This window comes from Equus caballus, chromosome 12 (assembly GCF_041296265.1).
Source record: "Equus caballus isolate H_3958 breed thoroughbred chromosome 12, TB-T2T, whole genome shotgun sequence".
Classification (NCBI taxonomy): Eukaryota; Metazoa; Chordata; class Mammalia; order Perissodactyla; family Equidae; genus Equus; species Equus caballus.
In genome coordinates, this window is record NC_091695.1 from 23,713,167 (window position 1) to 23,770,370 (window position 57,204).

The window sequence follows — 57,204 nt, forward strand, 5'->3', positions numbered from 1 at the left end:
GTCGTTTTCCTCTCCATCAGTCTCCTCACAGCATTTTTCACTTCAGCATTCTTGAAGGAGTAATTGCTGGGGTTTAAGAGAGGTGTGACCACCAAGTAAAACACAGCCATGATGGTGTCTGCGGGGAGAGTGGCACAGGGCTTCATGTAGAGAAAGGAACGTGGAATGAAAGCCCACAACTGCAATGTAAGAAAGAGGAAAAATATAAATGGATGGTGGAGAACAAGAAGAAGAAATTTTATCATTGGTAGAAGAGAAAGTAGATCACCAAGAAACAACTCTGCTCCCACCCAGTGCCCTAAGTCGCCTCACCTTGCATTAGGAAACAAAGTTATCCAGTTCTTGTAATTTATTTGCAAGTTCAGTCCAGGAAAGTCAATGTAGTGCCTGAAACAGACATTCTTCACCAAGGAACTACATATTTATCAGAAGCGATCTGATGATTAATATGTATATAAAGCTATTTTTGCATGCTGAATTAACATCTCACTTTTTTTCAAATTCATTTCCATTTGCTTTGTTAACCCATGTTAGTAAAAAGATACATATTAAGGAATACAATTTATTGAAACAATTTTTCTCACCAAGAATACCTTTTATACACTGAGCCCTGTGTTTGCCACTTTACCTATGTCATATCTTTGAGTTCAAATGACCATTTCATTAGGTGGGTATTAATAATGCCATTTCATAGAAGAGAAAGCTGAAAGTCACAGAAGTTAGGAAGCTTGCCTAAGTTATACATATAGTGATTCTAGTGTTGACAATGACTGTTTCATTCCACGGTTTGTCTTCCTTCTACACATTTTCCTTACACTACCCTAAACTGAAAAGCAGAGAGTACTATAAAGTGATGATAATGAAAAACATTTCTAATAGCTAAGTAATGGCATCTCATGTTGAGGTGCCTAGAATTTATGGTAAAACACTGAGGACGAGTTGAAATTCAGGTAGCCATAAGATTTATAGGTGAAAATTTTCAGTAGATAGGTTTCTTTTTTAAAGTATGAATTTCAAGTTAGGACTGTAGAACTAGATTTGTGAATCGTTACTGGTAAATGACAGCTTAAATCATGTGGTTGGGGAGAAACAGGGAGTTTAGAGAAGTGGACCAAGTACCAAAGGTAGGGTTACACCAACTTTAAAAAAAAAAATCCCAGAATGGTCTCAAAATGAATGTTCAAAAGTCATGCATAAAATCATGAAAGAGTAGTGATATGGTACCCAAAGGAATGGACTTTCCAATCTATGTGAGAGGGTCCTGCCTGAGAAGGCCACATGAGTAGTAGTGGCTAAAACACACACACAAATCCTGACTAAACTGATCAGTGACTAGAGAAATTCAAAATAGAAAAATATTGCATACAGGCTGGAAAATAGGTGTTTCATTTTTATTCCTCAGGCTCTCAGCCAGTTCTGTAAACGGTGGGAACTCACAGAGGACAGAGATCATGAGTGTCTTGTTTTCCTCCATATCTTTATCACAGTAAGTATTGAGCAAACAATGTTTTATAGCATGCAATTAGTAGTCAATTGTTTAGTAAGTGAATGAATGAATAAAGCAAATTAAACTCAATTAAAAAAGAAATTGAGTAACAGTTTATTATTATGTTTTCCAAAATTATCTAGATAGTGGTAAATGAAATAAAATAAATTATTTTGAACTATCAAGACCACAAATTTGGAAGGATGGCACAGAGAAGTGAGGTCAGGTCTTGGGACACAACAAATGGTCTTCTAGGAACACCTTACTTGGGTGTGACTTGAGTAGTTAGAATAACAGCACTGGAAGACAACAACAAATGGAACATTGAAAATGACAGGTTGTCTCTTCAACAGCATGCATATTTTTCATGATGTGGTGAGGAATGCGACATCAAGGAGGATACAGTCAACATTTGGAGGACATCTGCTGTTTTGCTGCACAAATCTAAAAAGATTTTCAGACACATCTGCCCTGATTCATAATGATGGTTAAACATGAGATGCAGAAGCTGCCTTAGTGGGCCCTGATTGTTCATCCCTGAGAGGAGTCTATTTTCCTTCTTCAATAACTGAATCTTGATTTTCCTCTGAGAAAGTACAACTTCTCCACTTTTCAGTATATAAGGTTTAGGTGGAGTTATCTCACAAGGTTGAAATATGAGTTTGTCTAGATAGTTTGATCAGAAACATTTCCCCGTGGCTGTAATTGTGTCAGGGATCTGTTGGCAGATGAAACACAGTCATTACTTTTGTTTGGACTATTAAACAGAGTCATTCTTTTTTTTCCTAAAAGAGTCTTTGAGAGAACAGATCTGGATCTCCTGCTCACCATGAGTGGAGAAAACCAGCAAGAAGGAAGTGCTAACAGATAAGCAGAAAAAAAAAAAGTTTTATAGTAAAATTTTATTTGTAGAATTCACTAATATCCAAGTTATTTTTACCACATTTTATTTTACTCATTTTATATTTTATTCTTCTACATTTATTTAACTAATATCACTACTTGTAAATTTGCCAATCATCACAAGAAATAAAATATTACCCATAAGTACATCTATTTCTGAGCACCTTCTCTACCCTGCCCATGCCTCAATTTTAAGATAACAGGTATCCTGATGTTTTTAGAGATCAGTTTTAGTTTTAAAGCAGAATGAATGAAAATTGTACTAAGTTCCCACAGTCCAGTGTCATAGTGTTATCAACATCTTGCATTATGTTATATAAAGTTTTTAGTTATTGCTGAATCTAGGTTGACACATCATTATCACCCAAAGTCCACAGTTTCCATTAGAATTGACTCCTGTTGTTGCATAGTCTATGGGTTTTGACAAACATATGATGACAGGTATCCGCCATTACAGTATTATATAGAATAGATTCACCCTTCTAAAAATCCCCTGTGCTGTGTTTTATCATCCCCATTCCTTCCTCCTTCCCAACTCTTGGCAAACACTAATCTCCTTACTGTATCCATTGTTTTTTATGTCCTAAATACCATGCATTTGTGATCTTAAAGTTTGTGGACTTTCAGATTGTCTTCTTTCATTTAGCAATAGGCATTGAATGTTCCATCCTGTTGTTTTGTTTTTTGATACTTCATTTTTTATTGCTGAATAATATTCCACTCTATGGGTGTTTTGCAGTTTGTTTCTCCAGTCATCTATTGAAAGACAGAGCGTATTTTTAGCAGAGTCCTAAGCTTTCAATTCATTTGGGTAATACCTAGGAACACAATGCTGGATCACATGGTAAGTCTACATTTGACTTTGTAAGAAACTGCCAAACTATATTCAAAGTGACTGTATCATTTTGCATTCCCACTAGAGATGAATGAGTGTTCCTGTGTCTCCATATCCTCACCAACATTTGGTGATGTCAGTATTTGGGATTTAGTCAGTCTAATAAGTTTGTGTGGTATTTCATTCTCTAATGACATATGATAATAATCTTTTCATATGCTTATTTTCCATCAATATATCTTCTTCAGTGAATGTTTGTTCACATAGTTTGCCCGTTTCATTTATCGGGTTGCTTGTTTTCTTAATGTTGATCTTAAGTGTTCTTTGTACATTTTGGATATAAGTCCTTTGTCAGATATGTGCTTTGCAAATAATTTCTCCTAGTCTGTGCTAGTCTTTTCATTGTCTTAACAGTGTCTTTCACAGAGCAGACAATTTTAATTTTAATCAGGTTCAAAACTTAACAGTTTTTCAATTCTTGATGCAAACATAACATTTGCAATAGACTATTTTTCAGAGGAGTTTTAGGTTCACAGCAAATTGGAGTGGAAAACAGAGTTCCCATATACTATCTGCGCCACACCCACCACACATATACTGCCTCCTTCTTTACTAATATCCTTCTCTAGAGATGTACATTTGTTACAATCAAGGAATCTGACACATCATTATCACCTCAAGTCCATAGTTTACACTAGGATTTACCCCTATCCTGGTGCATTGTATGGGTTTTGACCTATGTATAATGACATTATCCACCATTATAATATTATACACAATAATTTCACTGTCTTAAAATCTTTTGTGCTCTGCCTATTCATCCTTTCCTTTCTCCACCCTCTGTCAACCACTGATATTTTTTATTTTCTCCATCTTTTGCCTTTTCCATAACATTATGTAATTGGAATCATACAATATGTGGCCTTTCAAATTGTCTTCTTTCACTTAGTAATATGTATCTAAGGTTCCTCCATATTCTTTCATTACTAGATAACACATTTAATTTTAGTTCTGAATAACATTCCATTATGGATATAAGACAATCTCCTCATTCACCTACTGAAGAACATCTTGATTGATTCCAAGGTTTGGAAATTATGAGTTATAGCTGCTATAAACATCTGTGTACAGGTTTTGGTTTTTAGTTTTGTAAAAAACCAACAGATGTCTTGCTATGTGGTTTACCATTTTGCATTCCCATGGGCAATGAAGGAGAGTTCCTGTGCTTTACATCTTTGCCAGCATTTATTGTTGTCAGTGTTTTGGGTTTGGCTTCTGATAGGTGCATAGTGACATCTTATCATTGCTTTAACTGTAATTCTTTACTGACATATCATGTTGATCATCTTTTGTATGGTATTTGTCATCTGTATATCTTCGTTTTTATATTTTACTACTTTTATATTTTTTGAGATAAAGCAATTCTTTTAAAATTTTTATTTATTTTTGTAATATTTTTATTGTGGTAAGAACATAACATGAGACCTACTCTCTTAACTAACTTTAAGTACACAATGTAGTATTACTAACTATAGGCACAATGTTTTACAGCACACTTCTGGAAATTATTTATCTTGCATAAGTGAAAGTTATACTCATCAAAAAGCAACTCCTTGTTTCCACCTTCTCCAAGCACTAGAAGCTACCATTCTACTTTCTATTTCTAAGTTTTACTATTATACATACCTCATACAAATGAAATCAGGTAGTATTTGTGCCTCTATGTACAGACGTTATTGACATAATGTCCTCCTGGTTCATCCGAGTTATTGCATATGAGAGGATTTCCTTCTTTTTCAAGACTGAATAATATTCCATTGTATGTAAACACCAAATTTTCTTATCAATTTATTTGTCAAGGTTTGTTTTCATATCTTGGCTATTGTGAATAATGCTATAATGAACATGAGAGTGCAAATACCCTTTTGAGGTCCTGATATCAGTACTTGTGAATATGCAGACCCTGAAATAGAAAGCTGAATCACATGTAATTCTATTTTCAATTTTTTAAAGAGCCATCATCCTATTTTTCTTGGGGGTTGCTTAATTTTACATTCTGACCATCAGTGTACAAGCATTCCAATTTCTCTATGTCTTCACCAACACTTCTTATCTTTGTTATTTTGATAAATCCATCTTAACAGTATGAGATGATATCTCATTGTGGTTTTGATGTGTATTTCTCCAATGATTAGTGATGTTGATTGTTCATATATCAGTGGGCAGTTTTCGTGTCTTCTTTGGAGGAATGTCTGTTGAAATCCTTTGACCATATATTGTTATTAGTTATTTGCTATTGAGTTGTAGTATTTTTGTATATTTTCAATATTAATCTGTTATCATTTATATATGGTTTACAAATGGTTGCTCCCATTATGAAAATTATTTTTTCACTCGTTTACTGTTTCCTTTGCTGTGCTTAGTGATGTTGTCTCACTTTCATTATTTTGATTCTGTTGCTTGTACTTTTGTGTCTTTTTCAGAAATTGTTGTCAAGCCTAATGTCGTGAAACTTTTCACCTAAGTTTTATTCGAGCAGTTTTATGGCACTAGGCCCTACATTACAGTCTTTAACCCATTTGAATTGATTTGGTGTATGGTGTAAGATCAGTGTCCAATTTCTTACATACGGTTTGGTTATCCAGTTTCTCAACATATTTGTTGAAGAGACTATCCTTTCCCCATTGTATATTCTTCTTACTCTTGTCAAAGAGCTATTTATAGAATATGCATGGGTGAGTCTGTGGTCTCTATTCTGTGACATTGGCCTATGCATCTGTTTTAATGCCGATATCATGCTGTTTTAATTACTATAGCTTTGTAATATATTTTGAAATCAGGAAGTCTGATGACTCCAGTTTTATTTTTATTTCTCAATACTCTTTTGGCCAATTGGAGATTTGTAGTTCCATGTGAATTTTAGGATTTTTAAAAAATTATGTTAGAGATTCCATTGGAATTTTGATAGGGACTGCATAGAATCTGTAAAGCACTTTGAATAGTATTAACATTTTAACAATATTGTCTTCCAATCCATGAACACATCCTGTATTTCCATTTGTTTTTAATTTCTTTCATCAATGGTTTGTCTTTTTAAGTGTAATAATCTTTCACTTCATTTGATAGGTTTATTCATAACTATTTTATTATTTTTATACTATTGTAATGGAATTTCTTAATTTTATTTTCAGAGAATTAGTTGTTAGTGTATATCGAAACAATTGTATGTGGTTTTGTAATCTGCAGCTTTACTGTATTCCTTTGCTATTTCTATCAGATTTTTATGGAATCTTTAGGATTTCTACATGAAAAATCATGTCATTTGCAAACAGAGATAATTTTACGTTTTTCTTTGTGGTTTGGATGGCTTTTATTTCTTTTTATTGTCTAATTGCTCTGGCTTGGACTTCCAGTATAATATTGAACGGAAATAGAGAAAATGAGCATCCTTCCCGTGTTCCTGATCTTAGAAGAAAAGTTTTCAGTTTTTCACTCTTGAGTATGATGTTAGCTGTGGGCTTTTCATACATGGACTTTATTATGGTGAGGTCAGTTATTTCTATTTGTTGAGAGTTTTTATTATAAAAACATGTTGAATTCTGTTGAATGCTTTTTCTGCATCTATTGAGATGATAATGAGATTTTTAACCTCATTCTGTCAGTGTGGAGTATCACATTAATTAATTCGCCTATCACAAACCAGTCTTGCATCCCAGAGATTAGTCCCACTTGATCATGGTGTATGAGTTTTTTAATGTGCTGTTTATTTCAGTTTGCTAATATTTTGTTTAGGCTTTTTGTAAGTAATTTCATCAGGGATATAAGCTTTTGGTTTCCTTTTTTAATGATGCCTTTGTCCGCCTTTGGAATCAGGATAATGCTGTCCTCATGAAAAACAGTTAGGAATCATTCCCTCCTCTGTTTTTGAAAGAGTTTAAATAGGATTTATAGTAATTCTTCTTTAAGTGTTTGGTAGAATTCATCTGTGAAGCCAGCTGGTGCTGGGCTGTTGTTTGTCAGAAAGTTTTAATTAGTGATTCAATTTCCTGTTTGCTATTGTTTTGTTCAGTCTGTTGATTTCTTCCTGATTCATTCTGGGTATGTTGTATATTCTAGGAATTTATCCATTTTTTCTAGATTATCTATTTGTTGGTTTATACCTGTTCATAATAGTCCCTTATGATTTTTTAAAAAATTTCTGTAGCATTGTCTATGATGTCTCATCTTTCTTTTTAACTTTTATCCATTTGATTCTTATCTCTTTTTAAATTTGTTCATCTCCCTAAAGTTTTGTTGATTTACTTGTCTTTTCAAAGAACTCATTCTTGATTTCAGTGATTTTTTTATATTGTTTTACACCATTGTGATTGGAGAGCATGCTCTGTATTATTTTAATTCTTTCAACTTCATCAACAAGTTTTATGGCCTACCATATGGTCTTTCCTGGTATACGTATTGTAGGCACTTGAAAAAGAAATATATATTGTTGCTGTTAGATGGAGTGTTCTAAAGTGTCAATAGTAGATTGTGATATCCTTCTTTATCCTTGCTGATTTTCTGTATACATCTATTAATTTTTAAGAGAGGAGTTTTGATTTGTCTATTTCTGCTTTCAATTCCCTTGTTACTTTTTCATATTTTGCAGTAAATTGTTTGGTGCACACACATTGAGGATTGCTATGTTTTCTGGGTGGATTGACTCTTTTATCAGTACAGTGTTCCTCTCTGTTTCTGGTAGTTTTCTTTGTTCTGGAGTCTGCCTTACCTGATATTAATAAAGCCACTCTTAATTTTCTTTTATTAATACTTCTATAGTATATATTTGCCATCCTTCTACTTTATATCAACTTTATAACAACAATATGGTTATATGTCAAGAAAGTTTCTTGTAGAGAGCAGAAAGTTTTGTCATGTTTTTAAACCATTCTGACAATATCTATCATTATTTAGATATTTAAAGTTAAATTTATATTTAAAATCACATTTAATGTGATTATTGATTATTACTTTTAATGTAGTTATTGATATTAATGATATATTAGGCTTTAAATAACTTCATTTCAGTGATGGAGACATCCTGTTTGGATATGATTTTATTTGCTGTGCTGAGTGTAATGACTGGCTAGTAACTTAGAATGAACTCGTTCCTGTAGGAAATAGTATCAGAATTGAAACTTGAAGGATTAATAGAACTTAAGAAAATGGAGAAATATTGAAAAGACACTCCTTACAGAGTGACCAAATCATGTCAGCATCATTGCTGATATTCTGTCTGCCCCTGGTTCATTTGCAAACATCTGATAATGGCTTATTGAGGCTTCATCTCTTAAATCCACATTGCTCTCTTGGGCAAAACTTTCTCTTTAAGTTAATTCTTTTTCTCTTCTTTCTCCCTTGGAACTCAGGATTTGGTCTCTCTCTACCTTTCCACGTATCTTTCCTGGCACCTAGGGAACAAGTCTGCTTAGTGTCACAGTCTATAATACGGGCAGGGCTGACTGTTTATCTGGGAACTTGACTTCTTTTTCTCATTGTTTCATGTTTGTGGAGGTCAGCTTTACTGTCTTTGTCTTCCAAGTTTCAGTCGAGGCCAAAGGACGAGGTATACCTTGGTCATTTAAAATAAGATATCAGAGAGTTATTGGGTCTAATATGGATAAGTATGAAAAGAATCATTGTTAATATCTAGTGAACCTCAGGTTCTGTTGAATATAATTAACTGAATGAGATGCTATCATCTAAATGATTATAAATGTGGAAAAAATCTCTTCTCACAAAGTTGTTCAGTAAAGTAAAAAATACAACTCAACATAAAATTCAAGCAGTAAAAGAATGGCTAAAATACTGTTGTGCTTGGTAAGAGGAAACACTATACGTCTATTAAAAATAATGCCCTATGAAGGGTATATAATAACTGGGGGTAATGGTATATTGTGATAGAAAAGTGAAAAATAAACAGAATAGATAATTGCTCCCATCAAAGGATAAGTACTGCATGAAAATGCAATAAAAATTATTGGAAGCAAACACAATAAAAGCCACCTTTTTTTCACAGAAATAAAACAAAACAAAACTAACAAAATAAAATGGCTAGTACTATTGGATACTCAAGAAAATTTATTTCCCCAACGTATTATTATAAAATTTTTCAAACATTTAACATTTACAAATGAATACACCTGTATAACCTGGTACTTATCAGATCTAGAAATTTTTCTTTACCCCAGAAATTTCCCTCATGCTGTCTTCTAGACAATACCCACTCCCTCACCCCATATAGGCAATTGTTGTTTTATTTTACTTTTCCACCAAAGATTACTTTTGCCTGTTTTAGACCTTAATATAAATGAAACCATAAAAAAATTCTCTTTTAAATAAGACTTTAACTCAGAAAAATGTTTGCAATTCATCAATGGTGTTGTGTGTATCAGTAGTTAATTCCTTTTTATTGTTAAGGAAGATTCAATTGTATGTATATACTGCAATTTATGCTTCTTTTTATTAATGCACACTTGGGTTATTTAAAGTTCTTGACTACCATGTACCAAGCTGCTGTGAACATTATAGTACAAGGCATTTGAGAACATATTATTTCTCCTGGATAAATAGCTAAGAATGGAATTGTTGGGGCATGTGATAAGTGTATGTTTAATTTATGATAACCATGTAGAACATTACCCAAAGTGGATGCACCATGTTACATTCTCATCAACAATGAAAACCGTATCCATAAGCAGACTTCTTCTCACCATATATTGCTACTCACTTGGTCTAAACTATCATAATCTCTTTTCTAGATTATTGCACTTTCTTCCTAATATCCCAGTTTCCACTTACAATGCTCAATAAGTCATTCAAAATTATCCTATAAAAACATAACTCATATCATGCCACAAATATTGTTTTCCTGTTTCACTCCAGATAAAATCCTGTAGTCCTATAAAATGAACTTCCCCACGATATTTCTGGTGTCATCCTCAAGTATTGTCTTTCTTATTCCCTTTCTCTAGACAGACTGGGATATTTGATTTTCTTTGTCTATAATAAGCATATCCTACTTATCTTTCCTGTTTCATCTACCCAGAACTCTCTCCCTGCTGATAGATTTAAGAATTGTTCATATTGGTCAGAGGCTCCCATATTTGGCACAATTGACATTTTCAGTATGATAGTTCATTGTTATAAGGATTTTTCCTGTGTGGTGTTGGTTGTTCAACAGGATCATTGAACTCTACGCGCCAGACGATAGTGGCAGTGCCCATCCCCCACTCCTATCGTTTTGACAAACAGTAACAAGTCTAGACTTTGACAACTGTACTCTGTGGGGCAAAATGTCCCCTGGTTGAGAAGCACTAATTTTGGTCTTATTTGAAAAAGTCAACTAATCATTTGGACCTTCCTTGACCATCCTATCCTAAAATGTGTGCATCTTTACCCCTAACTTTGCCACCATCACACTCTTCAATTACCTTGCTTTATGTTAACTCAAGGCATTATTTAAATCCCTAGTATATTAAATATTCATCTTTTTTTATTATCCATCTTCAGTACATCACACTGTAAACTCCATGATACCATGAATATTGTTTTTTCTTCACTATCATATTTTCAACTTCTAGAATATTGCATAGCAAGAAGAAGGTGGTAGAATATACATGTTTTTGCTTTCATTTTGTATAAAATATTTTTCTAGTAAATTAAAAATTTAGTTTTAGACTCTAAGCTTTCTCAGACACTTTTAGAATGCAAAATCCTGCCTGAGGCTTTGAAAGCATAAGTTTTACATTTACTTCCTTTCAGAATATAAGATAAATCTAGATAGAATAAATTTGTAGTAAAAACTCAAACTCTTTTTGTTATTATTGGAGATTTAAACTATTTAAAAAATTATGTCATATTCTGTGTTTATTAACTGTAACATGTCCATGAATTTAGTATGTTGAAAAAGATAAAAAATAAAGAAATAAAATAGAGAAAAACTCCTTTTAGACATGTAACTATAAAGTATTAATGACTATCCTGTGTAATACAGATAGCTAAAGCCTTGTAATGCAAATTATTCCTGATCTGCAACAGCATTCAAACTAATGCATGCAAATTTAAAATAATACTCCTCAAGTTAAAAAAAATAATATGTCCCACAGAAAATATGATATTGTGTACTCATTAATGATATTTGTATAGCATACTAGGATAAACTGTAAAGGATTTGAGAGTATCAATATGTGGCTTAATAAAGTATGTAATTATATAATGAATTGTATATATATTCAAATAAATTCTTTTAAACATGGTAGTGAATACTTGAACTTTCTGTTGCAAGTATAACTTTTGAAATAGACTTTATTCTTTAGTTCGGTTTTGATTTAGAGTAAGTTATGCAAAAAATGCAAAGTTCCCATGTACTCACCCTGCCTGCCTCACAGTTTCCCAGTTTCTGATATCTTGCATTCGTGCAGGACATTTGTTACAACTGGTAAACAAATATTGATACATTTTTACTAAAGTCTATAATTTTTATTAGAGTTTCCTCTTTGTGTTGTATAGTTTTATGTGTTTTGACATATACAATACATCATGTATCAACCATTAGGGAATAAAATACAGTAGTTCCCCTTCTCAAATATTCCCCTGTGTTCCACCTATTCATCCCATTACTTCTCCCTCTGAAACCCTGGCAACCATTATTATTTTTTTTCTGTTTCCACAGGTTTTTTTGTCCCCCAAAAGATAAATTCACTGTTCATATCTGTGATACAAATGTTTCTGTTTCAAGGTCTAAATATCCTCCTCTGAGCTATTTCATTCATTGTTCTAATCTACTAATATTCTGAAATACACTAACACCAACTGGTTACACTGTCTTCTTCCAGCCCATATAAATATATTATCCTTAATTTGGACCATCTATGCTACAATCATAACCCGATACTATTAAAAAATTACCATAATTGGTATGATTCAAGAGAAACCTTAATACCATCCCCCAAATTAGAAATAATTAAGTTAGAAGCATCAAAGTAGATTTTATTAATGATAGTATTCTGAGTATAAACCTAACAGTCAAAACCTTACTAAGATCAAAGATCTGTCTCAGAAGGATGAATTTCCTCTCTATGTTCCATCATTTTCCTAGAAGGATCTAGGTAAACACATGGTAAGAATTTGGAGTAAATGCCCAATATTTTAAAAGGAGATTAGTAGATTATATATATCATCCTTTACCACATGGAGCTTCTACAGTTATTTGAATCTGGTACTAGTCAGAAAGAACAACTAAGTTGAAAGTCCATGATCAAATGTGATGAGACAATTGTTTAATAAATGAAAAGGTTTGGAAGACTTAAAAGTTACAAGGCTGTGTAATATGCATAAAAGGTGAGAGTATCTGGAAGCAGAAACACCAGAGGCAGCATAAGAAAGGCAGGGAACACACTAGATGAAATCCACAGTGAGGCTAAGCAAGCGAGAGAGGCAGAAGCACAGCGGTGAGCAACATCTAAGGTAATGGGCTGTACAACTTGTTTATACTTCACGGTATATTTTCCTCTACATAAAATTGACTCAATACTAACTAGTATATGTGTTCACATTACTTACAGTCTTGAAGGAACTAGCTCTCATAGCCTGAGACAGTATTATATTAACTCCACAATAAGAAGATAATATTCTCTAGGGACTTCTTCTAGGTCAATTCAGACTATGAAGAAAACTGAGAAACTTCTAACCGTCTTTTGTCATCTGAGATCAACTTCTGCTCCATAACTTCCACACAGCGTTTTTCACTTCAGCATTCCTCAGTGTATAAATCAGAGGGTTGAACAAAGGTGTTCCAATTGAATAAAACACAGCTATCAACTTGTCCATGGGGAGGGTTGTTGCAGGGCGTGTGTATATAAATATGCAAGGACCAAAGAACAAGATGACCACAGTGATGTGGGAAACGCAGGTGGAGAGGGCTTTTCTCCTCCCTTCAGCACTGTGGTTTCTCAGAGAATGCAAGATGATAACATAGGAGAACATCAGCATGACAAAACTCACCGTACAGATGGCCCCGCTGTTGGACACCAAGAGCAGATTGACCACATAGGTGTCTGTACAGGCAAGTTTCAACAAAGGCTGCAAGTCACAGAAATAGTGATCAATCACATTGGGACCACAAAAAGGTAAATTCAAGGCCAGAAAAATCTGAGCTGAAGAATGCACACAGGACCCCACCCAGGCCACAGCCACCAATGCACCACAAACTCGATGATTCATGATGGTCATGTAGTGCAGGGGCTTACAGATGGCCACATAGCGGTCAACGGCCATAATAATTAGGATAAAGATCTCCAGACAGCCAAAGAAATGGAATGTAAAGACTTGGATCATGCATTCACTGAAAGAGATAGTGGTCTTCTTCAAAAGTGCATCCACAATCATTCTAGGTGCTGTGGAAGTAGAGAAGCAGGTATCAGATAAGGATAAGTGGAAAAGGAAGAAATACATTGGACTCCTAAGTACCTGGCTGGTCTTGATGGTGGCAATAATCAGCAAGTTACCCAACAAGGTCCCCAAATAGAAAATCAAGAAAATGATGAACACTATTTTCTTCCTAACTGGATCCTGGGTCAACCCAAGCAGAATGAACTCAGTCACATTATTATTCAGCCGCATGATTTCATGAATGAAGAGAAAGGATGAGTGTAAAATGGTTCATCTGCAAAAAATGAGGGATTAATTTATGATGTGTTAGGCAATGTTATGGAACATTTTAAGGAAAAATAAATATTCCTCTTGGAGGACATCCTATCTGTGATTTTTTAAATAATTCATGCTAATACTTTGTTCCTTAATTTTTAACAAACACTTTCAGAACTGTTATAAGGAGTTTCAAATAAGCTTATGATGTGATTTTTTCCTACAGGACTTTTGAAAGAAAAGTCTTTGTTAGCTTTGATATGATTTTGATTAACTTTGCCAATTTATTTAATGTATAATTGTGAGAGAGAGCTGTGTTTTGTTATTTCCTTCTTTTTTGTGTTATTAAAAAACCTCAGGGCCCATGTTTTGCATGGTGTGTCACTTGGCATTTAGGAAATATTTGAGTGCCCTTGGAGGTTTGTGATAGAAATATTGAGTCATACACCACTCTTAAACCCATAAACAATGTCTTATTTATACATATATTTATGTATGATGCATTTATTATACATATATAATCCAAAATGTATATTATATATATATGCATATATGTATAAATTTAATATGTTCCAACTCTTCCCGAACACTTACTCTCAGATACTATAGCTTGAAAAAAGGAACTGGAAACACTTACAGCTTTTAGTAATCTGCTATACCTTCAAGAATGTTTTTGACGTTTTGTAATCAACAAATATCAATGAACAAAAATGAATATTCTTTCATATTTGACAATATATCACATTTCCCCATTTCTATATTTCTTTTTACAATTTCTGAAAATTGCCCTTTAGCACAGAGTCCCTGAAGTTACATTTCTAAAGAAAGGAGGGTGGGTTATTACTCTATAGTATCTGTTTTCTGCTTAAGCATCTCAGATCTGGGGTGATTGTTTGCAGGTTGTTTTACTAAGTGGTTAGTGTAGGGCGCAATCACAGTTGTATTCCAAATAGTGTTTGTATTTTTCAAGTATCTGCAAGACATGATTCCCAGAACAGAGCAAAGAAGGCAAAGAGGGTGGGAGATGTAGTTTTTAAAAAAAAGAGGTATAGTGTATAGAGTCAGTTACTGACTTCTTCATTTAATTTACTTTTTTTTCCTGGCAAAGACATTGATTATTTAACTTGGGAATGTCACTTCTTTCAATGATTTTTTTTTCACATTTGAAAAAAATTATTCTCATGGGTTTCACTTCCAGAAACAAAACTTTTCTCTAGATCTTTCAAGTGAAGCTGATGCTGGAAGTGACAAATAAAAATATAAACTGAAATATCATATATTTAAATATAATCTGGAAGACATTTATTCTATTCTGCTCCTCCTCAGTCCCATTCAATCTTCAAAACATTGTCTTGAAAGCTGTAAGTAGGAAAAGCACAGACTATGATAGACTAAATAGACATAAAATTTGCCTTACACATTTTTTCTTCTCCCTTGGTCAATTTTCTTCTCCTCAACAGAGCAGAAATATCACTTATTCCTGCAAATCAAAAACAATTCTAGGGAAACTCTTTCATGACATTGTTCAGTTTGGTTTTACAAAGCTTAAAAAAAAGACCTCTTTGCACTGTGAGATTTTGAGTAAAATCTTAAAATATAAGGGAACTGAGTCTTGGTATCTTAATTATTACAATAAGTTCACTGTTTCCTTTATTCATTTAAAAGAGTGATGTATTGTAAAACATTGGCCCTTGAAAATATGGTAGGCATTGAGAGCAAGATGATGTGAAAGTCTCTGTCACTTCAATGTTCCATGATATTGACCACCGTTTTGGGTGTACAGTTTTGAATCCTATTCGCCTGTCATTTTCTAGGACAAGCTTATTTATTCCTTTCCATTTGGACAAATATATTTAAGATAAATTGAGAATAATAAATATATGTGATTACTTAACTTGTTAATAATTTTGTGCTAATCAAATATTTAATCAATAATTTCAGATGACTTTAAAATTCTCCACCCATATCTGCAGCTGTAAAGCCAATTTCTATCCATTCATGTTACAAACAATGCAGACTAGTTTAGCTACATATTTAGGAATTTCTTTGGAAAACCTGTTGTGTGCCCTCAAGTATATTTCAGTGATTTTCTTTGTATCTTGAACAAAGGGATGAATTTTGTAATCTATAATACTCCACCATCTAGAAAAGGGAGACTATACTTCCCAAGTCAACAAATATTTGTTGAAGTCTATGTATAGTCAGGATATGTTAATGAGGCAATGTGAGCATACAAAGATTAGTAAATGCATCAGGTGAAATGTCTATAATGGAATTAAAGTGGAAGCCAAAGATTAAAAATAAATAAGTGCAGCATATCCAAGCTCATCTTGCCTTCTCCTTTCTTTCTGGAACACCTTTCCATTTCTAGCTACTTCAATCTTCTGGTAATTTAAGGACAAAACTGCTGAGAAACATCCTCTAGCTGGCCTTCAATGATTGCCTGTGAGAAGGGAAAGTCACTCTTCTGCTCTCTGAAGTCTTTCTTTATAGCCCTTGCTATATTATTACATATTATTGCTTACAATGCAAGAATGTGTGTATTTATTTTAGCTTCTTTCCTGGATGGAAGTCTTATTACAAAATATAGTAGCATCATTAATTTACTGGATCTTCTATCTATCATGTATAGTATCCCATTCTATAAAACCAAAAAAGAAAAAGAAAACAACCCTGAGATAAATTTTAAATAACTTAGTGAATCAGCTCCATGGTCTACTATATAAGATGTTATATTCTGAATAGCACTGCATAGCCGTATAAGACATTGGACTCTGATAGAATGATCTTAAAGCATGTTTTAAAAAATGAATCCTTGGCCGTTAGGGCATGCAAGAATAATCTTACATTCTTTGTATCATCCTATATTAATTCTCATTTTACGTAAGTTTAGGAGGATGAACATATGTCCATTTTTTTCCTCCAGAGGAGAGTTAACAACTTTCATCAGGTTCTCTATGAATCTAATGCTAAAATGGTTACAAGAATATGGACATAAAACTACACTAATCATACAGAAGACCTTCTAAAAACTACTGTGTTTACCTCAATTCTTTTGATAAGATAAGCCAACTTTAGAATGACTAAATTTGTCAAACTATAATAAACAGATAATCTCTTGATATTGATGGAGCAGAGAAGAGCCAAAAGACAGGCAGGCAAAGATGGAGAATAGATGAGGATGGAATGCAAGGATTGATAGATCTTCATATGCTTAAATAATCTGTTTTATTGCAGAGGTCACAGTGAGAAGCATTGCTTTCCACAAGGACTGTCTCATAAACTATCCATCCCTCCCTAATTCAGTTACAATTCTCCCTTTCTTTTGGAGAAATTCTATGCTACTTTATGTATATGCAGAATTTCACATTCTTTGTGAGAAGGATAACAGCTTGTCCCAAGATTTTTTAACCCTCAAGAGCTCAATTAAAAGAGTGTATAATCCACTTTCCTTGAGTTCCTCATCCTGTGTAAATGAATCTCATATTTCCTGCTTCCCCGGTTCACAGATGCCCTAGAAAACAGCCTGCCTGCAATGAAAATGTCACCATAAAACTTAATACCCATTACTATATCTGGCTGCCCTATATATCTGGTAGTTAATATTTATTTATTTTCTTTCCAAATAGAGCAGGAACCTGGTGAAGGGAGGAGGATTGATATGATCACTTGTGTGAGAATTTGGGGCAGGAGAATTAATGATAAAAAAGGGAAGACTTTTACCCCCAAATTTTCAGGAACTCTCCTCCCCCATATATAGCGTGTGATCTCTCAACTTCATTACTTAGTTTCAAGCCTCCTCACTGCCATGTTTTGAGAAGTATTCAACTTTCCAAATTAAATTTCTGAAGTGTGCCAAATGCAAATTATATTCTTATTATATCCTTTTGGAAGAATACAAGAAGTAATATTTCTACACTGTAGTGTAGAATATTCTGTTCAAAGCCATTACGTGGAGATGGAAAAGCTAGCATTCTCCAGAAGCTATGTGAAGATCACTACCTCCATTAACTTTTTCTATAATTTCTAACCAGACATAATCTCTTCTAACTTTCTAGTACCTCGATCTTAGTGAGTACATATCTTGCCAACTACTTCACAGGAAATTATTTGTGAACTTTTCTACAGTCTGCTCTCTCAAGAAACTGTAATAAACATGAAAATATGGACTGGATCCTTTTATCTAGTACTCATAAAATATTTGTTAAGTACTAGATCATTTTTCCTCAATGCTTATATTTTATTCTATTTCTTGTGTTAACAGTGAGCCTCTGAATACTTTTAGGTAGTTCACTTTTTCCACTCCTTTGTCAGAGAACATGGGAGCTTTGAATCACAATAAATATGGAAACAGAAAACCAAGTAGGATTATTTTGTAAAGATGCTTTTGTGAGTACAGAAATGGAAATAATCTGTCACTTACCTGTTGGAAGACTCTGAATTAGTGTCAAGTCTTCCTCTTTCAAGGCTTTTGATAGCAGTCATCTCAGAACACCGAAAAAAATATTTTCTCCAAATTCCAGGGGGAATACTTGACACAATGATGTAAGATTTAGCATCCTAGAGGATATTATTCTCCAAAGTTTCCCTTCCTTTGCTAATTAGAACTTCCTAGATGTTGCAACAAATTCAAAATTTGGTTCTTCTATTTAGCTTATTGCATAGAAAGTTAATCTTCCTCATATTCAGTAACCAGATACAAACAAAGATACCAGGAAGAAAGATGAAAAATACAAATAGATGAAGAGGATGATGCTCCTCCACTAAAGAACTATAGATTTATCATGAGTTGTTTTTGGATTAATATGTACGCCTAGTCTTTTTGCAAACTGAATTGATCACTCATATTTTTTCAAATTTATTTCCATTTTTTATGATAACATTAGTAATAAGATACATATTAAGGAATGCAATTTATTGACATATTTTTTCACACCAAATATTTATTTAATACCATTTGTACACTCTGCTTTGAGTCTGTCTCTTTACAATGTTATATCTTTTAATTCAGATAACTATTCCATGAGATAGGAATTAACAATGATATTTCATATGAAAGATAACTGACTCAATGAAGTTAAAACAGCTTTTACAGATTACATACGTAGCAATTCCAATACTGGCATTGGTACTAATAACTATTTTATTGTGTGCTTTGACCTTTTTTAAACATTTTCCTTCTACTAGCCTAAATTGAAATCAAGGAGTCCTACACGTTGAGGTCCTAAGGATGAATAGTGAGACCATGAGGACAGATTGAAATTCAGGTAGGAATAGGATACACGAGGGAAAATGATCAATAAAAAGTTCGATTTTTTAGAGTGTGACTTTCAAATCAGGACTGTAAGTCTAGATTTGGGGATGTTTACTTGTAAATAACAGCTTAAATCATGAGACTGGGGGAAGTAACCCAAGAAAACAGGGAGATTAAAGAAGTGAGCCAATTACAAATTGCAGTGTTACAGCAACACTAAAAAAATTGCAGAATGGTCTGCAAAACCATGTTCAAAAATCATGAGAATCTAATGACTAACTTCTCCCAATGGAAAAGACTTTCTTAAAGGTGTGAGAAAGTGTCCTGCATAACAAGGCCACACAAGCACTGTGTCCAAAACTCAGACATATGCAAATCATGATTGAAATGATCAATGCCTAGAGAAATTTAAAATAGGAAGACTTTGCATAAGGGTTAGAAACCAAGAGTTTCATTTGTATTCCTCAAACTCTTAGCCAGTTCTGTAAGCTGTAAGAACACACTAAGGACAGAGACCATGACCCTATTGTTCTCCACCATATCTTTATCATGGTAAGTATTTAGCAAACAGCAGTTTATGGCATGCAATTAATAGTAAATTGTTTACTAAGTGAATGAATGAATAAAAGAAATTAAACAAAGTTGAAAAAAAAATTGAGTAATACTTTATCATCTTTTTCAAAATTACCTATGTAGTGGTAAATTAGATACATAGAAGAAACTTTTTTGAACTATATTAAGATGACTAATTTAGAAGGACAGAGACAGAAGTGAAGTCAGGTCTTGGGACTACTCTTCTATCTAGGGTCTAATAATTTTCTGTGTAGAATGTCTGCCTATTTTTGTAAGTGAAATATCAATATCTCCTACTATTATTGCATTCCTATTTATTTATCTCTTCATTTTGTCAATATTCACTTTACATGTTTTGATGCACTGATGCTGGATGCATATATATTAATATTTATTATAATTTCCAATAGAAATGTCCTTTTTTCATATGTAATGACCATCCTTGTCTCTTTTGCCTATTTTTTGTCTGATACTGGTGTAGTCATCCTGCCCTCTATTGGTTACCGTTTGCATGGAATGTCTTTTTTCATACTTTCGCATTCAGCCTATATGTGCCCTTAAATTTAAAATGGGTGTCCTGTAGACTGCATATAGTTATATTTTTTAAAATAATGTTTTACAGCATGGAGTTTCCTCAAAAATTAAAAATAGAACAACTTTATCATCCAGCAATTCCACTTCTGGGTATTTATCCATAAAACACCACCAAAACACTAATTTGAAAAGATATATGCACATTCATGTTCATTGAAGCATTACTTATGATAACCAAGACATAGAAACAACCTAACCAATCGAATGGATAAAGAAAATGTGTAAATATATGTCTATACACACACACACATAAACACACACAGTGGAAAACTATTCAGCAATAAAGAGTGAAATCTTATCCTTTGCAACATGGCTGGACCTTAGGCACATTATACTAAGTGAAGTAAGTCAGACAGGAAAAGACAAGTACCATATGATCTCACTTACGTGGAATCAAAAACAAGCAAACAAAAAAGTTTCATGGATACAGAAAATAGATTGGTGGTTGCTGAAGGTGGGAGACTGGGAGGTGGGCAAAATGGGTGAAGGGGGTGAGGAAAAAAAATATTTTGTTATTGGTGACAAACTATTTTTAAAAATCATATCCTCTTCTGTGTTTATTGAAATGAAAATGTCCAAGAAGGTGATACATTAAAAAGAGAAATAAAATAATGAAAAGAATAAGAGAAAAATACTTTTTAGATATGTAAACATATAGTATTAAAGACTATCCTGTGGAATATAGCTAAAGTCTTTTAATGAAAATTCTTCATAATCGGTAACATGTTTTAAATTAATGCTTTCAACTTTATAATAATATCTCAGTTAAAAATTGTTTTAACACAGAAAATATGATCTTGTATATTCATTAATGATATTTGTATAGCATATAAGAGCAAACTGTAGAAAACTTGAAGATATCAAATAAGTGGGTTAGTAATAGATATATTTATATTATATAATGAATTAGCATCAAAATTAAAATAAAATATTGTTAAGCCTGCTAGTAAAAAGTTAAACTTTTTCTTGTTAATAGAAGTTTTTAAAATAAACTTTGTTGGGGCCGGCCTGGTGGCTCAGCAGTTAAGTTTGCACATTCTGCTTCCACAGCCCAGGGTTCACTGGTTTGGATCCCGGGTGCGGACATGGCACTGCTTGACAAGCCATGTTGTGGCGGGCGTCCCACATACGAAGTAGAGGAAGATGGGCACAGATGTTACTTCAGTGCCAGTCTTCCTCAGCAAAAAGAGGCGACCTGCTGAAATATGAATTCAGTTATAGGTCTAAAGAAAAAGAAGGTGGTGGGTGTTGGTCCTGAGAGGAACCAGCATTGCCTTTTGTGGCACCTGCCTCAGGAGAGGCCGTTGCAGTTTCCTCAGTTATGCAGGGTTAATCCTTCAGATAACTGGGGAGATGCTGTTTGCACAGCGGGTGGAGAGGTTCTTACACTAACAAAGAAGATCCATCTCTTTGCTTCATCTTCTCAGTTTCCTCATCCATCCAGCGATTTAAGCCAGAACATGGATTCTTTTCATAGAATATTAAGTTCTTTTGTTGATAATTCCTAAATATTTCTTTATTCTTTCTCTATTTCTCCATGGTAGTTTGTGTACCTAAATGCAGGCCCTGATATGGAAGTTTTTCTGAAAATGATTTATAATGAGAAGGAGTTGAGAGAAGCTGACTATGGTAGGGGGAAAAAGATATGGTCTCAGCTAGAGTTTGGCTTCAGGCTGGAGCCACAGGAGCTCGGGGATATACATCATACTACAGAACTGATCCCGCCTTGAGGCAAGGAGACCGGCCTGTTTTACCCCATGCCAGTCAGTCATTGATCACTGGTAGACACCGGGATGGTGGGCGTAATACTTGAGGTGAGACAGCTTAATTTTCTCAGGTATGATTCTAAAGAGAAGGGTGGGGCTGTGAGCTCTTAGCTGCCTAAACACACAGCAGCTGGGGCCTGGATGCACTGGAGCACTGAAAGGAATTTGCCCTGACTGCAGCAGTGTCCACAACGTAACTGCATCCTCACTAGCACCACTCGAGTTCAGACCTCTATCCTTTCACACCAAAATCATTACAGTAACCTCCTAAATGCTCTTCTGCTGTCAGTCTTGTCCCCTTCAATGCATTTCCCATACTGTAGCTAAAGTTATCATTCTAAAACTCAAATATAACTGCATCACTTACTAGTTTGAGAGACCTTTCAATGTTTTCCCCATGGTACTTAGCTTTAAGCTTTGAAACACTTATGATACCCTTCTTGATCGTTCCTATTCCTATCTCTCCAGTTTCATATCTTGCTATTCAGCCTTTTAGAAACTCAGTATTCAGAACTTTGCCTGGCACACAGTGGAGATTCAATAAATAATCATTGAATGAAAGGATGAATTAATAGCCACAGACATACTGAATTGATTTGGTTTCCTGCATACTCTTTTTCAGCTCCTGGGATTTGCTATGTATTGCCTCTCCGAGGAATGTTCTCATCCCAGTTAATGCCTCTTAGCTGTGCTGGTTCATTTACATCCTTTGGGTCTATATTTTTTATGTATTTTCATCTATGGAGCTTTTCCTGATGCCCCAGGTTTGTTGTGTGTCCCTCAAACATGCTTTCATAACATACTGTGCTTCCACTATCATATTATTTATAATGTTGTGTTGTAATTGTCTGCTCTTTTCTGGCAATCTCTCTGTGGGTCTTAAGCTCTGAAAAAGCCTGACCTGGTGTCTCTTCATGCATCACTGAAGCAATGTACCTGATATATTCCTTGGGCTCAAAAATATTTATTGATTAATGAATGAAGGATAGAATGAATGGATGGAATAAATTTATCCTGAAATACTTTATGCATAGATGTGTCTATATTTTTAAAAAACAAACTTTTCATAATGAAATATTACCAAAAAGTAAACTGATCAACAGAGAAATACAGCATAAACAGCCCACATTCACAAGATGATGAAATCTTCCTGAGAGGAGGGAGGATATCAAAGTAAACTACTTGTTCATTAGATGACAATCTCAATTTCAATTTCTTTCACATTCCTCAGTGTAAGCAAGAATAAAAACCAGTTGAGATTTCCCAAATAATAATTCTCAGAGTCTGAAACAGATAAAAGTGGAAAGAAATACTCCCTAGTCTCCAGTACTATTCATTTTCTCTATATTTTAATGACTTTATTCATCTTTCCTTATACCTTTATTCTTTCACTCGATATCATGAGTGCACCAGACATTGTGCTGCCTTGTAGATACTATTGTTAGTCAGCAGGCAAGCACTTTACAGAGGATGACTGTTTACTCAATAAATAGACATTGCTATCTGAAATTTTAATATTCTTTTATTTGAGTCATCACTCTTTCCAGTGGGTTAGCAGCTTAATAATGGTGATATGAACAAAACAAAATGACTCTGAAGCATACAAGGAAATTTGGAAACATGGAGTAATCTTTGTTAATTACCCCTCAGAAGCTAAATGGCCCATTGCTTTTATAGCCCTACAGTAGTTACACAAAATAATAGTACAAGAAACATATTACTATCAGCTATGATGTATAAAAATGAGCAGAATTATTAATAAAAAATTATTATACTTTAGTTATAGATAATGAACTAATATATACAGTATGCTTACCATAGTCTGTGGCACAATAAGTAATGACTAGTTTAATTATCTTACTTTTCTATCAACATTACCTGGCCATGTATCAACATTTAAGAGCAAGGTCTAAGACATCAGTTAGGTTCTGGCTACTGGCTCTTCAATATAGCTGTTTTGATGCCTTCTCCTATCAGTCAGTTTTCTCCCTTACAAAGTGGGGATAGTAACAGTGCCTACCTTTATTAGTTGTTACAGTGGTTGTGGTTTAATACCAATATATTTTATTATTTCAAAAATGATCTTTTGACTGATGACTCAGTTGAACAAATGTCAGGCTCCAGGCAAATTTATATCTCACCTGAAATAGCTTCTCTGCTACACAATTTTTTAATGGCATTTTTCATCTGATCATTTCTCAAGGTATAGATCAAGGGATTTAACATGGGGGTTATCATAGTATAGAATACAGCAACTGCCTTATCAATTGGTAACGTAGCTGCAGGTCTCATGTACACAAAAATGCATGGCACAAAGAATAAGATGACCACTGTGATGTGGGAGACACAGGTGGACAGTGCTTTGCGCCTTGCCTCTGAGCTGTAGGTCTTTAGGGAGCGCAGGATAACCACATAGGAGACCAACAAGAAGAGGAAGTTTAACACACAGATTAATCCACTGTTGGCAGCAACAAAGAGCCCTAGAGTGTGGGTATCAGTGCAGGCAAGATTGAGCAAAGGATTCAGATCACACATAAAGTGATCTATGACATTAGGACCACAGAATGGTAATTGGAAGATGAAGAGCATCTGTATGTTCGAGTGAACAAATGCTGCAACCCACACCACTCTCATTAGCAGGCCACACATCCGCCAGTTCATGATGGATGTATAGCGCAAGGGCTTGCAGATGGCCACATAGCGGTCATAGGCCATCACAGTGAGCAGGATGATTTCAGCAGCTCCAAAGAAATGTTCCCCAAAGATTTGGGTCATATACCCATTGAATAGGATGGTCTTCTTTTCACAGAGTGAATCTACAATCAATTTGGGGGTACTGACAGAGGAATAGCAGGCATCAATAAAAGAGAGATAGGCCAGAAAAAGGTACATGGGAGACCCTAATAATGGGCTGGCAGTGATGGTGACCACTATGAGCACATTTCCTGCCATAGAAATGATGTAGATGACAAAAAACACAGCAAATATGATTTTCTGCATCTTTGGATTCTCTGTGAGCCCCAGTAGAACAAATTCTGTCACATTGTTCATGTTCTCCATGTATTTCATTTCATTGTGTTAATTGCATTACCTGAAAAAAATAACTTTTTATTTTTATTAATGTAATCTAAATTAATTGAACTTATCCATTCTAAAAAATATTAAATGTGTGAATCCCATTGAGTTGTAAATTCTTCTGATTTTTTTGAGATAGAAAGAAAAGTTTCTTAATGTGGGAAGTTTGCTCAAATTGACTCCTGGTTTAAGATTCTGTTAAGAGTATAGACTTGAGGATCTTTTTTAAACACATAGGAGACCATTTGTGCACACTTAGTCATCTGAGATGACTAAGAACAAAATGTGAAGTAGTATATCACATACAGGGTGGCAGCTAAGCAAGAAAAGAGAGGTAGAAGATGCATGTAAAGGATATGAATGGAAAGTTAAGGGATTTGCCCTTTATCCTTAGAAAAAGGGGAACCACGGAAGATAATCGAGAACGTGAGTGGAAGAATGAAGAAGAATTTGAGGAAGGAGGAATCATGGCCATTGCTCTAGTAAAGATCTTTGTGTGTTTTGGATGAAGTGGACTGAGTTTCAGTAAGAAGGTAGAAGCCAGGCACAGGAATCCCAGGTAGGAGATGATTTATAATAGTTGACATAAGCAGTCACAGGTCATTGATGATGGGAATGTAGAGAAAGTATACAGGAGCTTTTATAAAAGAATTCATATGCTTTTTGACTAAGTCTAATAAATTTATGATAACTAAAAAATATACTTTTTAACAATTAATTGCTATCTACATGACATAGTAGCAGTGCTTTGCACACATGAGCCCATTTAATACTGATAACAGCCAGTGTATTTGGTATGCATTTCATCCATTTGGCAGATGAGGAAGTAACCTCAGAGACTTATGTCGACATTATAATAATTATAAAACTGAACACAGTGTTTTTAAAGACATCTGCTGATTTAGTCCCTACCACAAACCTACAAGATGATTACCATTATAATTTTTATGCTTAACTTGCACATTAGGAAATAGAAGCATAAAGAAATTAAGGACCCCACCAAAGATTAAACAGCTAATAAAGGGTAAGGCCAAGATCAGGTTAACTATTTTCCCCTTTGTATTCTAAATCCGTTCCCTATATTGTTATAACTAATAACATTGAACTAGTAATCTCTTTTTTATATCATTCTAGTAATTATAAGTACTTTAATATTACTTCAGAGGCAAGTGTATATGAAACATTTTTAGCAGCAGACACACACATGCAAAGACACACAGATGCACACACAGTGACATGTTTGATCTTGCAAATATCAAGTACAGTGTGGTGCTGCATTTGTTGAAAACATTTTTATCTTGACTTCTCCCTCAGATACAGTTCACCCTTTTCCAATCCCCCTGCAGACATGGGCGCTCAGACTCCTGCAAAATATTGAAAATGACTACCACAGTGGTTAAGTGTTTTGGTTTAAGAATCAGAAAGAACAGACCAGAATCCTAATTCTTCCACTTACAGCTTCTTTTATCTGGGGTACATTTTTTTGGCACCTTACCTTCATGTTTCCTAACCTATAAAGCAAGAATAACAATATCCACTTCTTGGATTTTTATGAGAACAAATAAGGAAACATACATGAACATATTCTCTCCACACAGCTGTAGACACACATAAGCCTTTCATCTATTTTTATGACTCTGTATGCACAGATAAGAAGAATTGACATTTTGAGCCATAATACAGAGAAATATTTAACCATAAGTAAGCTCGGCAAGAATCATCTCTAATTTTACTGTTAGAGAAGCCACAGAGACTCATATTGTCTATAGCAACTGATCCCAGGAAGGAGGCTCCATGTTCGTGCTTGGAGTAAACAGTTGATGTTTTATGACATTCAAATTTGTTATTTATGTAACACCTTTGAGAATTGTATTTAAATTTCATTTCATTGTCCTACTTAGTGTTGATTGCTAAAGGAGATGTCTTATGGCAAAAGCATGGTGGCTGGTGTCAGAGAGCTGGTCCTACTATCTGCTTAATCTTTATGACCCTCAAATTTTGTACCTGTCCAATTAGTTTACCGATATTTACCAACTATTTTTTGAAGAATGTGTCGAGGATGAAATGCTCTATTACTATATTTAAAAAGTGTTGAAACATATGATTACTATATATGGAAAGTAACAATCTTTGATAAGTATCATCACTGTTTAAAAACTTACCTTATAGCGTTAGATGATCTTAATAATATTTAGGGGTGTTCAAAACATTCCCATATTCAGATTGACTTCCTCTTGTAATAAGTCCTCTTTCAATATGAAACAGAGGACATACTAAGAATGAGACTTTTCAGAAAATACAATATCAAATAAACAGTTGTTATAAAAGAGTTTTTATAATTGTAAATTTTTCCATCTTGATTAAACCCTCAAAGAATTTTCACACGAAATCTGGGACTGAATTTAGAATGGATTCATTTGAAAATTATGGAGAATTAGTCATCTATAGCTGGCTCTGGTCCCGTAGGCAAGAGGCAGAAAGTGTGGAGGAAACATATTCAAACAGGTCAATCCACACATGATGAATCTTGCTGTGGAGATGTAAACAACAAGACACTTTCACCTCACACTGCATGGATATTAAAAGAGGTTCCCATGAAGGTTCATTGACCTATTCTTGTATCTGCTACTTTCTCTCCTAGGAGTTAATTATCTCCTTTGATGGAAAGGTTTTGTCTTAGAAGCAGGTATTCTGGAGAGACACGTTTGAGAAACATCCACTCATGAATGGGGAATTTGATTCCCTGCCCTTGGGAACCAAACATGTGAAAGTCCTCTTTCTCTATCCAAATCTTGATTTCTAAGAAAGCTGAATGCCATGTAGAATAGCAAAGTGGCATAATTCCAGTGTGGGGATGTGTGATATAGTTTCCTTGTTGACTCTTGTAAGAGACAGGACTTTTGTCTTCTCATCAACATTAAACATTTTCTGGAAAACCACTCTTGATTGCTTGAGAATTAGAGCAGTGAAAGCATAAAATTAATGGCATCTAATTTAAAGTACTTGACTCTAAAAGCCATTTTTGACATTCCTCAGAGGGGTATGGAAGTAGACAGAGACTCTGAAAGATTCCTGATTAGTTATCTCTGGGACTTGTGATGGTCAGTATGGAATAACAGGCAGCATTAAAATGAGGAGAGATATCTAAACACAAGAAGAGTGTTCAGTTGTTCCACATCTTTGTTACTTTGTATAGTTACTTATTTTCTTTTTCGCCATTCTAAGATCTATGTAGTGATAAATTATTGTAGTTTTAATTTACTTGCCCTGATCACTAGTGATGTTGTTTTTTAAAATTTCCTTGTTAATATTGGCCTTTTATATATCTTCCTTTGTGAAATTCCGGTTCAGGTCCTTTGTACAATTTAAAAATAGTCTGGAGTTTCCTTTTTTTTTTTTTTAGGAAGATTAGCCCTGAGCTAACCTCTGTTGCCAATCCTCCTCTTTTTGCTGAGGAAGACTGGCCCTGAGCTAACATCCGTGCCCATCTTCCTCCACTTTATATGTGGGACGCGTACCACAGCATGGTTTGGCAAGCGGTGCCACGTCCGCACCCGTGATCCCAACCGGCGAACCTGGGCCACCGAAGCGGAAGGTGCGAACTTAACCACTTCGCCACAGGGCTGGCCCCTGGAGTTTCTTATTACTAAGTTGTAAATGTTCTTAAAATATTATAGATATAAGTCTTTCATCATATCTATATAAATATCTATAATATATTTCATACATAATTTTTATATAATGTACATTTTACATATACAAATATATAAATTTGCTATATACTTTAAAATTTTTTATGTAAAATTTCTCGTAGTCCATGAAATATATTTTAACTTAAAAATTGTGACATCAGAGGAGTAGAAGTTTTAAAAATTCGAAAATGTACGATTTATTATTTTTATTGTTCATACTAAATATGTCATATCAAATGAATAGTGATTTATACCAAGGTCCAAAAAATTTCCTCTAGAATTTTTGTAGATTTAGCTTTAACATGTAGATTTTTAAGTCTCTTACTCATTTTGAGTTAATTTTTTTATATGATGTGATATAGTTAGTGGTTGAGGTTCACTTTTTTCTCACATGCATAGTCAATGGAGCCAGCATGATTTGTTGAAAAGTCTATTCTTTAGCCACTGAATTATCTTAACATCTTTGTATAAACTTCATATATTGAGATCTTTCTGGGTGTTCTATTATTTCTCAGCAATCTATATGTTTATCCTTATGTCAATGAGTAAAGCATTGATTACGGAAGCTTTATAGTAAATCTTAAATTTAGGTAGAATAAGTCCCCAAGCTGTGTTCTTTTTTTGAGAGTGATTTCCTTCTCCAGGTTCCTTTAAATCTGTATATTAATTTCAGAATATGATTGTCTATTTCTCCAAATATCCCATTGGGATTTTTGTTGGAATTGAATTGAAATTGTAAAATTGAAATGGTAAAATGTTGTCATTTAATCCATCAACATGCATATCTCTCCATTTCTTTATATTTTTAATTTATCTCATCAATGCTTTTTGGCTTCATATATAGGCTGTTAACTGGTTTTTAAAATGTAGCCTTCAAATTTCATTATTAGTATTTTAAATAGCATTATTTTCTATTTTCAATTTCCACTTGTTGCTCTTATAGGCATACATTTGACTTTTTTGTATTGGCAGTGTCTCCTGTAACCTTGCTAAATTCAATGATTAGTTCTATTAGATTTTTTGTAGAGCACTTAACATTTTCTACCAACACACTCATGCTATCTGCATACACATATATTTTTACAATTTTTCTTTTTCCTTTATAGTCTGTATTTCTCTTATATTTTTTTTTCTTAACTTATTGAATTGTCTACAAGCTAGGGTACAATGCAGAACATAAATGGTGAGTGGACAGCCCTGTCTCATTTCCAATCATTGAGAGAGATTATTTACTATTAAGCATGATGATACTTTTAGGTTTTATACAGATGTTCTTTATTGGGTTGAGAAAGTTCCTTTATTTTCACCATTTGCTGAAAGATTTTTCTAAAATATCATAGGTCTAAATTAAAGCTTATGGATTTTTATGCATCTCTTCACATGATTGTGTGATTCTTCTCCTTTATTTTGTTAATTTATTGAATTACATTGATTTTTGAATGGTAAACCAGCCTTTTTTTTCCTGTAATAAACTGGAAATGGTCATGGTGAGTTATTTTTTAAAAATGAATGAGATTTCATTTACTGGTATCTTGTTTAATATCTTTATACCTATGTCCATAAGGGATATTTGTCATTTTCTTCCTTATAATGTGACTTAGCCTTTAGGCAATGCTGGCTTCAAATAATGAATGGGGTAGTGTCCTCTCCTCTCATTTCTGAAAAAAGTTATATAATTTATTTTTAAAGTATTTTGTGGAATTCAAAAGTAAATTAATTGGACCTGGAGTTATTTTGGGGAAGGATTTAACTACAAATTTAATTTCTTTAACTGATATAAAACTATTCTGGTTTTCTTTTCTCTTTCTGTCAGGTTTTAAATATTTTTACAAACAATTGGTTTGTAAGTTGCAAAATTTCTTGTCTTGATTTGTTCATAATATTTCTTACTGTCCTGGTAATGTATAGAATCTGTAATGCTGTAGGCTCTTTCATTCTTTTTTTTTGAGGAAGATTAGCCCTGAGCTAACTACTGCCAGTCCCCTTTTTGCTGAGGAAGCCTGGCTCTGAGCTAACGTCTGTGCCCATCTTCCTCTACTTTATATGTGGGACGCCTACCACAGCATGGCATGCCAAGCGGTGCCATTTCCGCACCCAGGATCCGAACCGGCGAACCCCGGGCCGCTGAGAAGCGGAAAGTACGAACTTAACTGCTGCACCACCAGGCCGGCCCCTTCACAAGTGATTTTATTACCTGGTTTTTAAATTTTTTGTGTGGTAATTTTCTTATCCCTGTTTGTGGACTCCTCTTTCCCACCTAAATAAATCCCTTCAGCATTTCTTGTAGAACTGTTTTTTTTGTGATAAATTTCTTTAATTTTTGCTTGTCTGGGAAGCTTGTTGTCTCTCCCTCTATTTTCAATGATAACCTTGCTGTATAGAGTATTCTTGGCTGTAGGTTTTTTTTCCTTTCAGCACTTTAAATATGTCATACCACTCTCTTCCAGCCTATAGGGTTTCAGCTGAGAAGTCCACCAATAGGCTTATGGGTTTTCCTCTATATGTCACTTGTTGCAGTTCTCTTTCTACTTTTAGGATTTTCTCTTTATCTTTCATTGTGGACATTTTAACTTTAATGTGTCTTAGTGTGGGCCTCTTGGTGTTCACCTTGTTTCATGCTCTCTGTGCTTCTTGTACTTGGATGCCTGTTTCCTTCCTTAGTTAGGAAAGTTTTCAGCTATTATTTCTTTAAATAGATTCGCTGCTCCTCTGTCTTTCCCTTCTTCTTCTGGGCCCCCTATGATATGAATTTTAGTGCACTTGATATTGACCCAGAGTTCCCTTAGACTGTTTCTCATTCTGTCTAATTCTTTTTTCTTTTATCTGTTCAGCTTGGGTGATTTCCTCTGGTCTTTCTTCCTGCTTGCTGATCCATTCTTCTATATCATCTAAACTGCTATTGAGTCCCTCTAGTGAATTTTTCATTTTCAGTATTGTATTCTTCATTTCGGATTGATGCATTTTTATATTTTCAAATTCTTTGTTGATGTTCTCACTGCATTCATCAAGTCTTCTCCCAATATCTGTGAGCATCCTTATGAGTTTTTTTACTCTTTGTCAGATAAATTGCTTATTTCTGTTTCATTTAGTTCTTTTTCTGGGTTTTTTTTTTTTCCTGTTCCTTTGCTTGGGATGTATTTCTTTGACTGCTCATTATGCCTCTTTCTCTGTGCTTGTACCTATGTATTAAGTGAGTCAGCTATGTCTTCTGATCTTGGAGAAGTGGCCTTATGTAAGAGATGCCTTTTGAGGCTCAGCAGTCTGCTTCCCTCTCATCACCAGGCCAAATGATCCAGGAGTGACCCCTGTTTGGGCCACCTGTGTCCTTCTGTTGAGGCAGGGTTGCTCTTATCAGAGGTATCGAGGAAGTCTAGTCTTTCTTTCCCTGGACAGCTGTTTGTAAACTGGGTTTAGGGTGCCCAGCACCATTGGCTGCAAGGCCTAATAGCACACTCCTCTTACTGTTTTCCTGTTAATTTAGTATGTACCCAGTGTAGCTGGTTGCTAGGCTGAGGGGCTTACAGTTGCTGTAGGTCTCAGGCCTGCAAGGCTGTTGTCAGCTCTCTTAGGATTGCAGCTGAGTGGGGCTGGCCTTCTCACAGGAGCACCCAATTGTTTCAGGCTTTGGAAGGTGGGGCTGATCATTTTTGGGTTTGATTGTAAATCACAGGTTCTGCTGCTGATAAGCCCCAACCCTTACAGGTCCACACACACAGCCAACACAATCCTGGTCCCTGCAAAACTACCGACCCCTTGGAGTATACCCAGTTGCCCCACTGCAGAGGCTCCCACCTCTCCAATAATGTCCCCCACTGGCCCTGCCCCACAGAGGTGGGCATACCCACCTGCCTGTAGAGGATCAAGGCATCTAGTGTATGCAGGCCAACAAGTAGCCTTAGGGCTTGATGTTGGATGTGGCCAGTCTCTAGGGTGGGCTTCCTGCCCTGACTGAACTGGATTAAATCTGTGCTCTAGAGGGTGTGGCAGACCCCTGGACTATCAGGCCAAGAGAAGAACTTCAATGGTGTCTGCCAGCATCTGTGTCAGCATGCCTGTACTAGGTCACAACAATGGCCATCACCAAAGTTTCAGTCTCTGGAGTGGTCTCACTTCTCACTGAGATGCACCAAGAGCCTACCAGGTGAGTCTCTTTTCACCAAATGACAGTGCAGCTGTCTTTTTGGTGATTTTAGATTGCATTCTGAGACAGGTTAATTTGTGCATGGGCCCTTTAAAGGCCAAGCTTTTTCGGCTTTCCTCTGATGGCTTTTCTGGGGCCATTCCATGTTGCATTTAATAGCCAGTGAAGCTAGATAGTAGGACACTCATCTCAGTTGTCCTGAGTCTGAAGGATGCTTATAGCAGTAATGTACCCCCTGCTATGGTCCCTACTTCTCCAGGGAGGACTGTGTATCTTAGGATGGCTCCCACCTAGCCAGCTGTGAAGTTCTGCTGCTCATGATGTTGGCTTTTTTCACTCCAGAACTAATTTCTGCCTCTTCTGCCTCAGTCAGGACTGTCCCTTGTTGTGTGGGTTCTTTTTATCCAGTTTTCATTTTTCTCTCTAGGGTAATTTTTCCAAGAATAGTTGTAACCTGGTTGTGTTTGTGGGTGAAGGTGAGTTCAGAATCTACCTAAGTCACCATCTTGATGAGATCCACAGTTGATTTTTTTGTGTCAACATTGTATCCTGTGACCCTGCTAAATTAATGATTTTTTCTATGAGATTTTATGTAGGGCACTTATATTTTCTACCTATATTATCACGCCATATGCACATGAATATAGTTTTAGAATTTGGCTTCTTCTTTTGAATGTTGTATGTCTTTTCTTTTTCTTACCTTATTTCAATGGCTAGAACCTAGGGTACAGTACAGAACAGAAATGGGGAGTATGCATCCTTGTCTTGTTGGTCCAATCTTAGAAGGAAAATATTAACCTTTAAATAATATGGCAGTCGTAGGTTTTATATGGATCCAATTTATCTTTGAGCAAGTTCTTTTCTAGTCTTCATTTGTTAAAGAATTTTTGTAATGCAAATTGAAATAAATTCTACATCATCCTAGTAAATTATTATTAAAAGAACAATAATGGGGGCCAGCTCAGTGGTGCAGCATTTAAATTTGCACATTCCACTTTGGCAGCTGGTGGTTCACCAGTTCAGATCGCAAGTGCAGGCCTAGGCACTACTTATCAAGCCATGCTGTGACAGGCATCCCACATATAAAGCGGAGGAAGATGAGTATGGATGTTAGCTCAGGGCCAGTCTTCCTCAAAAAAAGAGGAGGATTGGCTGCAGATGTTAGCTCAGGGCTAATCTTCCTCAAAAAAGAAAAAGAGATGGATTTGTTTACCAGTATTTTATTTAGTATCTTTGTGCATATGTTCATAAAGGATAGTTGTCATTTTCTTTATTGTAATGTGATTTGGCATTTAGGCAATGCTGGCTTCATAATTAAATGTATATATAGTGATCTTCTACTTTCTGAAAGAATTTGTGTAGAATTTGCATTAGTTTTTAAATATTTTGTGAAATTCAAATTGAAATAATTGGCTACGCAGTAATTTTGGAGAATGGTACTAACTACAAATTTAATTTCTTTAACTGATATAGGGCAATTCTGGTTTTCTATTTCTTCTTGTATCAGATTTCATAATATTTTTTAGAAATCCTTTTTAAGTTGTCAAATTTATTGGCTTTAATTTGTTCATAATATTTCCTGCTATTTGTTAATGTCTATAGAACTTGAAATGCTGTATGCTCTTTCATTCTTGGCATGAGTAATTACCTCTTTTCTTTCTCTCTTGTTCTTTCTCACCTTTCCTCCCTCCTTATCCCCCTTCTCAATATTCTAAAAAATCTGATAAGCTTTATCAGTTTTATTAATCTTTTCAAAGAATCAGTGTTTCATTGTTTCTAGTTTTTAAATCACTGAATTTTTTATTATCCTTATTATTTCCTGTCTTCTATTTACTTTGTGTTTAATTTCTTTTCATTTTTCTAGCTTTATAAGTCAAATCTTTTATAATTGGTTTTAGATATTGCTTCTTTTTCTAATATGTATATTCAAGTTTTCCTCTAGGGTCTTTAATGACATCCCAGAAATTCAGATATGTCATGAATTAAATTTCATTCATTTAAAAAAGTTGTATTTCTTGTTGTTTTCTTTTTTTTAATTCAGGTAAATTCACATGACATTATATTCACCATTTTAACCAGTTAAAATATAAAATACATTGGCTTTTGGTGTATTCAACAATGTTGTGCAATCATTGCAACTATCTGACTTCAGTAAATTTTCATCACCCTTCTTCAATTAATCAGTCAATTACCATTTTCCCCTTCACTTAGCATCTGGAAACCACTAATCTACTTTCTATTTCTATGGATTTGCTTATTCTGAACAATTCACAAACATAGAACCATAAGTGTATGGCCTTATATGTCTTTTTTCACCTAACTTGTTTTCAAGGTTCATCCATATTGTAGCATCTATCAGTACTTCATTCCTTTCTATGGCAGAATAATGTTCTATTGTATGAGTATACCACAATTGGTTATCCATTCATCAGTTGACAAAAATTTGGGTTGTTTTGGCTATTATGAATAGTACTGCTAGGACCATTTGTATACAAGCTCATCTGAACATCTAAAATCCTACATCAAGAAATTTCTTGAGTCACTTTTGGTAACAAATTTTTCTAGATGTATATTTTTTTGGTCTGTGTTTTCAAAATTGTTGGCATTTAGTTGCTGATAACATTTTATAGTTTTATTTTGATTTCGTCTTTTATAAATAGTTATGTCCTTCTTCATTAATATGAGTAGTAGTTTTTCTTTTATGTTGATCCATTTTACTGAAAGTTTCTTTATGTTGATGGTGTTTTCCTAAGACATAACTTTTGAATTTGTGGCTCTTTCTTTTTTATTCTCTTTCATTAATTTTCACTATCATTTTTCTTGCATTTTTTCTTTTTATTTCTCTATAATCTGTCTTCAAAAGACAGAGTTCTTTTCAGCTTTTCTTTTCTTCTAATGTAAATATTAAGGTTATATATATTTTTAAAGTGCCACAATTCCTGCATCTTATAAAGTTTGATAAGTATTATCTTCCTTAAAGTTCAATTATAGGTAGTTTAAAAATTTTCCAGTATGATTTTTTTTAACAACTTAGTTATTTTGCCAGGTATAGTTTTGTTTTGTTTTTTGAGGAAGATTAGCCCTGAGCTAACTACTGCCAATCCTCCTCTTTTTGCTGAGGAAGACTGGCCCTGAGCTAACATCCATACCCGTCTTCCTCTACTTTATGCATGGGATGCCTACCACAGCATGGCTTTTGCCAACCAGTGCCATGTTCACACCCGGGATCTGAACCGGCAAACTCCAGGCCACTGAGAAGCAGAACGTGTGCACTTAACCACTGTGCCACTGGGCCAGCCCCAAGCAAGGTATAGTTTTATGGGTATATTGTTATATATATATAGTTTTATATCTAGAGATAGATTTAGATAAATAATTTTTTGTTCTCAGATCTTTGAGTATAACCACTTCTTTAATATATCTTGAGCCTTCTTTTCAGATATAACGTTTAATTTTGCAAATATCCCATGTATGCATACAAAGAATATGTGTTCTTTGGTAAAATAATTTTATACATGCCTCTATGTATATTTAAAATGTTTTGTCCAGATATTTTATATTCTTCCTGACTTATTGCCTGCCTTACTCATCAATAATGAAAAAGAGCATTAAAATCTTCCATTGTGAACGAAGATTGATAGTTTTCTTTGTGTGGATTTATTTACCTTTGTTTCAAGTCTTTTGAGGCAATATTTTTAGTGCATGTATAAGCCAGGGTAATGGAGCAAGGAGAAGCTGAGCAAATGCCATAACTTAATGGGAACATTGTAAAATATTATTTTCAATATCTGGACAGCTGTAGGAAAACCACTAGGTGTACAAAACTCTGGGGCTAGTAAGACTTGAATATATCAGAATACAGTGGATGTCTAGAGGAGTAAACAGAGTGGGAATAAGCAAATAAAAGAGCATAAAAATATTATAAAGTAAAAGAAACTTTGGAGATACATTGCATGGACCCATGAAGATCATTTGCTATGAACTAAGGACTATAATTTACACAAACTGTTACCTTTAGGTTCTCCTGGCACTCATCTCCCTGTCTCATGCCAGTAGGGGAAGAAAACAAAACAAAGCTAGTCAAAGGCAAACTAAAATACAGGGGAAAATATGCATTGTGGCATTTCCTAATTCTAACCAATATCTTAATATTATATGATATCTAGTAACATAAAACAGTGTACATGGCTTCTATGTTTCCAATGGGTATAATTAAATATTAAGAAATTATTTCCAGGAGACTGCCCCATGGCTGAGTGGTCAAAGTTCCACGGGTTCTGCTTCAGTGGCTCCAGGTTAGCGGGTTCAGATCCCAGGTGTAGACCTGCTCCACTCAGTCATGCTATGGAGGTATCTCACATACAAAGTAGAAGAAGATTGGCACAGATGTTAGCTCAGGGCTAATCTTCCTTAAGCAAGAAAAAAAGAGGAGCACTGGCAATGGATGTTTGATCAGGGCAAATTTTTCTCCAAAAAAAAATTTCCAAATCTCCATCCTAATGGTGATGTTCTATGTGGGTGAGAGAATTATTATTTCGCTTCTGATGTTCTCTTATATTTGCTTAATTGGATGGTAAAGAATTCAATATCATATATATAAATATACACACATGCACATATAAAACCATGGTAAACATCAGGAACTTCAGACTTTGAGAAATTATTATTATTCTGGGACAATAGAGACATAAAACAAATATTCAGAATATTTCATCAGTGTCTAACCTTACAGAAGTATTGAATCATTCCTGTGGTAACCCTCCAAAGATAAATAGTAGAAGTAAGCCTCAAGACCCTGAATATGACCGTTATAATAGTATTAGCTTTATTTCCACAGTTATAACCACACTCATATTGGCTGCTGTAAAATTCTTGTGGGAGTTTTCCCTCTGGTCCTTCTTATGCCTTTTAATTTAAGGTACTGCCAGCAATGCTTTCCTAAATGGTTCTTTTGAATGAAAGACTCATGAGAGAGTCAGAGATGTTCCACATCTATTTGCGGTTTCATAGCAGTCTCAGAAAAATAAAAAGAATGATCCTGAAGCATTTCCTTGACATTCCAAAGAAATGTAAAATCTTTCAGCAGTAAGCATTATGATTTGTATATATATGGAAAAAATAATCGGGATTTTGAAAATCTCTATTTTATATAACAATTTGATCTTATTAATTCTAATTTTTAAGTCTAAATTTTTCTGGAATAATGTTGTTGGTGCCTATTTCAGGGGAAGGCATTCAGGAAAATCTGGATGATAATTTGAGGGTAAATTGAGGGTTTTAAGCCTTTATTTATATATGTGACAAGTCATTTAAGCATAATGAAAAAAGTATGATCTTCCAATTCATACAGAATAGGTTTAGATATAGACTTTCCTCTAGTACTTGTGTAACTTTGGCTTCTACTTTCCTTATTTGCAAAACAGGAAAATCATACAATAATTATATCCTATCAGGTCATACTGAAGATTAAATCATTGGTAAATGAAAAGTATTTGGTAGTGTGCCTGGAACATATTATACTTAGCATATGGTATCTAAGCATTTTATTCTAAATAAATACAATAATAAACTCATATCTTTCAGTTTCACAATTTTTCTTTATTATACATGTGATAAATAATTAAAGAAACAGAAAAATTACATCAAATTCCCTTCCTAATAACCATTTAATTTTGTTTCCCTTTCAAACTGTAGTTGTCATGTGTTTGCAAACAACTCTTCACAGAGAATTTACTTAAGGAATTTAAACCTTAAGAGACTGATTTTGATGAGACACTCTTTTACTGAAAGTTATGTGATAAGTTGGACTCAAATTCTTCACTCTAAAAACTCTGCATATCTAAACCTGTATATGGTGGGGTGTGAGAGTGTGTACGTGTGTATGAGAGAGAGACAGAGACAGAGAGAGAGAGAGAGGAAAAGGAAACAGTCACAGGGAGATTTTATGGTTTAAAAGAAGACTGGAAGGAAAATGATCTGAGGATGTGACTGGGGGCTATTTCTGCATGAGGCAGCTTCCTAGTGGAGACTCTATGGGCACTGCTTTGAAAGATCTTTTTTCACATTGATCTATACATTCCCAAGTGATGTTCAATCATCGTAAGCAGCACTAGCCCAAATGTTAATAGCTGCTGATGCTTGCATCAAAGTTCAGGAACATTCTAAACCAATAATTCCACATTCTACGGTTTTGATTCTCTAGTCTTTCTACAATTTTAATGAAAAGTTTTCATTAGATTCATATATGTGCTTTAAACTGATCAGATTCTTTCACATAACAAAGACTAGGTATGGATAATCTCAATTTATACAAAGAAAAGTACTTTGCTAAGCTCTATTTAGAACCTGGAATAAACTTATACCAATATCTATGTTTCTTCTTTTATACATAATGTATGTATAATATGAATTCTTCAACTCATTTCCCTGTGGCAGAACACAAAATCCACAGGTAAAACCAATTAACCAATGAAAATGTTGGTATCTATTTTCTTTTACAACAGTTTTTTCCTCTCCAAACATTTTGGGGAGTCCTGTTATACAATTTTGAGAAGTTAGAATAATAAGTTCTTTATACTGTATATTCTTTACAGGAATTTGATGTCTTTTGCTCTTGGTATAGGGCAAATAGATCCATACTATTAGTTTCACTCACCAGCTGAAGAAGGAAGATCAGAGAGAATGAATTTCTCAGTGCTAACAACAAAAAACTCACAGGACATGTGAGACTGGATGCTCATCTTCAAGATCATTAGGGATCTGTCCATATATCATATTGTTCCCTCACTTATATCACTAAAAAAAAAATTCATTGAAATTTACAGTCTTTTAGGAAGACCATAATTTTGCTGTGGAGGACATTTGGTTATGGGTAAAATATTCACTCTCTACCCCCAGGTATATTACATCAAAATGGCAGCACTGTTTTAAATGTGTCTAAATAAAGAGGTCATTCTTCAATCACGTCGGATTCATCAATATTTCAACAGAAAACAACGAGCTCCTAAAAGTGTCTCTAACATTTCAACAGCCTCTAAAATATATCCTTATAATTATTAAGAAAAATGTGAAGCTTTTATTTAATAACAACTTGTCTTTCTATATTCAGATGTCCAACCTTCTACTTCCAGTTGCCTTTTTCCGACCTCTCCATGTTCTGAATCTTGACTAAATCTACCAAGGAGGAGAGTCACTGAAACTACTATTAACAAGTTAAGGTAATTTCTCCACTACAGTTTTGAGGCTTTGTTTTGTTTTTCAGGAATAAAAGTTTAGTTCCACTGGATATATAGAATATTGGTATGTGATTAGGATTTTATCGTCAATTGTATGTAGCACAGAAAGGAGGGACTTGCTTAAAGTTATATAGATAGTTAATGGCAGGAATGGAGAATGACCTCATATTTTAAGGAGGAGAAAACAACTGGAATTTCATTTGTCAGTGAATTATGTGGCCTACTCTGAAACAATGGAATATAGAATCATATAAAAGTTCCTATCTGAGGTTATTACTAAATATCTTAATGATTTGGTATAATTAAGTAAATCCACATCATTTTCTGTTTCCCCATGTGTAAAATGAGCACCAGAATAGTACCTATGGGTTCTTATGTGTTAAGTGCATGTTAATGTTTATGAAAGTTCCAGACATAAAATATGCTCCCATTAAATATCATTTGAAATATAATGATACACCAAATCATAAAAGGATTTAAAATGCTAAGTGTAATAAATCCTATATGACCTATGTCTTTTTAAATGTTTAAATCACTTCCCAACTTAGAAAGTGCTATCAAAGATATATTATGTTCTGTAATATTTCAGATGAATTAAGTTTCTGTTGTGTACTGAACTCGACTCAACATCGTGGAAAAACAGAACAAAGTCACAGAATTTATTTTCATGGGATTGCGGGGAAATAAGCAAATTGAACTACTGTTCTGTTTCTTGTTACTGCTCTGTTACCTGGCAGTCTTAATGGAAAACTTTATCTTACGCGTGATCACCTATATCCAACAACCAATGTATACTTTCTCCACCGCCTTTTTTTCATGGACCTCTGCTAAACTTCCACTGTGATCCCATGGCTAATAAGAGACTTCTCTGCAGCAAAAAAAAATATTTCCTGTAACAACCATATGGCTCAGCTCTTCACTGCACACAGGCTGGCTGCTGTGGAAATATTTGTCTTAGTGTCCATGGCTTTTGATTGCTATGTTGCCATTGTAAAGCCCCTGTACTACACGGTCATCATGAATCGCCGGAGGTGTAACGTGTTGATCATCATGGACTAAGGCATGGGTTTTTGGCACTCAATTTCTCCATTGCTCATGGTACTCAGTTTACCTTTCTGTGGTTCTAATCAGATAGATCTCTACATATGTGATGTGAAGACTTTTATGAAACTAATGTGCAAAGATATTCATGTTATTGATATCTGAATGATTGCACATTCAGGGATGGTGGTGGCTGTCATTATTTTTGTCTTAGTAGCTTCTTACATACTCATATAATCTTAGGACACTCCGCTGCAGGGTGGCACAAAGCTCTCTCAACATGTAGCTCTCACATAATGGTTGTAGTTTTATTCTTTGTGCCCTGTATCTATACTTATGTTCTGTCTTCAGCAAATGAAAACAAAGATAAGGATATCTACGTGTTTTACACTGTGATTGCCATCATGCTGAATCCTCTCATCCATACCCTGAGAAATGTGAAGATGAAAATCACCATGGGGAAGGTATAGTCTCAAATGGCACATTCAGATTTCAAGTAAAGAAGGTAATATTCAGTGCATTTCTTTTTTTTAAGTAATTTTATTGGGATTATAATGGCATATAACATTGTGTAATTCCAGGTATACAGTATTGTTTATCAATTCCTGAATACATGTCATCGTGCTTATCCCCAGTAGTCTGATTTTTCTCTATCACCATACGTATGTACCTCTTTGTCACTTTTGCTCACCCCACAACTCTTTGTTCTGTTTATCCATATATTTGTCTTCTTCAACATATGAGTGAAATCATGCAGTGTTTATCTTTCTCTGTCTGGCATATTTTGCTTAACATCAAAAATTAAAAATAGAGGGGCCAGCCCAGTGGCGGAGCAGCTAAATTCGCACTTTCTGCTTCAGCGGTCCAGGGTTTGCTGGTCCCGATCCCTGGAGTGGACCTATGCACCGTTTGTCAAGCCATGCTGTGGCAGACATCCCACATATAAAGCAGAGGAAGATGGGCATAGATGTTAGCTCAGGGCTAACTCTTCTCAGCAAAAAGAGGAAGATTGGCAGCAGTTAGCTCAGGGCTAATCTTCCTCAAAAAAAAAAAATTAAAAATAGAAATATCATGTGAGCCAGCTATCCCACTACTGGGTATTTATCGAAAGAACTTAAATTCAATGCACTTCTGATCCTGTGTCCCCAGGTCATTTTTTGTTTGAGATGTTATAGAAAGAACAGCTTTCTTTGGGGAGTTGGAATAAATGACCTGACACTATATGAACCAAAGACAAATGTTACTGTGATTTAGATTGCAATCCGCAGTTTAAAAAGTTCAGCTAGCTCCAGATGTGACCACATGGATTGGAGGAATGCAAGAAATGCCCTTCTAAAGCACGTCTCTCATTATATTACCATCTTCTCTGAAAATTGATATGGAACCCTATTTTCTTTGGAAGAAAATCCAACTCTCACTTGTTTATCAGAATCTTCCAAAATTGGTCTGAGTCTGACTCTCTGGTCTTAGAAGTCACTGCACTGGAAGAAAGTATAGTGTTTCAGTGATAGGCTTTGGGTCAGAGAGACCTAGGTGGCTACTGATTCTGTGAGTTTTTATCTCTGTGTCTCGGCAATTTGCTTTAATTCTATGAGTCTCTGTTTTGAAAATATCTAACAAAGGAGGTAATATTATACTTCATAAAGATGTAACATTACTTTGGCAAACACATGAAGTTTTAGCACAACGTATGGCATACAGGAAACTCACGTTAGGTCATTTTTCTCTAGCCCTACTTTTCTTCCTATGTTTCTCTTTGTTTGGATGCTTTCATCCATCTACACTGGGTCCTTTTACATTCTCCAAACATTCTCTTAAATCTCTCACCTCTATGGCTGTATTTCTGCTTTCTCCTCTGCTTACAACACCCCCATCCTTATGCTTTAGGATCCATGTCATACATTCAATTCACACTCGTGATGTTTTCTTATTAGGAAGATCTTACAGATCTCTCAGCCGACTCAAAATATTTCTGATTTTTGTCCTGCTCTTTTATTTCTATTCAGCTATACATTTACTCTATTTCAAATAGTCTTATGCCCTATAGCAGTGTTTTTTCTTATGAATTGTGTCTTTCCAGTTTGACTGAGCCAGATTATGTGCTATCTTTACTTTTCTTTGTATCTCTCTTTTTTCTAGCAATAAAACTGGCACAAATTAACATGTAAACAAACAGTTATGAATTACATTCAAAGATATTACCTTTTCTTTTTATTTGACTGTATACATTGTTTTCATATATCTAGAATTCCCCCTTATATTATTAACCACCTGTGCTTTAATATAAAATATATACAATGCAAGAATGGTAAAAATTTAATGTAAGTCCTATGTGCCTATCTGGCGTAAAATGAAATTAGGAAGACTCTTAGCCTCCTGCAGTCGTCTTACGTATTTATTTTTTGCCTTAAGGAAGTATTATTATTTTAATTATTGTTTACTCCCATGTCCATTGAGTCACGTGACCTCTCAGCTCTGTGCTTTGATTCCCATGTGTCTAGGCATTTCTCTCTGACCAGGCTCTTGTTTCTCATCAGAATGATTGCAGTGTTCCACACAGAGTTTCCTTGATTGAGTTACTCCTTTCCCACAGGCAAATGCAAAATACAGGAAAAAACATAGACGCAGTAGTGTTTGTCTTTAGGACAAGACATCCTTCTTTTCATGTTTCAACTTTTAAAACCTTTCACACATCTAATAACTTTTTTTGCTCTCCTGGATCCATGCAAACCTCTGGTATATAATAGGGAAACATTCTGTCCATTCCATAGGAAATTAACTTTGACAAATTATTAATAGTTCTGTTTGATCTGGTTTAATGTTGAATTTTTCCAAAGAGTATATGGATTTTTTTAAAGTATAGAAACATGGTGTGTATATGCATGTCTGTGTATGTATGATGATTGTGTCTGTGTATTTATGTCATGTGGGGTGTTGTAGATCTTATGGATGGGTCAGAGGAAATTCGCATGCCATCAGAAAAATACTATGCAACAAAACTAAAAAATATTTTATTATCATTTGTTTCTTTTCTCAAGTGTCTTCAAGATTTTTGTCACAAATTTAATGATATAATACAATAAGTTCACCAAAAAAATATATTTAACTAAGATTAGTTATCTACTCACTAGATGCTATTTCTAAGATTCACTTTTCCAGCCTGTAGCACAGTATCTAATATCTTAAAACTTTTTTTTCAAGTTGATGCAAATAAGAATTTGATAAAATATTTTTCTCAGCATGTGAGTGTAAGCAGAATGCTTAAGAAATATCTCTGGTAGTAAATGTGTAATAAATCCTATTTTTATGGGAATTTATGGCTAATTTAAAAATCCACCTTTACTAAATGTTATTAAAGGAATACCTTGGTCAGTTAACGCACACTCACATTACACAGGCCCATTATTTAAGCTCCATGATTGTCAGAAAACAGGCCAGAAAAAGCTTAGAAGTCTTGATGAGTCTGATGGAAGGATTGGAGGCGGTAAGTAGCTGAGAGTGCTGTAGTCCTTTGTGACGTCCTGTATCACTCACACTCCCTGTCCTTCACTCTTTCCTCAGCCCTAGACCTACCTCTGAGCATCCATTGAGAAGGATTATTTAGACGCTTCTAGGCTATTCTAGTATTCTCTTCAACACCAGAGAGAGACCTATGATTATGGTGTCACATATCCTAGCTATTTCAAAGCAATCTTAGTTTCAAATAGTTCTTCCCTTTCTCTGTACCTAAATCATAAACTTTCCCAGAGCATTTTGATTTTTCTAAATATCTCTTAGGCCAGCTACTTTATCTGAAACTGCACAAAATACTCTTATTTTAATTCAAGTTCTGATATTTGTACTGTACAATGAGCCATAATGTGAATTGGGTTCACCACAAAGAAAAGTGGTCCAGCAGCTAAATATATCAGAGAAGGACTGAGGGCCTTTCTTAAGCATTGGGCCTCCTCATTTCTGTCCAGTTTATATATTAGAGCCACAGTGATTCGAATGTGTTCTCACATGTGGGTGGTTCTGAGGAGATGTGATGTGCCAGGTGCATGACAGTGGCCAGGAATCTTAGCTCTCCTGTCTGTAAGACCTGTTTATGATAGGCTAGCTGGGTGACTTTGAGCAGAGTTCACCCACAGTTCCTAGTTTAATTTTTGGTATATAGTAAGCATTCTATGTGTGCTTGTAGTAGTTGCTCTTGTTATCAAGATTTTAGAGAATTTAAGTCCCTTGTGTCTCTTAACCAGTGTGGCTAGTAAGAGGTTCTATCCAGGCTCTCTGAGTTTGAAATTTGAATTTTTCAAAAACTGTGCTGCCCACCTGTCCAGTAGCAGGAGCAAAGGTCTGTTCTTAATTGTGAGTTCATAAAAGAAGCACTGAAGTTTGGTTCTTCCCTCTGCTGAGGCCATCTATTGATGAGGAAAAGAAGGAGGGGTTGGTGATTTCGTCTCTGAAGGTAACTATGAGCTTGCATGGATCTTCTTTCCAGAGGAGCAAGGGTGTGTCCTAACTTCACTTTTTCCTTGGAAGAAAGAAAGAACCTTGGAAGCCCTTGATTACCCTGCCCACTGTCCTAACTTGATTCACTGAATATCCTCAAAGTCAGTCAGTGCCCGCTCACACACACCTTCATGTGTGTAAGTTCTTGCTGATTGAATTCTCAAGCACTGTTGGTATTTTATGCTCCCCAAATTCTTTAACTTCCATGTTTTGCTTTCAATAATCTTATGTAGTTCTACCCCCAAAATATTGTAAATTATATAATAAATTTATGAGATGACATAGATATAATAATTTCACAATTCAACAATTAATCTAAAATATGAGGATGGGCAGGACATCATATATTTTCCTTAAATATATTTTTCTTCCCACTGCAAAAGCTTTGTTACTGTATCAAGACTTTCTTGAGGGCCCCTTATTGCTTACAGTTAGCGCTTTTTCAAGCTGCTTCTTATTTCCCATGCAAATATACTATCCTCAGGCTGTCTGTTCAATTTATCCAAACTACCAAGCTGTAATTGAATGCACTTCTGAATCCAGCTTGAAGGGTTTTACTCACGAGTCTTTAGGCCCATTGCAAGTAGGCTTCTGACACATTATATTCTCCTAAATCCTGACCTGCCCAGTTTGTTGAAACTTTTGCCCCCTGTGCCTCCTCTAAGTGGGTACATGTTGCAAGAAGACTTGCTTTAGAGTTTTTGGGTTCTGATGCAGAAATGGCTATTAAATCTCACTTTAAGTCCAAAGATAACATTTATTTCAGAGAGCTTAATTTGAGCATCTGTTCTTTGATATTTATTACAGAAAACATCTGGGTGCTCTAAGTTGAGTCATATGCTCATTCAATGCATTATTTCTCTAAGACCAGGTTTAATTCCATGTCTAATGATATCATATCTACATCTAATTGATGAAATCTGACTGATAGTCATGCAATTTTATGGTATTGTAAATAAATACCTAGAAGTAGAATTGCTGGAAAATAGCATATGCTACCTTGAGTAGATATTGTTAACCTCTATTTCAAAGTTTTTGTACAAATTTACACTACTATCAGCAATAAATGAGTTCCTGTCCTCATTTTGGTAATTTGAGTTTTTCTTTCTTTCTCTTCTCTCTTGATTGTTCTTGATAGAGCTTTCTAAGTTTATGCATCTTTTCAGAGAGCCGTCCTTCAGCTTTTTTTCTATTCACTGTTTAGAACTGTTTCTTATGTCAGTGATTTCTTTCTTTAATTTGTTATATCATATCTCCATATTGTTTGGATTTATTTTTTTTTATTTTCCTAGAACTTGATTCCTGGGATGCTTATAGATAATTGATTACTAAACATAGTTGGTTTTAATGATAGAGGTGATATTGTTACACATTATACAGATTTTAAAAAATAATAAAGGTTATAATGGTTATATTAAGGTCAATAAATTCAATACCTTAGATAGAAGGGATAAATTCTTTGAATGACATAAACTACCAAAGCTCATTACAAAATAAATATAGATATTTTCAATAGTCCTTTATATCTTAAACAAATTTAATTTATTGTTTTGTCTCTTCACTCCCTGTCTAGATAGCTTAAGTGGTGAATTCCACCAAAAATTAAAGAAAAAAATAATACTTATTCTACATGAACTCTTATTAAAAGAGAAGAGAAGTGAATACATATGAACTAAATCTAATAGTCCAGCCATTCTCTAATGCTGATAAATTATGCTGGCTTATTATACAGTCCTTAGAATTTTCTATCTAACAATTTTTTAATTATGAAAACAGACAGTTTTAGTAACTATATTCGAATTGAGTGACTTTCATTTTAATGTGAGTTTAGCATGGTTGTGGGACATAAGATGAATAAATAAAACTCTATTGCAAAGGCTGGCTCACTAGTGTAGTGATTAAGTTTGTGTGGCCTGTTTCAGCGGCCCAGGTTTCACCAGTTTGGATCCCGTGCATGGACCTATGCACTGCTCATTAAGCCATGCTGTGGTGGCATCCTACATACAAAATAGAGAAATATTGGCACAGATGTTAGCTCAAGGACAATCTTTCTCATACACACAAAAAGTCAGTTGCATAGTTTGTACTAGACACTCACAGATATTGGATTTTTAAAATTCCCTTTATAATAGCATCAAAAATATAAAATACTTGAGGATAAATGTGGCAAGATATGAGCAATATATGTGCTGAAAACTAAAAACCATGTTGAGAGAGTATAAATGCTTCAATTTATAGAAAAACAATATTGTGTTTATGGGCTAGATGACTCACCATTATTATGATGTGAATTCTCCACAAATTAATCTCTAGATTGAAGTAATCCCAAACAAAATGTGAACAAACATGTATTTAGAATTTGCAAACTGAACTTAAATTTATATGAAATGCAAAGGACTCAAATTAATTCCCAAAACACTAAAATATAACAAATTTGGAGAACTTACACTATCTGATTTCAAGGTATATTATTTCAAATTTGCTGTGTACTAAACTGTGTGATGTTTCCATAAAGATATACAAGTCTATCAATGGACCAGATTACAGAGTCTAGGAGAAGTAGATCTGCACATATTGGTCAACTAATTCTCAACAAAGGTCTGGCAATGTAGTGGACAAAATGGTTTTTGCCTCAAATGTCTAGTGGCAGTGTTGGACATCCATATGTACAAAGAACAACACAAAACACCTTTCATCTGTACATCACACCACGTAAACATTTAATTCAGAGTGTATTTCAGACCTATATATAAAATACAAATGTGTAACACTTTTAGGATAAAACATAAGAAAAGATCTTTGTGACTTTGGATTAGACAAATATTTTTTAAATACAGTACAACAGTGTGATTCTTAAAAATATAAAAATAAAAATAAAATGTGCTTCATCAAAATTAAAACATTTGCAGCATAATAATTATATGTCCCCGGGTGAATTCAAGATTTGAGGATGTAAATGCAATACTTATATATCTCTCTAAGGGGGCTCCTAGTGTGTGCTTATTGGAGAAGCATGTTAGAGATACGACCAACTGTCTTCTTCTGTGGATTGATACCGGCCAGCTTGAGTGTAGTTTGGTCAACACTGGGCATAATGCTGAAGACGACAACCAGTAAAACACTGGGTTTTGACATCTTCTATGATGAAGTATTAGGGTCTTTATCTACTTGTGGTTATTAAGCTTTCAAAGTCTGGAAGCAATCGCTAAACTTAGAATAACGTATTTGCTTGCTTCTGCTGCTTACCGGATATTTGAACTAGTTATGTAGCCTGTAGAACCTTCCGTGTTCTTCTGTGCATAATAGAGGTAATATATTAGAGGTAATATAATAGAGATATGTATGTCAAAATATGCATTATGAGTATTAAATAACATAATAAACACCAATCAATAATCTCTCAATAAATTATTGTTATTCTTATCATTTTGCTAAGTAGTGTGAACCAAATTAGATTAGAAACTGATGTGAATTAAGGTTGCCCCAGCTAGAGAAGCCCAAGGTGACCTGGCCTACATGCCAAACTATATGACCCAGTGGACTTTTTTTATGATATGAATTAGGACTGCCCCAGGGAGAGAAGCCCAGGGCATCCTCACCTACATGCCGATCTATATGGCCAGATTCGTATCTAAAGTTATATGACCGCACAATAACCAGACCCCATCTGCACTGAAATCATTTAATGACTTTTACATCATCTTTTCTTTTTTCCAGTAAAAATAAGTCATGTACCCATGCCTTATAAAATTAGCCCTAACCCTCAACTCAGGGCAGCAGCAGGAGCTCTGACTGCCCATGGGTCCTGTCCCCATGCTATTCCACACTATTCTCTAAATAAAAGAGCACTACTGCCAGATCTTGAGAGTCTAAGAAATCTTTATTTTGACTCGTCGGCTCACCGACCCCGCATCAATACCATAAAATTGGATTTAATAATGTTTTAAATGCAAGAGGAAATGTGATGTATGGATTTGTACTTGGTAGAGAGAGACTAGCCGAACTGCAGTGTGTGCCGATGAGGCTGAGCCTTAGCAACTTGTGACTATTCAGTGACAGGAGAGGGAACCAAACGGCAAACACAATAAAAGCTTTGTTGTACTTTGAGTGCTTTCTTCTCTGATTTTTCCATATATTTTTACTTTTCCTACTTGCCAAGCTTATGGGGAAAAGAATGTTTATTCTTTGATCTTTCTTTTTTTTTTTTTTGTCTCCCATCCTTCAGCCATCTATTCCATCAACATTAGTCCTTAACAGTGAGTAACTTTGTACAAATTATGATATCACAGGCCATTGATTTTATTCATCTATCTGCTTTAAACATTTAAAGTCTTGATAATGGTCCTTTCTTGGACTGAAAATGCCCATATTTAGTCCTCTTTGTCCTATCTCATGTGAGATTGTGCTGAAACCTAAGCACATACTATTGTGGGCTACATCAGTTTTGTCCTGTTCTTCAGTAATCTGGAAGAACAGAGAGCAGTCAGAGTTTCCTGAGCTGCTCGGACTATAGACTTTTAGGCCTCTGGGGAAATAGTGCCAGTTTTTTCCAGATAGGAAAAAGTGGAAATTAGCTATCCAGGAGCATCAAGCACATTATTGTCAACCTGGGCTGAGCAACATTTGGATGGAGCTATTCGGAAATGCTTTTGGGAATATAATTACTTAGAGCTTTCAAAGACCTATGAATTCTTGCGTTGCCACAAGTTTAAATTCTGTTCTTCTGAACCAAATTTTCTTCAGGCATAGGCATAAAATAGAAATTCCTAGGACTTAAATACTTGTGTTAGCTTTTGCAGGAATTTAAAAATACTTTTGTTTATCTTTTAGTTTGAGCTTTTATTAAGAGTGTTAATTGGAGTTCAAAATTCCTAGCCTGCTTTCCTGAGGAATAAAGATTCACTTCTTGCATTGTTGATAATTTTATTGAATGTTTGAAGTCTACTTCTGGTGTAAATCTGTAGGAGTTTTAAAGCATGTTGAGATTTTTAAAATATTTACACAGAATTAATCTGGATGTGTTTGAATTACTGGTTTGTAATTCTCTGCATTTTATTCCAGATTTTGGTACTGGAGGTGTATTGGCAGAGTGAGTATCTGAGGGTGGAATGCTTCCTGATGTAGCCTAAAATTAACCTGAAAGATGCTCACATCTGGTAGTTAGTGCATTATCCATGTCACCTTCTTTTGGGAAGGGTCCCATCAATCATGCGCTTGGCTAACTATAGGATTTTAATATTTGTTCTATATATTTTCATTTAACAGGCTGTAACTTCTTTTGTAGCCTATGGTAATTTGATTATTATAAAAATGTTTTAGCATACCTTAGTTTCAATTATGCATTAATTATAAGCAAAATTCCTGTTAAGAAAAATAGAGTTAAAGTTAAAATATTTTCAAGTTAGCAGTGAATTTCATGTGTCCCATTCTTGTGCTTGTATGCAATCTTCCATATTGCTATTAAGAAATAGCCCAGTTAATGATGCTTCAATATCTAAAAATATGAGGAATTTCAAATATTTCAAAACACCTGCCATCCTAAAATAGACTAATTTCATCTGAGTCAACTAAGGTAAGTTTATACCATGCTGCATGTTGACACATTAAGAGAAAGTTTGAATATGCAGTGGAAAGTTTAATTTAAATATAAGAGCTTCTATTGTTATGCTAATAGCTGAATCAAAAGAGCTTTCAGAACTTTCCTTCAGTACTATCAAAGAAGAAAAGTAATTGTTTACACCATTATAGTGCAAAAATTCTGGCTAGTTTTAGTGTTAAAAAATTTCCTCAGAGAACCAATCTATCGTCAAACTAACTTAAACATTGTCACTAATAGATGCTGATGTTAAAGTTTACCTGATCAGTTATTAAACTCATGTTGTAAATTTTTTTCTTTATTTTTCCATTTTACGTGATTGTATATTTGTCCATGACGATTTCTGTGATTCTAAACTACTCACTCAAAGAAGAAAGACTGTAAAAGGAAAATGACCATCTATTTTAACCGCATATGTCACTGGGGTATTTCACATTACCTCATGTATTCTTCATTAAACTTCTGAATTATGTAATGACATCTTAATTGTATAGATTAGGAAAAAGAGGCTTAAAGAGATTAAACAATGAGCTAACAATTAGATCAAACAATTAGATTAAACAATAGCTAACACTGGTCAGTTTAACTAGCATTTCTCAATGTTTCTACCTCTTTCTGTGTCGCCAACTGTTCTAACTTTTCGGTTTGGTGGTTGCCTGATATTCTTTATTTCACCAGTTGAGACATCAGTTCTTATACAGGAGGTTTCGTTTATATCACTGTGTTGTTTTATGACAATAGTTTTCCTCAACTGACTTTTCTCTTTTCCCTTTTACATCTGCTAACAGCAGTGATGATACAGCAAATTCCCTCAGATTAAAAGATAGGATATTAAGAGCTATTGTAGATTACATATCAATGATGATCTAGAAATCAAGCAAGAATACTGATTTAAGCAAGTTATATTTTGGTAAAACTGAAGGAAAATTATTTCAACATGATTTAGAATTGGAGATTTGCAGCATGCACATTTGTACTAAATATTCCACTACTCTTTATGTGTGTAAGTACTCAGAAGCGCAGACTTGGTGTCTGGTAACCCATCATCTTGCGTATTCTTTTCTCCTCAGATGAGGATTCAAAATAGTCTTTTCATTAGTGTGTTTCATGACACCCTTCTGCCATCTACCTCAGCTTTCACACATTAAATGTAGCCCTAGATTGAGGGAGAATCAGGAATTTTGTCTTCTAACACTCACAGTATATTCTTTTCCAATCCACAGAAATGCTTAGATTCTCTTGATCTGAGTCCCTTCTATTTGAAATCAGAGATATGGATGAGTCTTGTGTTTTAATTGTTCAAAGTCTATATATGAAATATTTCTGTCTAAATCAATATGTTTTGGTTAAACCAACATATTTGAAAAATTAACATAATTTCACCTCATAAACAAAGAATAGGTATTAGTTGCAATAAGTAGAAGATAGATCAATGATCCCCACTCCCCTAATTTTTTTCAATATGTTTTAGTTACTGTTAACTGGGGAACACTCTGTGAATGATAATTATTCTCAAAATTAAAAAAGAATACACTGAAAATTTATCCTTGTAAAGTTAGATAAACGAATAATAATTTAAAATACAATTGCTGTCCTATAGTAATTTTTTTTTTTGAGGAAGATTAGCCCTGAGTTAACATCTGCGGCCAATCCTCTTCTTTTTGCTGAGGAAGACTGGCCGTGAGCTAACATCCATGCCCATCTTCCTTTACCTTATATATGGGACACCTGCCACAGGATGGCTTGCCAAGAGGTGCCATGTCCACACCCAGGATCCGAACCAGCAAACCCCAGGCCGCCGAAGAAGAACATGCAAACTTAACCACTGTGCCACCAGGCTGGCCCCTACAGTACATTTTTAACTGCTAACTATCGGGCATCTATAATAGCCTCCAAGACTATAAACAACATAGTGATTTTAAGGATCATTGAGGTGGACGTTTTTAAATAACCTTGCTGTAAAACCATTCTTTATTTTTAAAATGGACATCTAGGGGCCCAGATATGACTGTCACATCAGATCCAGACAAAGGTAGAAGGTGTACTAACTTTTGCACAGCAAATGTCAGTTAATTCCTCATCAATAAGCTCAATAACTCCCAGAAGAGCATTCCCTCTACATATAAAACATGAAATTTCTAGCAAGAGGCATAATATATGCACAATTCAAATATTTTTGGGCTATCGAATGATTTTTATCTATCTTTTAAAGATGACTATTACAAACTTCCATGATGATAGATATTGTTTTTAATTGTATTTAACACATGGAATGTAAATATGAGAAATGAATGAACTTGCTGATTTTCCACAGTTTCAGTCATTAGCTGACGTTCTTTTGCTACATAGTTTTCCACCATTCTTTGCTTTTGAATACAACAGCAATTACCTTGGTTTAGCATGATCCATTGAAAATGCTTGATCACGTGGCAAGGAATAATATGCTTTAGACAAATTAATATTCAGCATTTCAGCCTAGAATGTTTGCACTTTCTGAGGATTTATTTCCAGACAATTCAGGGTATTTGGACAGATAATGGCAGAAAAAGGAAAGTTGACCTATGAATAAGGCACGCACATTTAAAATATAAGCCAAAAAATCTCTTTTTACTTAGGTCAATTTTAAAAAAATCTTTGTTATATAAGTAACGCAATTAATGGTAATAAATAGCTTTTAATATTTAAAATATCGAATATTTTAAAGCATTACCAATAAAATACATAATTATTCCCATTATCCCCACTGTAAAATTATTCCATTATAGAGTTATCAAATAAGACAATAAAAATTAAATTACTAATAAATTCCTATAAAAATTGTTAGGATTTATTAAATTACACATTTACTACCAGAAATATTTCTTAAGTGTTCTGTTTACACTCACAGGCCGAGAAAAATATTTTATCACATTCTTATTTGCATCAACTTGAAAAAAAATGTTTTAAGATATTAGATATTGTGCTACAGGCTGGAAAAGTGAATCTTAGAAACAGCACCTAGCAAGTAGATAACTAATCTTAGTTCAACATTATTTTTGGTGACCTTATTGTATTATACCATTAAATTTTTGACAAAAGTTAGTTACTCTAACTGACTCTTCAAAAGGCCATTTCAACATTCGATCAGGCCAGCTGCTTCAGGCAGGTGGGGAATAGGGTAAGACTAGTGAAAACCATGAGCATGAGTCCATTGCTGCACCTTATTTGCTGTGAGGTGAGTTCCTAGTTGAGAAGTAATAGTGTATTCAATACCACGATGGTGGGTAAGGTAGTCTGTTAGTCCGTTGATGGTAGTTTTGAAAGAAGTATTGTACGCACTTAAGGCAAATCTATGTCTATGCCGTTGAAGACAAAATGCTGCTCCTTCATAATGAAAGAAGTCCAATGTAATCCCCCTGCCACCAGGCTGATAACCCCAAGGAATGGTACCATACTGGGACTCAGTATTTGATCCCCACGCAAATTTATTTCTCATCGTCCTGGTGAAAGGTATGTCTACTGGACCCTCCAAAGGAGGATGAAGAAGTACTAAACAATATATCCACTCTAACATTCCAATTTCCCTAAGTGCTTGAATCCCTTCCTCTACATTAAACCAGGGCAGGTCTGTCATTTCTAATTCACACACTCTGGGCCACCTTTTGGTTGTTCATGTTTCAGGCAAGCTGTTGGGCCTTTTCTAACATGATAAGCTCTGGAGTTAAATGTAGAAGCTCTCCTTAGTGAAATTCAATATATTTAGACTGAAAAACTTTACGTACCTTCAACTACTATCCCATATCTTAATTTCTATTCTCACAAATATTCTCCAGATTCCTGTTTCTATAAATTAGAAAACTCAAATAGTTCTTTTGGCATGCAGTGCACTTCCCCATGTGTTACACTTTGTACCTCACCTTTAGGGTTCTGTTGAAAATTGTGTTTAGTTTTAAGTCTAGAAGCAAAGAGAGTGGTGGGGGTGAGTCCTGAGAAGAATCAGTTTTGTCTTTCATAGCAATAACCTCAGGGGAGGCCATTGCATTGTCCTCAGTTTGAGTGGGGTTAATCCTCCACACTAGAAGGGAGAAGCTACTTCCACAATGATCCAGAGGTCTCTTGCACTAAACAAAGATGACTCATCTTCTCTTTGTTCCATCTTCTCAGTTTCCTCACCCATCCAGTGATCTAAGCCAGAATCTAGGTTTCATCCATAATTCTTCTGTTTCTAATCTTCATATATTATCAACTTCTTTTTCATAACTTCTAAATATTTCTTGTACATTCCTCTATCTCTCCATGTTATTTTTGGTTCCATAGGTGCAGACCATGAGTTGAATATTTTTATTAAAGTGATTTATACTGAAAAGAGGATGAGAGAATCTAACTATGGTAGCGGAAAGAAGGATGTGGTACTGGTGAAAGTCTGGCTTCAGCCTGGAGCCAAGGGAGCTCTGGAGTATACACTGTACTACAGAACTGGTTCTACCTTGAGGTACGGGGACCAGTATTTTTCCCCAATGCCAGTCAGTCATTGATCACTGCTGGGCCCTGGGATGATTGGCATAATACCCCAGGTGAGACAGCGTTCATTTTCTTAGGCATTATTGTCAAGAGCAGGGTGGACCTGTGAGCTGTTAGCTGCCTAGACACACAGCAGCTGGAGCCTGGGTGTACTGGCCCAGGGAAGGGGATTTGAGCTGAATGCAACAATGTCCACCACATTCTGCATCCTTACTGGCACCACAATAGTTCAGTCCTCCATCTCTTCACGCCCAAATCATTACAATGACCTCCTAACTAATGTTAGCACACAGACAAGCACTTTATGGAGTATAACTGCTTATTTAATAAGTAGAAATTTCTGCCTAACATTAAATTGTTCTTTTATTTGAGTCATCACTCTTTCTGATGGGTTAGTAGCCTAGAATGGTGACATGAGCTATCCCAAAAGGTTATAAAGCCTACAAGGAAATTTGGAAACATAGTGCAATCTTTGTTACTTACCCCTCAGAGGTTCAATGGCCTATTACTTTTTATAGCCCTAAAGTAGTTAGATACCATATTGTTACAGAGACCATATTACCATCAACTATGATAAATAAAAATGAGCAGGATTATTAATGAAAAATTGTTCGAATTTAGTTATAGATAGTGAACTAATATATAGTGTACACAACACAGTCTGGGCCCAATAAGTACTAACTAGTTTAATTGTCTTACCTTTCAATCATCATTGCCGGACAGTGTATCATAGCACTTACAGAATGGTCTGAGAAATCAGTTAGATTCTAGCTCCTGGCTCTCCAATGTATCTGTTTTGCTGACTTCTTTCTGTCAGTTTCCTGACATGTAAAACAGGGATAATAGCAGTGTCTACCTCTTTGGAATGTTGAGGAGATTACTGCTCAAAACCAATATGTCTTATTGTTTCTTATATTTCTATTGGAAGGAAAGCCTATGAATCCATATACATGGATGAAACTAGTAAAGCTAAGCCCCAATATGGTAAATTTTTCCAAATGTGCAAAGAGTGGTTTTGGGTTAATTCTTCTCATTTTCTTGAACCCATTTCTGCTCCCCTCAATGCAGAATCTATGAGTCATAGCAGTTAATCTATGTCTTTATTCCATAAGTATTCCTTGCTGAGGTCATCCAAAAAATCCATTTGACCCTTTCCTCGGTTGAATCAATCTTGGTCTCCAGGGACATTTATTTCTCACCTGGAATAGCTTTCTGACTACACAATTTCCTAATGGCATTTTTCATCTGGGCATTTCTCAAAGTGTAGATTAAGGGATTTAACATGGGGGTTATCATAGTATAGAATACAGCAATTGTTTTGTCAATCGATAAAGTAGCT

The 57,204-nt window shown here is 34.7% G+C and overlaps 2 protein-coding genes and 2 pseudogenes across 2 annotated transcripts; 1 reads left to right on the forward strand and 3 right to left on the reverse strand.

Annotated features, from left to right (window-relative positions):
* Nucleotides 1–12,971: 12,971 nt before the first annotated feature.
* Nucleotides 12,972–13,883, reverse strand: OR4C199 (olfactory receptor family 4 subfamily C member 199). Its single transcript, NM_001391220.1, has one exon. It carries the CDS (start codon nt 13,881–13,883, stop codon nt 12,972–12,974), a length of 912 nt encoding a protein of 303 aa, NP_001378149.1.
* Nucleotides 13,884–24,224: 10,341 nt separating this feature from the next.
* On the reverse strand, nt 24,225–25,163 carry OR4C10 (olfactory receptor family 4 subfamily C member 10). Its single transcript, NM_001391221.1, is given in 1 exon segment — nt 24,225–25,163. A coding segment is annotated over 1 exon segment (939 nt).
* OR4A131P (olfactory receptor family 4 subfamily A member 131, pseudogene) lies at nt 40,872–41,748 on the forward strand (annotated as a pseudogene).
* Nucleotides 57,054–57,204, reverse strand: part of OR4C10HP (olfactory receptor family 4 subfamily C member 10H, pseudogene) — a 915-nt pseudogene continuing 764 nt past the window's right edge.

Coding starts and splice junctions, on each gene's coding strand:
- OR4C199 (NM_001391220.1), bottom strand. CDS start 13,883: ATGCGGCTGAATAATAATGTGACTGAGTTCATTCTGCTTGGGTTGACC.